Source organism: Vanessa cardui, chromosome 29, assembly GCF_905220365.1.
Source record: "Vanessa cardui chromosome 29, ilVanCard2.1, whole genome shotgun sequence".
NCBI classification, from domain to species: domain Eukaryota; kingdom Metazoa; phylum Arthropoda; class Insecta; order Lepidoptera; family Nymphalidae; genus Vanessa; species Vanessa cardui.
In genome coordinates, this window is record NC_061151.1 from 2,111,987 (window position 1) to 2,184,075 (window position 72,089).

Genomic DNA, 72,089 nt, shown 5'->3' on the forward strand with positions numbered 1-72,089 from the left:
TCAGATATTTAGACTTACTGCCAAACAGCAGTACTCAGTATTGTTGTGTGTGTGATATCGCCAGTGTAACTATACCAGCGACGTAACATCTAAGATCCCAAGGTTGGTGGCGTATTGGTGAAATAAGGAATGGTTACAGAGTAATGTCAGCCAGTCTATGGGCTTCGGTGACCACTTAAAATCAGATACTTGCCTACCTATACCATAAAAATGGGAGAGGAAGCCTTAGCCCAGCAGTGGGAAATTTACAGGCTGTTACTTTACTTCATACCAAAAAAAGTATTTACTAACTTTTTTGGTAATAAGTGTAGCCAAAATCTAAACAAATATGCCTAATAATATTCATTTTATTTATATGATTTTTTTTTCGACGACCTCCGTGGTCTGATAGTGTTTATACCGGTTTTCAAGGGTACGCCACTCTGAGGTTCCGGGTTCGATTCCCGGCCGAGTCAATGTAGAAAAGTTCATTAGTTTGTCAGGCTGTCTTTGTTTTTGTTTTTGTCGTTAATTCTGATCTTCCATGAAACAAGTGCTTTAGCTACTAACATTGGTATCAGATGATTTTTTTATTAATAATGCTCACCCCGCTTGGTCCAAACGCATTATTAACGTCCACCCAGCCGACTTTTGGTTCCCTGTACGCAGATATCACTGGAAGAAAAAGCATATATGTTTTTGGACTATGCCCAATTCATTTATTGACTGATTTATTAAGTGAAAGTGCACGTGCATTTGATTCCTGACGATCAATGAATTATATGTCCTGTCATCCAGGTACATGAGCTGAGATGGCCAGTGGTTAGAACGCGTGCATCTTAACAGATGATTTCGCGTTCAAACCCAGGCAAGCACCACTGTATATATGTGGTTAATTTGTGTTAATAATTCATCTCGTGTTCGGCGATGAAGGAAAACATCGTGAGGAAACCTGCATGTATCTAATTTCATCGAAATTTTGCCACATGTGCATTCCACTAATCCGCATTGGAACAGCGTGGTGGAATATGTTCAGAACTCTCTCCTTAATGGGAGAGATGGCCTTAGTCTAGCAGTGGGAAATTTACAGGCTGTTACTTTACTTTACTTTACATCATGTACAACTGCTACAGATTACTAAATCTAAAGTTTTCTGAAAACGTTTTCCAAAAAATATGGAGTTTTCTTTTAAGTGACTTCTTTAGTGATGACCAAGTAGCTATGGGATTTGTTGATTTATGTCGTTTATTTTACCGATCGCTGGTCGAACGATGCAAATAGGCAAGCCTTCTCCCATCACCCTGACAAGTTCCTCGGCGACTGCCTTTGTGACCGAATAAGAGTTTGACCTTTCTTCTATAAACCTGAAAAATAAAGGATAACAATATATAATATATCAAATTTCAAGCAAATCACTAATTGGTTAGTTTTAATAAATTTTACATAGGCACCGGTTTTTTCTCCGAATCAATGAGTGTGAGTGAGTCAAGGGGAGAGCCCTTAACAGTTAATGATATGAGTATATCATTGGGCAACATCACATACATTACTCTGATCCCAATGTAAGTAACTAAAGCACTTGTGCTGTGGAAAATCAGAAGTAACGACGGTACCACAAACGCCTAGACCCAGTAAAACATAGAAAACTAAAACATAGACCCGGGAGGGTTCGATTCTTAAGAGTGGCGTACCCATGAAAACCGGTGTACACACTACTCGACCGCGTAGGTCGTTAAAAATGACCAGTGACGTGCCTAAAAAACGGAACGTCAAACGAATGCCGGGAGCATTTGCTTTGTCAAACTAATGATTATTTTTGAGAAATAGACTGTTTAACTGATTTAGTTAACGTTAAATTATTTGTAGCTAACATTTAATTAATTTCTTTTTATAGAAAATCACTTTTGATTCCTAAAAATATCCAACATTTATATATAACATATAGAAAAATTTGTATTACTTATGAAACTTTAAACAAATCCGTAGATGGTTAGTCTTTACTAAACTTATTATAACAATAATTTTATAAATTTAAACAAAATTAATTTTTAAGCTTCAAGGGATGAGATTCATAGACATGACGATACAAATCCGCAATTCGCATTTGATCAATATTTAACAAATCTTTATAGTAACTGGACATAAGACTATCAGAAGTTCTAACAAAAAATGGAATGCATATACTCTTATATTTGACATTAAAGAGCTGAGATGATTCAGTGGATAGGACACGCGCATCTTAACCGATGATTACGGGTACAAACCTAGGCAAGCACCACTGAATATTCATATGCTTAATTTGTGTTTATAATTCATCTCGTGCTCGGCGGTGAAGGAAAACATCATGAGGAAACATGCATGTGTCTAATTTCATAAGAAATCCCGCCACATGTGTATTCCATTGGAACAAAGCTTCTCCTCAAAAGGGAAGGAGGCCTTAGGTCAGCAGGAAATTTACAGACTCTTGTAGTTGTTTGTTGTTGAGTCGTAATATTATATGATCTGTAACTCACGGTTGGAACATGGCATCCAGTTTCTCATCATCTATATATTCAGCGAGTTGTATCATTGTTTCAGGAGGCACAGGACTGTCGTAGAAATCTTCTCTTACATCCCCTCTGACACGACCTCTCGTGGCGTGTGAGTACGCTGTGGACACGTGGACGAACGATCTGGGAACATATGAGTTATATATTTATATATATAGTTATATTGAGTATACGATCACACATAAAAAATGTTGACACATTTCGTACATTTAAAAAACAAAAATCAGATTGTGGCGTATATGCACATAGGTATTAAAGTAAACAGTTAGTAAAGTTACATATTCTATGACTAAAATATTTCACATCTGTATATCTCATATTCTTTGGCATATATCATGTATAAAAGTCGAAGCATTGCATATGTAAAAAAGAGTGTCTAATCAAGTGCGTCACAGTCCGTATAATTATAACATCTCGTTAATAAATCGTGAACCAGTTAGTGAATTTCATTATCCTCTACACAAACCCAGCAACAAGATTGTTTACTAAATAATATTGTATTTATTTCTGTTGTAATTTTATTTTTATTGACTTTCTTTTTTTATGTTTGTTTTATCTTAATAGTTATACATAGAATGATAACTACGACAAATTGTATGCTACCTAATACTTTAATTTATTTTATCACAAAAGTGACCGTATGTCTTTGTTGAGAAGAAAGATTCTTAAACATAAACCTAAAGTTTTTTCATTAAAGACTTAATCATATCTGAATTAAAATGAAGAATTAAATTACCACTACAGATTGTTTTAATATATTAATACAATGGTAATAATGATTGTATTTTTATTTGATCATACATACAAATGAAAGTCATTTACATGAATGAGAAATATTGGAGGTCCAAAAATTTATCCCTATTGACCCGCTGAAAGTTAAATGTCTCTCGGCTTCTTGGCTACTGTAATTTACTACATATTTCTGTAATGTAATCATTTTAAAATAGCAGAAACTCATAAGCAGAGCGCTGAGGTAGAAACTATCACTAAAGAAAGGTGTCATTAACAGAATTGTATGAATTGATTACTTTAATTCTCACAGCAACTCAATAAGTGATTTAAAGTTGATTACATTATACAATGATAAGTGGGTATAAGATTATTGGAATCAGCTTTCCGAACCGGTGGTAGCGTCACTTAATTTAGTTCTTAAATGACGATTCAAAAGTGCTTGTAAAAGCCTACTTGAATAAAGTATATTTCGATTAAGTGATGATGCATAAACAAGTTTAAAATAATACTTGTGGACTTCCAGGCAGTATAAATAACATACATATATAATTGTAATTAACTAACATTTTTATAATACACTAGCTATACCCGCCCGCTTCGCTGGGCATTAGTCGCAATTTTTAATTTTGTAATTAATTACTGATCATCAACAATGTACAAATAATAAAGAAAAAAATAAAGAAAAAGAACATGCGAGATCTAATTAAATTCTTAAAAAAAAAACAAATTATTTAATATTCGTCACCTATTTCATCTTCTCCAATGATGTTCTCTATGTGCTGCAGATTGGTCATAACACCCATAAACTTATACGATGTTACATAGGTTCGATGAAATTGATTCGAGTATATTCGTGCATATGTCTTGGACTTCCACTGTACGAAGATCTTTGTCTAATATCAGCAGCTACATTAACATTCGATATTGTATCTCGTAAATAAATGTTCTCTTTGGCTCAGAGTTTTGATTGGTTGTATCGAATGTAGTTTAATCGTTCTTTCTCGACCATAGCGTACATGACAACAATGAATTGTTAAAACAGTTGACGACACTCCAGAATATGGTTAGATTGATTACCTCTAATCATTATACGATACGCAAAAAATCGATATCACAGAGCCTGTAGTGAGAATATTTTGATACAGTCCGAGATAATATCCATCTTCTGCTCGCATAAACATAATTGGATAATCGTAATAATTGTCATACGATTGATGTGTTTCATGAGTCGAGATGGCCCAGTGGTTAGAACGCGTGCATCTTAAAAGATGGTAGCGGGTTCAAACCCATGCAAGCACCGCTGATTCATGTGCTTAATTTGTCTTTATAATTCATCTCGTGCTCAGCGGTGAAGGAAAACATCGTGAGGAAACCTGCATGTGACAAATTTCACAGAAATTCTGCCACATGTGTATTCCACCAACCCGCATTGGAACAGCGTGGTGGAATATGTTCCAAACCTTCTCCTCAAAGGGAGAGGAGGCCTTTAGCCCAGCAGTGGGAATTTACAGGCTATTGTTGTTGTTGTTTGTTGTTGATGTGTTTCAGCGACACCTTGATTGTTTTTGTGATAGCAATACCTCGTTTTGTAATTTCTGTACCGACAACTACAGCTGTGACTTCAGGAGCTACGGCAGTATTAAAACGCCTTTCATGCTCTGCTTGCAATGGCGTTCTATCTGAATTGATAATGACTTTGAATCATTTGTTGTTTCACCTTCTAGAGCAGTTTTAAAATCTTTAACTATACATGTATTTTTATAAAGCATAATCGTAAATTTAGCGATGATTTCTTGATTAGTTGTGGTAATTAACATACATCGAAGGTCAATCTTTTTCTACGTTGTCCATAGATAAATGTCCAGAAACTGGAGATTTTATTTAGATACTGGAAGAAGTGAACCAATCATAGGATACACTTCAAACGTAGACGCGAAATTAATGTATTGTACAATAATTATTGCTCCAAATGATGTCATTTCAAAGCAGGAATTGTAATTTTAATATGCTGAAGGAAATATTCAGTCTCCTCAGTAGTTCCCGTAACGTAGATAAGAAGAGGTTCTGGTGGTTCAACCAGTTGTGGTAAATACATTTTGCAACTGGAGTAGCACTATACCAGCAGTTTATTTTAAACATCATAGCGTGATAATATGGGCGTACTATATTCATTGAACCAATGATCACATCGGGATTTATTGAGATTGGTTCTAGTTCTTGACTTAGTCTATTTTAATTGGTGATCATCAAGTCATTGGGCTCGCTCATCAGGTTTTTCAGTATCTCTTGACGAAGATGCTTGTTCGAAGGTCTGAAACTTGATCATTACGTTGACTAACTGTTTTGGCAACTCTCATAGTAGAAATTCGGATTATATTTGTTTCTAAACGTATGCGTTGTTGGTGTGTTGTTTCCGTAGCTCTTTTGGATGACGCTGCACATATATTGTTGATGTTCCGATCTATTGTTTCTTCAATGGCATGGTGGTTTTTGTTTATATAAATGATTTGATTCAATGATGATCAATGATTTGCATTTTTTATTTCATATTTTATACTTATCGGTTGATCAGCATAGAAATGCATCGTGATACTCGTAAGGGTCATCTGTTGGTCATTTGTAATGATACGGATGAAATAATCACTACCTCCGTGAAAAAATACTTGTACGTACCCATTTTCATGACAATCGGTTTAACGGTGTAGATATATTTATATCGCAGCGCTACCTGGTGGCGGGTTACATCAATGGGGATAGCATAATCTCTTTATTCATTTAATCTTAATGATCGATCAAATAGTTTCTGAGTTTATCGATGACATACATACAAACACATCCACACATCATTTGCGCAAGCACATGTTTTTCCTGTATACCAATTTTTATAAAGATGCACGGTGCATCTGGTCTCGAGTTATAGCAGAACATACAGACAGACAAAAATGTCAAAAATGGTAAAAAATATGTCAGTCAATCATAAAATGAATACTTATGACGAATTACGACAAAAAATAAGTGTACAGACAGAGTCTAGAGATTTATATAGTAGTATAGATTTAGTATTCACGTGGGATAGCTTTATTATTAGCGTATTTCATGTATAACTTTGGTGTTTCTATACGGATTTCTATGCTTTTTTTTATGGAATAGTTAATACTGTTAACTTTTTTAATTTAGGATGATTGAGAGTGTTATAAACGCAGGAATACACAAATATAATCAGAAAGCTTCGAACTACTAAGCTATTGGGAGCGACATGTGTTATTGTGAGTCAACCATAAAAGATAGACAAAGGCTGTCATGGGATATTTTTTATATAATTTTAAGGAGAACATTTATGTAATACACAATTTCTATATAGCTTTAACCAATAAGGTTGTACACGCGACTTCTCGCGTTTTCCCGACATTTCCCTTCACTGCTCTGCTCCTATTGACTGTAGCGTGATGAAAAGTATACTATAACCAGCTCAGGAGTATGAAAAATAATTGTACCAAGTTTCGTTAAAATCCGTCGAGTAGTTTTTGTTTCTATAACGGTTATACGGACAGACAGACAGACAGACAAAAATTTTACTGATTGCATTTTTGCCATCAGCATCGACCCCTTTTCAACCTCTGATAGTTATTTTGGAAAAATATTCCATGTACAGAATTGACCTCCCTACAGATTTATTATAAATAATAGATATAGATATACAATTGTAAGAATCTGCTTTCCGAACCGGTGGTAGCGTCACTTAATTTAGTTGTTAAATAACGATTCAAAAGTGCTTGTAAAAGCCTACTTGAATAATGTTTATTTTGATTGATTGATTGGTTAGTTGATTGATTAATTGTTAGATTGGTTGATTAACGCTTATGTGGTACCTGGTCATAAAAATCACTCATTGAAAGCTTTGAAGCTAGTGCATAAAATGATTAATAATACATTTTGATCTATCAACAAAGCTCATACATAAAATAATAATGAATTATCCACTAACTTCAAGTGTTTGCAAGCTTTTGCTAATTTTATCATCTCTCTGGTTCCTTTGATGTTTGTAAAAGTCGCCATTTTGAGAGTTTCGCGGAAATTCACAGACGCCGCAGCGTGGAATATTATGTTGACCTAAAACAATAACATAGAATTGAACAAATACACCAATAGAGATAGCGCAGTGGTTAGAACGCGTGCATCTTAACCGATTATTGCAGGTTCAAACCTAAGCAAGCACCACTGATTCATGTGCATAATCAGTGTTTATAAATCATCTCGTGCTCGGCGGAGAAGGAAAACGTAAGGAAACCTGTATGTGTCTAATTTCATAGAAATTTTGCCACATGTGTATTCCACCAACCCGCATTCACCTTCAGGCTGAAGAAAGGGTTGAAAGTTTGAATGGATGTTTGTCATTGTTGAAGTAAGAAACATGAAACTTGATTTTTTGGCCGTTAATTAACAATGAGTATGAGTATTTGAGCGTTTCTGGATATTCTACCTTGAGGGGTGATATATACGTCAATATGTTATACAAATAAGTATTAACGTAATATTTTAAGTTAGCCTCTAAATGTATAAAACTTGGCGAACTTGAGCGAGTCGATGTAGAAGGTTTATTAGTTTCCTATGTCGTCTTGGGTCTGGGTGTTTGTGGTACCTTCGTTACTTCTGATTTTCCATAGCACAAGTGCTTTAGCTACTTACATTGGGATCAGAGTAATGTATGTGATGTTGTCCAATATTTATTTATTTATTTATTTATTTATTTATAAAACTCCTACGCGAGCCCAGCCTTGGGCTACAGCTAGTACATCATGAAATTGTCTCGTTACCTCATCAGTCAGCCTCGCCCAATTCTTCTCATCAATGCCGAGGTTATCTTCACTGGAGTCACCTTCTACGACCACGAGTTTGTCCACAAAGTTCGGTTGTTCTTTGAAAAGTTCTTCGTAAAGCTAAAATGTAATTTTTCTTTAACATTAACGGAATACATACTGTAACTTTTCGCGTCATTAGACAAGTATAATACGACACAACTTAGTAGCTTCGGCAAAATTCGTAAAATCGATTACTTCCGATTTACACAACCTAAATAGAAATAGCTCCCTATCGCGCCTATATAAATTATTTTTCATTAACATTAACGTAATATATACTGCAACTTTTTACGCCATTAGATATTGTGATACCTGTCTTATAAGAAACTACACCTATTCGTAATCGTATAAATGGCAATTAATTAAAGATATGTAGTTATTTCCTTAGACAATTAACTCAATAAATCTAAATATACTTTATTCATGTAGGCTTTTTCAAGCACTTTTGAATCGTCATTTAACAACTATATTAAGTGAAGCTACCTTCTTCTTGGTAGAATCTACCAAAGAACTGGTAAGAAACTCGGTAGTTCTTTTTGAACATTTAAAAATACAGTAATATTAGTTATAATATTAGTCGTAATATTAGTCATAAAATACAGTAATATTACACTTATATATGTATGTAATACATCCTGCCTGGAAGTCAACAAGTATTAATTCCAAGCTTTTTAATCTTCATAATCTTGTACTGAATAATATAAGGCATATTTTCACTTTGCCAATGTTTTTTTTTAAATCATTTAAATATTTAAACAGGCAAAGTAAAAATCTCTGTGGAATTTTATTGTAAAAACGAATACCTTGGCACTTTCGTTATAAGCTGCAATTCATAACTAAGTATATAAAATAACTAGGATTAGAACGTACCGGATCTTCCAAAACGACCTTAAGTCTCTCTTGGACAGTTTTCCCCTTCTTTGGACGCAGCAACATGTAGATTTTTCTAACATTCGTCGAACTAAAAATTAGAACGTACATTCAAATATATGTAATCGAGTAATATATTATATGTTACATTTATTATGTATTTATATGAATTTTTTTAGAGCCGATAAGGCCCAGTAGAACACGTGCATCTTAAACGATGATTGCGGGTTCAAACCCAGGCAAGCACCACTATATATATGTGCTTATTTTCTGTTTATAATTCGTCTCGTGCTCCTGCATGTGTCTGATTTCATTGAAATTCTGCCACAATTGCTTTCCACCAACCTGCATTCGAACAGCGGTGGAATATGTTCCAAACCCTCTCCTTAATGGGAGAGGATATCATTAGCCCAGCAGTGGGAAATTTACAGGCTGTTACTTTTTTATGTATTTTTATAACATTTTAGTATGTTAAGGATATTAGTTGTATAAATATTTGTATGTTAGTTTATGGCTGCACCGCCTACCCAAATGATTTGTAAGATATCTCTCTCTGATTGGGTTGAAAGAGATGGCTAATTAGCCATAAGTCCGGCTAATAAACAACAGTTTTAATGAATATTTATTTTTTTATATTTTATTTTACGTCTTGTCTGTCTATTGTTGTTTCAAAGTCAAATCAAAATAAACTTTTTCAAGTAGGCTTTTACAAGCAAATTTTAAATCGTAATCAAACAACTATATTTAGCTTCATCAAAAGTATAACACCTCGCCTCATTGCCTCCACTGGTGACAGGAGGGCTGGTTCGTTTTTTGCCCAGAGGATCGGAATTGCGATTCAACGGGGAAATGCTGATAGCATTCTTGCCACCATTCCACGCGTTCAAGATTTATACAGTAACTAGTTTTAGTTCATATTTGTATACAGGGTTACAGGTTAAGTCGACCGAAATCCTTTAAGAGAGGATAGATTCCATCATTCCTAACCGATTTGACTATGGAACCCCATATCCTAAACCTAACCCTTCTCAAGTTATTGGTCTTTGAATTTTTTTTATAAAAATTACAGATTTTTCGTCGATTGCCCCTTTATTTTTGTTTTGTGTCCCAATTTTGTATTCTTTTTGCTAGTTTTGAGTAGAGGGTTAGTTGCTTTATTATTTTAAGCTACAAAACTGCCAGTAACTATACCAAATGAGCCGTAGTAGACAGTCAATTGTTAAAAAAAATAATTACATTAAAATTTTTTTTTTTTTATTTGTAAGATATCTTTAAAAAAGTCTATGACAGATGTACTGCAGATGTGCTAAAAAATATCTACGGCTCTTCAGCTTTCCGATAAGGTATAATAACATAGGGTATTATTAGAATTCTTGCAAAAAATCTTTAAACAAAGACGCCCGAGTAACAAACGTTAAGCCGCTCGCAGCGTCTATCGTCCTGCAATGATTGCGAGCGGGACATTTTTTAATGTAAATAGGTACGAGAGGGATAGGTAAAAACTATTTTGTTGTTATTGTGTGTGCTTTTTGGTAATTCCTTAATTCCTTATTCAGTCGGCTTACGCGATTCGTCCGTGGTAGATGCGATACATAGTGCTCTTGGTTTTTTACTCGATTTGGCTTGTTTTCTGGACCGTTTCTTCCTATTCGTGACTATGCTTGTTAACTGGACCTTGATTGGTGCTTCTGCGCAAAATTGCCCCCCCCCCAGAATTCGGAGGGCAGCCTGGGCATCCCTGCTCAGGCGGTGTACGTCCTGAGCATGGATGCCCAGAGAGGGATTCTCCACCGCAGTCGCTGATGGTACCCTCCTGGGGTAATGTCACCAAATTCTGCACAACCATGTTTTGGGGGGAGAGGGATCGGGCCTCCGGAACTCTCACTTACCGGACGAAACGCGGTAGCATAGCTACCACTTCACGCCGATTTTAAGTGAGAGAGTGGTACTTCCCCGGGCGTGCCGGCCCATTCGACTGCAACCGAGAGGTATGCAGTGTGCCACTACCACTTGAAAAACAATTGACTGTCTACTACGACTCATTTGGTATAGTTACTGGCAGTTTTGTAGCTTAAAATAATAAAGCAACTAACCCTCTACTCAAAACTAGCAAAAAGAATACAAAATTGGGACACAAAACAAAAATAAAGGGGCAATCGACAAAAAATCTGTAATTTTTATAAAAAAAATTCAAAGGCCAATAACTTGAGAAGGGTTAGGTTTAGGATATGGGGTTCCATATTCAAATCGGTTAGGAATGATGGAATCTATCCTCTCTTTAAGGATTTCGGTCGACTTAACCTGTAACCCTGTATATATAAGCATTAAATGTTATTAATTCTTATGGTAATAAGTAAACATTTACAACAAAATATTATTATAAAGTCAACGTCAAAAATCTTTATTCAAAATACGCAATATATTTACAACAATATTATGTATATTCACAGTGACATTGATCACTTTGATAAAATCCGTGATAATCATTGTGCATTAGGAGTAAGGATAAGCTTATAACGCCAAGTTTCCGACTCCGCAAAGTCAATAAATCCTTCTTCGGGCAAGGTATCCGTTTCTATAATAAAATTCCGCAGACATTTTTAACTTTGCCGTTCCGTAAATTCAAATAGTTTGTAAAAAATACATTGGTAGAAAAAACATATTATTCGATACAAGATTAAAATCTTATAAATAGATGATAAAAAAGCGTGGAGTTAATACCTGTTGACTTCCAAGTAGGAAATATAAATTTAAATAATTGTATTAAACTAACATGACTTTGTATTTTTTAATTGTTAAAGAAAGAGTAACTACTGAGTTTCTTGCCGGTTCTTCTCGGTAGAATCTACTTTCCGAACTTACTTTACGGTGGTAGCTTCACTTAATTGTAAAATGACGATTCAAAAGTGCTTGTAAAAGCCTACTTGAAAAATGTTTATTTTGATTTGATTTAATTTGAGATAATTTGTATGTTTCTTGAGATTTTGTTGAGAAAACGGATACACGGCCCCAAAGGTTAAGAGGAAAAACCTCAGAAAACAAAAATTAAATCTACACTCTACGTACCTGAAGATTTTCTCAATCATGTGCTTCCCAACAAACCCAGACCCACCAGTCATGAACACGACGGCATCGTCGTAAAACTTCGCCACCAAAGAGTTTCCACTTGAAATTGCTTTCTTAATCGCTTCATTATTTGCTTGCGCTTCTTCTTGTATCTCTTCGATAACCCTCATCGTGTCTAAAACAATGAATTGACAAATATTTATAATTTATTCATTTAAAGTTTTTGAATCACCATCGGCATATTCACAAAATATTTAGAAAAAGTTAGAAATATACAGAATGCGTTTACATTTTACATTGTAAATAACAATAAAATTCATAAAAATATGAAAGAATATGAAGGAAAAAAATAAGCAATAATAAAATACTCCAAATTAAAAAGAAATAAAAAATCTTGACACTAATTGAGCGAATAGTCTATTTTTTTCTTAAAACTATTGCCGTTATGGCTAAATATATGGCATTAATCGCATGAGAAGTGATATTATCACTGGCTGACGATGACGTCATTACCTCGCTGTTCTAGTAGTTAAATATAAGACCTTTGGGTCCTGGGTTTAACCCTGTCTATTAGGGTTTTGTATTGATAAATTGTCATTCACAGCTCGGAGTCTGGAATTCGAAATTGCCTTTAATCCACAAACGTAAAGCCGTAGTATGCGCCTAAATTTTTCACGGGTCTGTGTTTGGCCGCACTATGAGTGACGGAATAAAAATGTACATGTATTTGCACACACAGTTGTGCGTTATTTAACACATTGACTGCGGCATTATTTTCCAATCCTGCGGTAAGGGGCGTTTAAGACCTTTTATGAAAACTATCATAATACAGGTATAGGGCTTATAAGACAGCATAACGTTTAATATACTAAAACTTGACGAAATGGGTAGATCTTTGTGCAAGCGCGTCTGGGTAGGTACCACCCACTCATCAGTTATTCTACCACCAAATAACGGTACTCAGTATTATTGTGTTCCGGTTTGAAGGTTGAGTGAGCCAGTGTAACTACAGGCACAAGGAACATAACGTCTTAGTTCCCAAGGTTGGTGGCACATTGACGATGTAAGGAATAGTTAATATTTCTTACAGCGTTATTGTCTATGGATGATGGTGACCACTTACCATGAGGTGGCCTATATGCTCGTCCGCCAACCTATACTAAAATGTGATCGAATTGTGTTACTCCAGTGCGGTACATAGTCAAAGATGATCCCGTATAGGTACACTATAGCATTATATTTTCAATAGGCATCATATATATTTATATATATATTTGTTACTTGCCTACAATATATCGAATAGGCGTTACGGCCTCAACACGATAAATAAATCTATGTTCTTCTCACCACCGTAAGGGACACATACGAGGTGTATTGTACCTCGTTGCGCATTAAAGCTATCAAGATATAATAATAATCGTACCTTCACAACGATATGAAACACGTTTCTTGAAACAAGATGAAGAGTACAAGTAGTCAGTAAACTAAATGGAAAAAAAATATTTCGACCGATTTTATATGTTAAAGACGGCAGCAAGCATAAGTTTGACAGTCAAAATAATGTTCCGTACGATTTCAAATCGATAAAATTATTTGTATACGCGAAAACTTATTTTAAATATCGGAATGATTTCAAGAGTTGCTAATTTTAATAATAATAAATATATATATATATTGGACAACATCACATACATTACTCTAATCCCAATGTAAGTAGCTGAAGCACTTGTGTTGTGGAAAATCAGAAGTAACGACGGTACAAACACACAGACCCAAGACAACATAGAATACTAATGAATTTTCTACATCGAATTTGCCCGGAATCAAACCTCGACCTCGGAGTACCCGTGAAAACCGATGTACGCGGTACTCGACCACAGAGGTCATCAAAATGTTGTGTAATGTGTATATTTCATGTTAGTATAGCAATCGGTCGGCATATAGATTGCAAAGTAGAATACTATTAAAAATAATCCGAACATACTGTTTTAATTAGGGACCAAATCTTTACTATATACATCACGCCCCCTTTCTCCTAATTCCTTTATTCAATATAGAAGATTGTCATGACACTTACTTATTGATGGTCGAATTAAACTACCACCGTTTCGGAAAAAGAAACACTTTAACCTGAGAAGAACCGGCGAAAGGAACTTAGTGTGTCTTTTTTTTTCAAATTAATTACATAAAACGTTAAACATAGCTACCATATCTGAAGTACTTTATTTATTTATTATCTTACTTTTTTTGGAACTTTTGTCCAACACAGGTAAGTCAGTCCCATTGTACTTTACCTTTGGTTTTGACATTATTTATTAACAGCTATTAAGTAGAACTCTAGGAGCATTCCAGCTGATACTGACGAAGGATCAGCTAGTAGTAGTAGTAGTAGCAGCTAGAATTCTTTACTGATGCTTTATGGTTTGATTTCTTATGATAATGCAAGGGTTCAACTATGGCCTTTTTTGGTCTCGCTGTGAAAAAGCTTTACGCGTTTCTCATGCTAGGTTTTACCTATTGCGATCTATCTATTTTAAAACTTGTTACCGAACCCCAAATATAGCCAACCTGTTAACTAAGACATCTATTTATACTGTTTAGTTAAGTCATTCAATTTAAACGATTAGTTATTCATTTATATTTACTTGTAACTATGAATCTTATTTATAGTTTAAATTGAAAAAATAATAATATGTGTTGTAAAGTGCAAATTTCGAGCCCTTCGATTTTTTTTTCACATATTTTTTCATTCATGCAATCCATTCAAGTTAAATTCAATATAAATAAATATAAATATTGAACAACATCACATACATTACTCTGATCCAATGTGAGTAGCTTAAGCACTTGTGTTATGGAAAATCAGAAGTAACGACGATAAAATACCTAGACCCAAGACAACATAGAAAACTAATGAACATTATGACATTACCCATGAAAACCGGTGCACACACTACTCCACCACTTAGATCGTTAAGTTGAGAAAAACAATCCCAAACAAAACAGTTGTCATTTTTTTAACTTTCCTTTCAGAAACTTCTTCGTGGGGATAACAGTAAGGATAGAATCCTGCGTTATTCATTGTAGAACGTGCTGTGTGTGCTCTACTCTGTTATAGAGAGTTTCTCGGATTCGCTTATCAACACTTTATTTAGGCTATATTACAAAATTTCATATTTATAACTTAGCAATTGAACTGTTTCTGTTACTAAATTTTATTTTAAATTTGTATTAAGTATGTCAGTTTAGTACTTACTTACTTGTAAGTTTTTTTTATTGGTTTTTATTTTTAGTTAATTTTGTGAGAATTTTAAAGAGCAACCTTTTAGTACGAATTCGTTCATGTTCGAATACGAATGTCCACCAGCGTCCTTTCTGGTGATTTTAGTTCGATTGATTTGAAATAATTTCCTTCTTTTTATACACTTTTGGAAAGCTAAGAAAACGGTTCTGTTTTTAAAATAATCTGCAGGCCAAGTTTCATATAGATTTTTTTAGTTTTTGAGGCATTTTTGAGGAAAAAAAATCAAAAAGATATTGAAATTAATTCGTTTTCTGTCTCGCATTTTTAAATTTAGACCGTTAATTGTTATTTAAATATTGACAAATATCCAGTGTTTAATCGTTTTTATAAACAAAAGAAAAAAATAGATGTTAATTGAAACTTTTTTTAAATAAATTTTAAAGTTGTAATTTCGAAAAAAACTAAAAAACGTGATAACTCAGAAATGGTTCGCTTTTGGATCATGCATATGGGGGTTGAAATTATTGCAAATAGTCACCCCTATCACCTCGTAACGGATATATGTCGAGTTATTAATAACCCTGTATATATGCATACTATTCTAAAATGTGGATGATGATAAACTGGACGCCATGTTCGAACCGTGAATGACAGACCATATAAAATTACAACTAAGTTTAAATATAACAGAATATGATTCCCATTTTTTAACATTATTTTTTATTTCTTTCATTTACTTGGTGGTAGGGCTTTTGTAAGCCCGTCTGGGTAGTACCACCCACTCATCAGTTATTCTACCGCCAAATAACAGGACTCAGTATTGTTGTGTTCCGGTTTGAGGGGTGAGTGAGCCAGTGTAACAACACAACCTATACCATGAACAAAAAAATATTCTATTGGAACTTCTGAGATTATTTTGACCACTTACAATGAACGTTCGTTAAATTTGTCTATGATTTTGTCATGTCTTTGAATCTTATCCAACAACAACTACAGCCTGTAAATTTCCCAATGCCGGACCAAGGCCCCTTTCTCTCTTCGAGGAGAAGGTTTGGAACATATTTCATCACACTGTTCCAATGCCGGTTGGTGGAATACACATGAAATGAGTGGCAGAATTTCTATGAAATTAGACAAATGTAGGTTTTCTTACGAAGTTTTCCTTCGCCACCGAGCTCGAGATGAATTATAAAAAACAAGATATAACAAATTAAGCAAATGGATATTCAGTGGTGCTCGCCTGGGTTTGAATTACAAACATCGTACATGTTAATCATTCGTTAAGATGTACGCAAATACTAAATCATTACTCATTTCTTAAATAATGTACTTGACAGTTTGTAATTTGGATTATAGAATATGTCAAAATTTAATAACCATACTCTGTGATACAAAATAAATTAATTTTCTAACAGTACACAAATAGTCACATGTCGTGATCTTTGGCACCAACGTCAACATATTTAAGCAAAAGGCATAGATATTAATCATTCTATTTAAATTAAATTAGGAATATAAAACATTTAACATTGTTTGTATAAATTTGAATGTTTGAAAATAATCGAAAATAAAATTTGTAAATAATTAATGTTATAATCGATTAGGCTTTTAATGTTGTGAATTTTATTGGTAGTCTTTGTGGTAGGCCCGAGATTCCTATCAGCAAGCCCTGATCGCCCTGATGGGAGGAGTACTTGGGGACACCCAAGGCGGGCCTGGCGACAGTGGAGGCGATTCGTCCTCACTTGAGTCGCTGAGTCAAGAAGCACGGCACACTGTCGTACAGAATGACGCAGTTACCTACCGGACACGGATGCTTCGGTAAGTACCTGCACGGGATAGCGCGGGAGGAGGAGTCACCCTCTTGCCACGAGTGTAGTGCACTAGTGGACACGGCGTACCACACCCTGTACGAGTGTGTTGACGTCGACTATGGGCGGAGAACGCGTTTTTCCAGCGAGAAAAAAAAACAAAAAAAGGCCCGAGATTCCTTCACTTCCGCTGAGCAAGACTGGTCCTTTCCCGTCCTTGCTCCGCAGCCTCCTTTTAGACTCTTAATTCGACTGTATTTTTCTATCTTTGTTACGTCAGAACTTTCTACTGGGTAAACCGATTCTAATGATCCTTTTTTTATCGGAAGTGACTTTATGCTTCAAAGGTAGTTTAATGAAAGTTTTTCAGATTTCGTAGTCACTTTATTTCCTTTATCAAGCTATCGTCATGTGGTCTATTTAATATTTTTATTCCAAATCTTATAAATCTATGCCTTCCAAGCTTTTGACACAACCTAGTGCAATATATATATTAGCTCTTCTGCAATTTTTTTTACTAAGATCGATTACAGCTCTTTCGATCCTGTATTTATGGACTGTAACTGCCCAGCTTATTAATGAAGCCGAGGCGTTGACTATGTTTTTCGACAATTTGTCTGTATTTATTTTTCATTCAAAAATAATACATTACATAAGATTTTTTGTTTTACAAATTAATTTGTATGTGTACGACATTATACTACAATACCAATACGTATTTAAACAAATTTGCAAATTAAATGAATATGACAATTTATAATACTACAAATACGCAAATTTTCAAACGACATAAATAACAATACCTAATTAAACCAAACAGACGAATTATAATGAACTATACCGAGATATAATTTCGCAAATAGTGATACGGAAATAAAGCCAATATTAAATTGATTTTAAAATATAATTTATTGAAGACGGCTTTTGTTTGTTCAAATTTTTGTTTATTTTATACGAATAAGAAGGCTATGTTGAGAAAAATATAATATTCAAAAAAGACGACAAGTAATGTTTGTGTCTTAAAAGATATTTTTAATGCTGCTTTGAACGATCGTCTTGAGGCCGTTCCAAATGGAAATTGAAATATTGAAAATAAGTCACTACTGAGTTTCTTGCCGGTTCTTTTCGGTAGAATCTACTTTCCGAACCGGTGGCAGTTTAAATTAAAATAGTTGTTAAATGACTATTCAAAAGTGCTTGTAAAAACCGACTTCAATAAAGTATATTTTGATTTGGTTTTAATAAGTAAGGGTACTGCTTCTACGGTGCCTCTTCAATTATTATTGAAGGAGCACATAACTCGCGTAACCCCTATACTGTTTTCAAATCAAATCAAATCAGTTTTATTCAAGTAAACTTCACAATGAAGCGTTTTTGAATCGTCAATAATTAAATACTACCACCGTTTCGGAAAGCAGCTTCCAGCGAGAAGAAACGGCAAGAAACTCGCATAGTTACTCTTTTCATATAAACAAATTTACAATGCTGTTATTTACAGTAATTATTGTCCTATCTAGGTAACCCGAGCCTTTTATTTTAAGAATGTGTATTTAGTGGGTACCTTTTGTTGGAGCATCTGCATCTTAACTCTTTGATATGGAGTTTAGAGGAAACTTAGCGCCACCACGTAAGCCACGTCAAGGTGGAATCGACAACATCATCAGTTATTCCACCGTCAAACAACAATACTCAGTATTGTTGTGCTCCGGTTTGAAGGCTGAGTGAGCCAGTGTTACTACAGCACAAGGGACATAATATCTTAGTTCCCAAGGTTAGTGACGCATTGATGATTTAAGGAATCGTTAATATTTCTTACAGCGTCATTGTCTATAGGTGATTGTGACCACTTACCATCAGGTGGCCCATATGCTCATTCGCCAACCTATACCATAAAAAAAATCATTTTAAAAGTTGATATGTTTATATTTATGATATCTTGGCTCGACGTGATCATAATGATTTCAATTTAAAATTGCATTTATACTGTAATACAAATATAAGACAAAGACGAGGGTAAGAAGTTAACTGTGATCTTTGAATTTTGTAGTATTTTAGTTTATCCTTTACGATTAACAATTCTTCTTCTAACCCATAATCTCTAGGTTATAGATTTTATTCACTAAAATTCCACAAATATTTCACTCATTTAGTAAAGTAACACCCTGTAAATTACCCACTGCTGGGCTAAGGCCTCCTCTCCCATTGAGGAGATCTTGGAACATAATCCACCACTCTGTTCCAATTCGGTTTGGTGGAATGCACATGTTGCAGAATTTCAATGAAATTAGACACATGCAGGTTTCCTCACGATATTTTGCTTCACCGCCACCCACCGCTGAATTATAAACAGAAATTAAGCACATTTTTATAGTGATGCTTGCCTGGGTTTGAACCCGCAATCATCGGTTAAGATGCACGCGTTCTAACCACTGGGCCATCTCAGCTCTTGGCCTAAGTTTATTCATGGTATGGCAGAGGGACACTAAAAAGTTTTGGGTAAAAAAAATTGGACAGATTTTTATTTTTCACATTCATCGTATATCATAAAATTACAATTTAAAATAATGCCAGTATGTATTGACAGATCATTGCAACAGCAAAGTATGCAAGACTAATAAGAACATAACTTAGTTTATATAACCCAAACAGGTACAATGGGAAAACTATATAATGGACAATTCTCATCACCGCCTGTTTCTTTATAGCATAACTCCTGTTTTCCATGTCGTCTTTTATGATATACTTCACAATACCATAGGCCCATATTATGATTAATTCTTTCATGTGAACAGATGCCATGTCACAATTGTAGATCACTTTGTCCGTTTCAGATAACCTGTTGTGGAGACTCAGAGTGTTCTCGTCGTGGAAGTTCCATTGGTTGTTTAAATAAAATGACAAAACTGACGTAAGGGACTGCACCAATTTGTATACCTTCAATAACCTGAAAATGCAATGAATTAAATAAATCTTTCTCCTTATTTCAAAATCCATGTTGGATTACGTACATTGTGGACAATTGGTAATGTTTTGAAGCTCCTGTATGTACAGTTAGGGTAAGAAGGTTCGTCACCTTAAGTTCTTTTTTCGTGTGCTCAGTATGAGCGATAATCTGCTTTACCGATTGAGAATGACATATTGCGTCGCAATGATTTGATGTTTAGATTCAAAAGGTACTAAGAATTTACGACTCCATAAAGGAATTAATTTGAAAACTGAATAAATTTGAAGACTGTACTACTATAATTATAATATTAGTAGTCTATGACTTAAATTGCAAATAAAACTTCTCGTTCTTTCGAATAGTAACAAGTTATAAGCAGTCCAAAATACAGCTAAAGCGATTATATCTGATATCTTTGGACTAATTCTGGATTGGATTGTTCAATCCTCAGGTTTGACTCAGAAATATCAGTCAGGTCAGATTAGCTGTTCTATTTCTCTTTTTTCAAAAATTCATGTAGCCGAACTATTCCAGGGGGCATTACAACAACAACAATAGGCTGTAAATATCCCACTGGTGGGCTAAGGCCTCCTCTCCCTTTGAGGAGAAGTTTTGGAACATATTCCACCACGCTATTTCAATGCAGGTTAGTGGAATACACACGTGGCTGAATTTCTATGAAATTTGACACATGCAGGTTTCCTCACGATGTTTTCCTTCATCGCCGAGCACGAGATGAATTTATAAACACAAACTAAGCACACGAATATTCAGTGGTGCTTGCCTGGGTTTAAACCGGCAGTCATCGATTAAGATGCACACGTTCTAACCTTTGTTTTACATCGGCTCAAGGCATTAACATCAAATGATTTATTTTAACAAATATATTTTTAATATGAGCATGAGATAATTTGTACAAATGTGTTACCAATACCTTGCTTTCTGTCCAACCATCAAACAACACCCATCAACTACAATCGCGGGAATGTAATGGAATACCACTGTCATCAGTAAATGCAAAAAGGTGTAGGGGGTGATAATTGCGCTGCAATACCACAATGCCTTCGATGGTACAAGATACCTCGCTTCATAATTTATAATGTCACAGAGTTCGACTGCAATGAAGAAAATAAATTCTTTAAATTATTGGAACATAAAATAAATTGGCGAATCTTAGTATTTTTTAATGTTTTTACTTAGTTTTTCTTTTATTTTTATTGGGTATGCCAATTGGCAAATACAACGTTACAGTAAGTTGTTACCACCGCCCAATCCTCAAATTGCTAGAGTTCCTCTAAACTTTGGTGACAATGACTTTATGTACGTGCTTATGTGGTGCAGGTTACATCAACAAGAAAGAAATTATCAATATTGAGTAAAATATTAAAAATGATATTCAATATAAACATATGGTCAACTGCCTAAATTACTTGATGCTACTTATACTGATCTGTATTGGAACACACTAAGTTATGAACATGTGCAGTTTTTATTAAATCTTGGACATAAAACTCAAATTACAGAAATCCTTATGTAAAATTATAAGTAAAGTTATTCATATCAGTTCTACATTGCTTTCAAAATTGATTACAAAAATATATTGAAGATTAAATTTGTAATCAATAAATCCCAAAATGACGAAGTATTATAACAATTTCTTTATATATGGATTAAGAGTATTACACTAAAAAATAAATAAAAACACACTAGCCATATTTTCTATCTTAGTGTGCGTAACAGCTACGTTGACACTCATAAAATGTCATACGGCTTTATTAGTTAGTTAGTGGCCAAGTGTCTGCTAGTCTATCTAGACGTACATGTACATGTAATTTCCCACTGTTAAATCCTCCTCCCTTTTGAGGAGAAGATTAGAAGCATATTCCACTACGCTACTCCAAAACGGATTGATGAATTCACATGTGGCACAATTTTGTTGAAATTAGGCTCAAGCAAATTTCCTTACGATGTTTTCCTTCACTGCCGAGCACGACATGAATTGTGAATAAAAACACAAATTAAGAACATTAAAACTCAGTGGTGGCTTGTCTACGTTTGAACCCGCACAAATCGGTTACGATGTAAGTGTTCTAACCACTAAGCTATCTTGGCTCTTAAAATAGTCAAAGAGACATAATTCTCTTCATACAATACTCACAGAATGTCAGTGGATTTCTGTTGCCACTAACTGTATAAATAACTTGCTGTTGGTTTCCTTTATTATATCTGTCGTGCGTTTCCATCGCTGCTGTTAGTATAACATTCGTCACGATATCCGTTGGAACAAAGTCGATTTTTATATTGTCAGCTTTAAAAGTATGCATAACGCCGAGTGAAAGTCCAAGAATCATCTAAAAATAAAAAAAACTAGTATAATGTACCTATGTTATCATGTGTCTTTCTATCTTTAGATTTTAGGGGGAGGGGACGTGGGGAGAAGAAAGAAATTCATCACGCCCTTATCCCAATTTACTTGGGGCGCAGCATGTCTTATTCTTTCTGCCCTATCTGACGTCATCTCACAAGTACCATTCTTTCCAGCTATATTATCATTCATACAATCCATTCATCATTCCTTTGGTCGTTCCTTTCCTCTATATCCTCTGTATCTATCCAAATTCATACTCAAGACCTCAAGAGAAGGAATAAAGTAACTAGGAAAAATTCTATGCCAATTTTTCATACCAAAAAATAAAAAGGGCTTGCATAGAAAACACCCACATTAACTGACTGTTTTGAACTAGAAAATCGTTTTGAACAGAAGCTTTTAGTAATTACATAATGTAATTTTTATATATTCCATTTTATATTGCTCTAGCACAACTCGGCAATTAAATTGATTATTAAAACCTTTGCTACTTATCAGCTCTTATCTAATATAAGTATAAATTTATATTGATGACGACTGCTCACCCCGCTTGGTCCAAACGCATTATTAACGTCAATCCATCCCAGTGTTGGTTCTCTGTACGCAGACACAACTGGAACAAAAGCCACAATATTGTAAGGAATATGCCCAATTCATATTGACTTGCAGTCAATATGAATTGGGCTATTATTTTTAGAACATGTCCACTTAGTTACAAACGGTATTCATAAAATTGCTTTAGGGTTCTCACAGCGGCTACGAAGAGTTGGTATCCATACAATTTGGAAGTACACCAATTATAAATGAGTAGAGTCTTTGCCCTTACATTAATAAACATGTATATATATATAGAATATTAATACATAACCGACAGAGAAGCATGTATAGCATTAATAGTATACAGTGGTTTGAAATATACAAGGTGATATGAAAAAAGATAAATTTCTCGCAAAAGAACACACTTTGGCAATGTCCAAACCCAAACCTACTATGTATACATCATTTTAGTTATCTCCAAATATCCAGAGATAAATTAAAATTTATGGCTATTTTCTTATTTCCTTCGAGCCATTATTATAGGCTACTCGTATAAATAGTGTTTTGAGGGTAAGATTGCTTTAAATATTACGTCAAATATGTTACCGATCGCTGGTCGAACGATGCAAATAGGCAAGCCCTCTCCCATCACTCTGACGAGTTCCTCAGCGACTGCTTTTGTGATCGCGTAAGAGTTTGGCCATTGTGACATAAATCTTAAAATGAAAAGATAAAAATTTAAATATAGTATCATTTATGAAACTTCAAATGAACCTTTAATTGGTTTTTACCTTAAATTATTATAAGCGTGATTTAAGTTAGCGAGTTGAAGTTACTAAACAAATGCTTCAGTAAAATTAGTTTTTAAGTTTCAATGGATATGATTCTGGGTCGAGATTGATGGCTCAAACCCAGACAAGCACCGCTGAATATTCATGTGCTTAACTTGTGTTTATAATTCATCCCATGCTCGGTGGTGAAGGAAAATATCGTAAGGAAACCTGCATGTGTCTAATTTCAATGAATTTTGCCACATGTGTATTCCGTGAACCTGCATTGAAACAGCGTGTTGGAATATGTTCCAAACCTTCCCCTCAAGGGAAGAAAATGCCTTAGACCAACAGTGGGTAATTTACAGGCTAATGTTGTTGGATAAGATTCGAAGACGTGACAATATCAGAGACAAATCCTGTATTTACAACAAGGTATTTAACTAATGTTTAAAGTAACTGGACAAAAGACTCTCAGAAGTTCCAACAAAAGATGTCACGCATATTCTGTTACATATAAACTTAGTTTTTTTTATGGTATTGGTTGGCGCACGGGCATATGGGCCACCTGAAGGTAAGTGGTCACCATCACCCATAAACAATGACGCTGTAATAAATATTAACTATTCTTTACATCGTCAATGTGCCACCAACCTTGGGAACTAAGATGTTATGTCCCTTGTGCCTGTAGTTACACTGGCTCACTCACCCTTCAAATCGGAACACAACAATACTGAGTACTGATAGTTGGCGGTAGAATAACTGATGAGTGGGTGGTACCTACCCAGACGGGCTTGGACAAAGTCCTACGACCAAGTTGTAATTTAGTATAATCTGTCACTCACGGTTCGAACATGGCATCCAGTTTATCATCACCAACATTTTCAGCAAGTTGTATCATTGTTTCAGGAGGAATTGGACTCTTGTAGAAATCTTCTTCAACTTCCCCTCTGATACGATCTTTTGTGGCGTGTGAGTACGCTGTCGACACGTGGACGAACGATCTGGGAACATAAGTGAAATCTAAATAAATATCATTATTGCAAACCTATAATATATACATAAGACATTTTCAAACTAGAGACTTCAAGAAGCGTACACAAAGTCTAGAGTAGATGTGCTTAATGGTGGCAAGATTGCCCATATCATGCTTTTAGCTTCTTGTACGCTACATATTTTTTTCATTTGATTGTTTATTGAATATAATATATTATATAGCAAGCCATGATCAATAAATAATAAAAATATTCACTAACTTTAAGTGTTTGCAAGCTTTAGCTAATTTTATCACCTCTCTGGTTCCTTTAAGATTTGTAAATGTCGCCATTTTTAGTGATTCGCGAAAATTTAATGACGCCGCAGCGTGGAATATTATGTTGACCTAAAATTATAATAATGGTTATAAGTTTTGACTTGATACGGAAATACAAATAGGAGTTATTGCAGTTTGAAGATAAATACTTGTATTTTACAGAAGTGTTATCCATACTAATATAATATAAAGCAATTCTCTCTGTCTATCTCGCTTTCACGCCAATAACTACTGGATCAATGTCAATAAAATTTGGTACACAAATAATCTAGAGCTTGAGTAAGGACATAGGCTACTTTTTAATTGGAAAAAAGTGTTTTAAACAAAGAGATTATACATCAATGTAGTATTTTAAAGCTAGTATCAAATAATATATTAGTTGAGTTAAAACATTTCAGCACAAGTGAAGTGAAGTGAATCTCATACTCTACGATTGAGGCAAACATTGTGAGGAAACCTACATGTGACAAAGTCAACAGTGGAATTTATACGGGCTGTTTTACCGTGGAATTTACGCCACTTGCGGATTAAATATATACTAACTGTTCTTCATAAAATTTTGTCCTTACCTCATCAGTCAGCCTCGCCCAATTCTTCTCATCAATGCCGAGGTTATCTTTGCTGGAGTCACCTTCTACGACCACGAGTTTGTCCACAAAGTTCGGTTGTTCTTTGAGAAGTTCTTCGAAAAGCTAAAATATAAAATATTTTTCTAGCACATTAAGGATATAAATATCAATCTTTTTGGGCCGTTTCTTCAAATTGATATGACTACTGTTTTATTAAGTGAAGTTAAGTTAAAATCAGATTAGAGGGCTGAAGATTGTGAGTTATGAAATTAGTAAATTTTTATGGTTATAAAGAATTAAGAGAACTCAAATTACTTTTTATGGACATTACTTAGGATGAACCTAATAAGCTAACAGACAGATCAAGGAGGCTGTCAATACATTAATCAACAAATAAATTGCCATGTAAAGGTACGCTAGTATTATATTCCATTAAACTGATGAGGGGAACTGTCCTTTCCACCCAAGTTTTTACACGTGCATATTTGACAAGTCTAAGGTAAACTTTGTTTAAAGTTTAAAGCTATATCAGGTGTTCCACAGGGGTTCGTTCACGGTTCAACATTGTACGTCAGGTTCAACAGAGAAGAACCAGCAAGAAATCCAGTTGATTTGTTTTAAACTATGTAAATAATTAGAATTGCAACGTACCGGATCGTCCAAAACTATTTTCAGTCTGTCTTGAACAGCTTTTCCCTTCTTAGCTCGCAGCAACATATAGATTTTTCTAACATTAGTCGACCTGAAAATTATAATATTTTATATGAATTTGGTAGGGCTTTGTGCAAGATCGTCGGTAATTATTTTGAATGAGAGCTCGAATTTTAGAGTCATATTATTTTCTAATAAAAAAAATAGCTATGTTTTGTAATTGTGTAAAATTTTCACTACTACAAAAGAATAATGGTTACGGCGCTCATTTTATTTCCAAAGTGCGTTATCATCCATTAACTCACTAACTGTATAACAGCTTATTTAAATTGAGCACCTGAGACAATGTGTTCGTTTTCTTAGATTATATTGAAAAAACGGATACATTGCCTCAAAAGTAAATAAGAAAAACCTAAAAAACAAAAATTAAGTCTACTCTACCTGAACATTTTCTCGATCATGTGCTTCCCAACAAACCCAGACCCACCAGTAATAAACACGACGGCATCGTCGTAAAACTTCGCCACCAAAGAGTTTCCACTTGAAATTGCTTTCTTAATCGCATCATTATTTACTTGCGCTTCTTCTTGTATCTCTTTGAGGTGTCTCATGTTGACTTAAACAATAAAATATTTTTAAATATGATAACATCGGAAGACTTTTAAATCTAAAGAGATGATTAGAACATCATTGTGAACATTTCAAACATAAGATCAGGCTTCAATATTCAAAAGTAAACTTAGAAAGAGAACAGAGAAATTACCAGTTCGAATATTTTTTGGGTATAATGGATCAAGTACCTAACACACTGTTTCGAGGCAGGGTTTAGTGGGAAGCTGTATGGGTACCATTCGTCATATTTTCTGCCACCAAGCCATACTTACTATTTTATCCAGTTTGAAGAACGCAATCCAGTATCACTACTTAGAAATAACACCACAGTTGCCAATGTTGTCAACGTCTATGGTTAGTTGGGATCACTTAACATCAGATAACCAATCGTCAATGTCTGCCTACCAAGATTATAAAAAATGAAGATGAATATTTCGGACGAAAATTTAAATGTAAATTTTTCATTCTTGAAATTTACAATTATGATGTTCCAATGCAGGTTGGTGGAATGTACAAGTGGCAAAATTTCAATGAAATTAGACACATGCAGGTTTCCTCACGATGTTTACCTTCACTGCTGAGCACGAGATGTATTATGACAGATAAATATAATATAACAAATAGTATTAATATTAAATAAATAATCACAGTTTTAAAATCGCTTTTTAATTTTCAAAATCCTGGTAACACGGCTGTTAATAGAAAAACTTTACCTTCTTTGATGATACGAACTCAATGCGATAGTATGCAGGTTTCGTAAGCAACACAATAATTTTTTTTGCCTCCTTATATATAAATTAATTCGGGGCAAGTTTAAGTGTAACTGACTAAATAATGTTCCGTGGGTTTAATTAAACGAACCCATATAACAATGACATTAAATATTATTAACATATACTAGAATATATATTTATATTTGCTTAATTTAAAAAAAGAAGTCTTACCCATTGTTCGTTAACAATTTGCCTTATGGAAAACAATATAATTATAACATATTTCTGGAAAATACATGAGCAGTAATTGGCTATATCGTATATTATATTTTTAGAGGCTGTATGCCTGCCAAAACTATATCATAGATAGTTTTAGCCGATATTATTTAAATATTACAATATTTAAAGTATTAAAGCAAGCCAGTCTATTTATAGGCACAAGCAGTGGCGTAATAAAATCAAAACTTAATGTGGGCCTGGCACAATTTGCAACATCTTCTGATGGTGCGAGAATAAGGGAATATAATAAAAAATCTATAAAGCGCAAGGCCCTTTGACCGCGAGACCGTGGCCGGTGGCCCACATCGGCCACGCCTTAGGCCACCTCTGGTCACACTTTCACTTCTGTTTTGTGGTTGGAATAGTGTGTAGATTTAATTTAATTTAATAGATACATACATATATTCACAGACAAGACATGACGGCACAAAATGTATTATGTCGTTTGGTGTCACGACATGGGAGCCTGAAAGGTGCGACAATAATCCACAAGAGCTGAAGCAAAAAAAGATCTAAATATCCGTGTCTTATGTCAAAATTTTGTCCCATTTGCTGTCACACACTGTGTCCTTGGAGTAGTGTTGCAAAAAGCTTCATCAAAAGTATAACACCTATTATTGCCTCCACTGGTGACTGGAGGGCTGGTTCGTTTTTAGCCAAAAAAATCAAAATAAACATCTTCGTCATTTTGTATTTTTTAAATATTGGAAAAGAGTAACTTCTGAGCTTCTTGCCGGTTCTTCTCGGTAGAATCTACTTTCCCAACCAGTGGTAACTTCACTTAATTGTTAAATGACGATTCAAAAGTGCTTGTAAAAGCCTACTTGAATAAAATTTGTTTTGATTGATTGATTGATTTAAAGAATATTTCTTTTCCTGTCCTAATGTTCAGCTTGTCATTATTACCATCATTTCATAGCATAAAACAATGCTGTCTATCCCTATCTGTTTTAGATCTTCAAAATTATGCAACGGATTTTGATGTGGTTTATTTAATAGATAGAGTTATTCGAGAAGGTTTTTGTATATAATACATGGACAATATACTATATGTCGAGATTGAGTCGAGATGGCCGAATGGTTAGAACGCGTGCATCTTAACCGATGATTGCTTCAAACCCAGGCAAGCACCGCTGTTTCATGTGCTTAATTTGTCTTTATAATTCATCTCGTGCTCAGCGGTGAAGGAAAACATCGTGAGAAAACCTGCATGTGACAAATTTTATAGAAATTCTGCCACATGTGCATTCCACCAACCCACATTGGAACAGCGTGGTGGAATATGTTCCAAACCTTCTTCTCAAAGGGAGAGGAGGCCTTTAGCTCAGCAGTGGGAATTTACAGACTGTTGTTGTTGTTGTTATTGTATACTATATGTAGAAGCAATACACTTTCTTATTGATGGTCAAATAAACGCTACCACCGGGTCGGAAAAAGAAACACACTGACCTGAGAAGAAACAGCAAAAGAAACGCTGATTGTTTAGGTATTCTCTACTATAGTTATTCACTCGCGTAAAGCCGGATCGGATCACTAGTATAAAATAAAATGGTTCTTAATCTATTATTTAACTCATAACTTAACCCTAAATTTGATAAACACGTTTAATTACGTTAACGAAAATATGTAATGAGACTCTAGATTTCATTATTGTAGGCAATTAAATGTCAAAAGGTCATACATAATTATATATAACATATGTATAGTTAATGCTTTTATTTACTTTGACGTAGTCACAAGGAAATATAGGCATTTGATAAATATAAATAAATATGAGACAACATACAGTAATGTATGTGACATTACTCATATCCCAATGTAAGTAGCTAAAGCACTTGTGTTATGGAAAATCAGAAGTAACGACGGTACCGCAAACACCCAGACCCAAGACAACATAGAAAACAAATGATTATCTACATCGACTCAGCCGGGAATCGAACCCAGGACCTCGAAATGGCGTACCCATGAAAACCGTTGTACACATCACTCGACCACGGAAGTCGTCACTATTTAATTTATAAGGTATAAACTCAATATGTCCCAAATGTAATCTATTTCTAGTCTATTTATAATCTTGGAGCTAGAGACTCTCTTCGGGATGTTTTTAACAAAACAGGAATACTCACTGTTGCGTCGCAATATATTTACAACAATACTATCTATTTACAGTAACATTGATCACTTTGATAAAATCAGCGATAATCTTTGTATATGCACTAGAAGTAAGGATAAGCTTATAACGCCAAGTTTCCGACTCCGCAAAGTCAATAAATCCTTTTTGGGGCAAGGTATCCGTTTCTATAATAAAATTCCGCAGACATTTTTAAGTTTGCCGTTTCATAAATTCAAATAGCTTATAAAAAATACTTTGGTAAAAAAGGCATATTATTCGATAAAAGATTTCGTAGATAATAAAAAAGCTTGGAATTAATACCTGTTGACTTCCAGGCAGGATACATTACATACATATATTGTATTTAACTAATATGATTGTATTTTTTAAATGTTGAAAAAGAGTAACTTCTGAGTTTCTTGCCGGTAGCGGTTGCTCGGTAAAAGTGTTTGTAAAAGCCCACTTGAATAAAGTTTATTTTGATTTGATTTGATTGAATATGTGTCCGTTTATACTCTTCTAAGGCGCCACAAGATCCAAGATTTTACTACAGGCACTTCCAAAACCATGGCGTCTCATTTTCTCGCACCTACACCCTGTATTATTTTATAGTATGGGTAGTATTTAATTATTGACGATTCAAATACTCTTCATTGTGAAGTTTGTTTGAATAAAACCAGTTCAATGGCGATGCGTAACATACAGACTGTTACGTTCGCATTCATAATATTAGTATGCTCAGGCCTAGTCATGTGCTATTTATAAAAAGCCTAGTTACTCTCTTGGGGTTTAAGCCTGCTTTATACCAAATTTCAATTTATGAGCTGAGATGGCCCAGTGGTTAGAACGCATGCATCTTAACCGATGATTGCGGGTTCAAACCCAGGCAAGCACCACTATATATATGTGCTTAATTTGTGTTTATAATTAATCTCGAGTTCATCGGTGAAAAAAACATCGTGAGGAAACCTGCATGTGTCTAATTTCATTGAAATTCTGCCACATGTGTATTCCACCAACTTGCAACGGAACTGCGTGGTGGAATATGTTCCAAACCCTCTCGTTAATGGAAGAGGAGACCTTATTCCAGCTGTGGGAAATTTACAGGCTGTCACTTTACTACTATTTTACTTATACCAAATATCAAGGTATGATTTTGATTAATCAAATTTTGGAAGTCCAAGTAAAATCTTTCGGAATTGAAATTTTATACTTCTGGTCATTTTTTATGACAATACATTTTTATGGTAACCAAGATCTGATACTACATCCAGAATTGATTCCAGACCTTGAAACTTTAGAATCAAACTCAAAAATATACTTATTCAAGTATGCTGATAGAATCACTTATGAATCGTCGTGTATAAAATCAAATATTAAGCTACCGCCAGCCGATTCTACCAATTAGAACCAGCAAGAATCTCAGTTACAGGATTTTATTTACGGAATATGTCAATTCAATAACATATACATATAATAATTCATTCATTCGCCTTAATACAGTACAATTGTGTGTGGTAGGCAGGAGATTACGCAATGTTGCCCTGTGCTTCTTTTGACTCATAGTATATTTTCAATAGTAAGTATTTTAAAACATTTATTAACATAAGGATTAATAACATAAAGGTTTAAATATATACAAATATGAACTAAAACTAGTTGCTGTACAAATCTTGACCGCGTGGAATGGTGGCAAGAATGCTAGCAGCATTTCCCCGTTGAATCGCAATTCCGATCCTCTGGGCAAAAAACGAAGCAGCCCTCCTGTCACCATTGGAGGCAATGAGGCGAGGTGTTATACTTTTGATGAAGCTTTTGCACCACTACTCCAAGGGCCAAGCGTTTCGACAGCAAATGGGACAACAAAGTAATTAGATATAATACACGAATAAGCATTTTGACGTGCCATACATTGAAGTGACCAATGGCGTTTATCAGAGACCATACGCAAAGTCTTCAAACGCTGGGACATATAGGATTACAGGAGGTCATATAATATATATAATACTCACAATGAATCAAATCAAATCAAAATCAATTTTATTCAAGTAAACTTCACAATGAAGCGTTTTTGAAGCGTCAACAATTAAATACTACCACATTTTCGGAAAGCAGCTTCTAGCGAGTAGAAACGGCAAGGCAAATGCATCCTCCGTTAAATCAATAGTGGTGATGTTGTTCATACTAAGCGAGTCACAATTAGAAAGCTCATTGAAAATACTCTGTGTGGCATCGGAGTCTATAAAACTTTTGACATTTTCAAAGTGTGATATTGGAACGGAGCTTTTGTGCCTCACAAAAGCTCTGTTCCAACTCAGTGATGCGACACAGGGCCCTTTCGTGAGTATCACTACATTCCCTGAATGAGTCAATTTCATCCTGGAGATGATGAATGTCATAAACTTTGTCTTGAAGTTTCCTGTCTAATTCTGCTAATTGTGTTTTCAATTGAGAGTTTTTGTTTATTACTAATTGTATTTCATCTTCACTATCTTCTCTTTCCTTCATAAGCTGCTCACATTGCTGTTTCGATGCCTTTAATTCTAAAAGGGTGTGTTTTAATTTTGTTTCTAAATCTATAGTTGTTGCTTTTCGAGTAAGGATTGTCGATGGCGTCATTATGGTTAACTGTAATTGACAGTAATATTCTCAATTAATAATAAGTCTGGTTATGATAATCGAGGAAATTAGTTACAGACAATAGCAAGACGGAAAATAAAAAATTAAAAAAAAAGAATCAATTTATTCCAAAGATAAAAAAAGAAAGTTAAAAAAGTTAAGAATAGGGGCCAGGAATGTTAAATAAAAATTTAAGATTGAATAAGATTATATAAGCAAAGACTTATGGTTAATTATGGAAGTTATGTGTTATAGAGATTGAAAAATTAGAAATTTTGGTGAAATGATACATAAAATGTCAAACACAACAACGATTTACAAAGTAGTACTGTTGCTATTGTTGTTATTAATTTTGTTTTAATGTATGTGTCCTATAGAATACAATTATGATTATTGTATTTATACTATTAGTTTTGCAAGTATCAATATTTATATTTGTATTAGTGTTTTGACAGGTATGACTCTGGCTTATATTAATTTGTCTTCAGCTTTGTTTCCACTTTATGTCAAGCAAAGAGAAATAAAATCAAGCCAAGTGTGGAAGGAGAGACGTATCTCGGCTGTATAACCGAGTAAATTTGATGAGTATGGTATATTACTTAGTGTTAAAACATTATGAGTAGTGAAACAATAATTTAATTACAACAGCGTCCACAGTACTTTTTGCATTCATTGGTGCGTTTTGAAAGTACCAATGTTATAATGTTATTATTTATAATGTAAGAACGAGCGCGCACTGGTAACTTTTGTCACGGTGACTGTTTCGTCACTCTTGTCTAGTCCATTAATATGAATGGAGGTGCGCGCACGTTACGACGTGACATTTGTGTCTGCATCTGTACATATTCAGTGACGAAACAGTCACCGTGACAAAAGTTACCAGTGCACGCTAGTTCTTAGTAGTATGATATGAGCAGCAGTAAAATAAAATAGAAGCAATTTTTTTTGAATAGCAATGACATAACAATTGGTATCGACGCGGGTCTTGGATCAAATCTGACGTCAATCAGCGTCTCCTCGTGTGATTGTAATGTAACACTTACATAACTGAAACTGTATTCATTTAAATTGTAAATTGGAATTAATGTTGTGCGTATGTTTGGATACTTTTGGGTATTATTGTGTAATTTTGGAGAAGGATATCGGAACTCCGACTTTAAATGTAAAAAAATAAATAAAGCAACCGCTTGAAAATTACCCACTGCTGGGCTAAGGACTCCTCTCCCATTAAGGAGAGGCTTTGGAACATATTCCATCACGCTGTTCCAATGCGGGTTGGTGGAATGCACGTGTGGCAGAATTTCGATGAAATCAGACACTTGCAGGTTTCCTCACGATGTTTTCCTTCGCCGCCGAGTACGAGATGAATTACAAACACAAGTTAAGCACACATATATATAGTGGTGCTTGCCTGGGTTTGAACCTGAAACTGGGTCATCTCAGCTCTTCAAAGATTAAATCAAATCATATAGTGATATTTGTCTAGAGCGGAGATGGCCCGGTGGTTAGAGCGCACATCTTAACTGATGATTGCGGGTTCAAAGCCAAACCATCACCACTGAACTTTCATGTGCTTATTACATATTTATAAATCAATTCGAGCTCGAGGTGGAGGAAAACGTGAGGAAACCTACACGTGTCTAATTTCAACGAATTTCTACCACATGTGAATCTACCAACAAGCATTGGAGCAGCACGGTGGAATGTGTTCCTATCCTTAAAGAGAGAGGAGGCCTTAGCCCAGCAGTGGGAAATTTACAGGCTGTTACTGTTATACTATTACAATAATCGTCTCTAAATAAGCGTCCTACCACAATATTTGGAATAGGCTATTTGACTGGTTTTTAAAATCTATTTAATATTATTTAGTAGAGGTTAAGGAACCCAGTAAATTTTTTTTTATTTTTTTATATCTAGAACATATTTGCCGATAAATATCACATTAAAAATTCCATATTTAATAGCGCTCGAAAACGGACCATATGGCGCTGTAATGGGGTCAGTGACGTCACTTGCCTGTATTTTAATCTGTGGTGCATATAGTAGGCCAACAAGTTTAACAAGCAAGTGACTACATCATCAGCCCGGCCAATCAGAAGCGTTTTGTGTCACGTGACAAACGTTTGAAGAAATGCATTTTTATTTATGGATTTATAGAGATTAAGTATTATTTTCAACTTTCGTTAATAAAAAACACATAAAATATACCGATTACAATAATTGTAACTTTATTTTTCGCATTGTCAAATAGCCTATTATATTCCTAAATTAAAAATAACTAAATTAATGAGTAGTTTTACGTCTGAACTATTACGTAAACAAAGTAAGTATTGTTGTAGCATTAGAATTAATTAATCAATAACTGTTTACACAGACAAATGCTATTTATTATTCAGAATTATTTGTAAATGTTTCGATACAACGCATCGGCTAAATAATTTTGAAGTACTTTATGTAAATGACAATAAAAAACATAGAATAGGAATGCCTTAATATTAATACCGTGCGTTAATAAAAAAAAACATATTTAATACAAGATTATATAGATGATATGCATGTGTAATGTGTATGATAACATTTTTTGTCTACTTGTCTGTTCCGGATAATCTCTGGAACGACTGGACCGATTTAGGCGAGACTTTCACTGACAGATAGCCGATGTAATAAGGGCTAACTTAGGCTACAATAACTATTTCGTTAAATAAAAGGGCACGAAATCGTGAGCACAGCTAGTAAGAAATATTAACCATTCCCTAAATCGAAATGAGCTTCAACTTTAGAGCTATGATGACAGGCAAATGAGACGCCATCTTAATTATATTGGCATTAGATACACAAAAATGTTCAATTCAATTCAATTCTTGGTTTAATGACTTTTAGTTGTGCCGACAGGGCACTGATTATTTCGCCAATATCACGTAGGATGGAGAAGACACGAAAGAGATTGATTGGAACAGTTGAGGAAACAAACTCAGTTAAATTTTGAAGATTAGCTTAGTCGTAGTAATTTCCTTGTTAATCCTTAACCTAGAACAACACAAACATTAAGGGTTAATAATAAGGTACAGTAAAAATAATTGTTAGTACTCTAAACTATATAATATACTAAAATATAACACTTAATTGGACTATTCACAACTTAATTTTATTGCATCTAATATATTTACATAGAAAAGAACAAAATGGACTAAACACAAACGTCAACAAACATTCAACATTTATAGGGTGAGGGACTTTAGGAGGGAGAACGTCATAAATGTGATGGAGAAGTTTAGGGCAAAGGAACAGGATATGGGACAAGAAATGTTAACCATTACATACATTTACAGACATGTTATGTCTCTAGTGCCTGTAGTTACATTGGCTCACTCACCCTTCAAACTGGAACATTATAATACTGAGTTAAGCTGTTTGCAGGTAGAATATCGGAAGAGTGCCCTACCACCAAGTAATTCAAAAAGCAGATTTTTCGAAACATAGTTATCACACAGACATTATTTGGATTATGAATTATCCCTGTAAACTTCTTTACCATATGCACCTAATAATTGAAGAATCTGGATACTCATGCAGTTTCTACACCGTGCTCGAACCGATTAAAACCATGCCATGTATAACATTAATTACGGCGATAAGTCATTTTAGAAGAAAAAAATGATTTCTCTTAGAGACTTGAACGTCAAACAATAATAAAAATTTATATACATAAAATATTATATTATCCAATGATATTCTAATAAACAGATATGTTATACCCATACTAAACAACAGAAAAAAGTGTGCCGCGCCGGGGACCGTTTATTTTACATTTCGTTACAAGTAAAAAGGATAGCTTGATAAAAACAATAAGTAAAAGGGATAACTAGATATTTTAATTACGCAAAACGTATTATTACGTAATCATGATGTATTATAACGTATTACTGGCATAATATTATGATGAAAACGATTAAAGGTAAACGTCCCAACTAGAACGTTTTCTAGTCTTCACTTTTTGTGCGTTAATGACATATCTGTTTACTAGAACATGATTGATATTATCTAATTAAATTCATTATTCATGAGCAAAATATTATTAACATTTCTCCACCTTGAATCATTGGCGCGATCATACCATATATTCTTATTATTCAGTTTGTATTGAGTGGATGAATCTCAGTGTATTTTTTATTAAAAATAATAAGGTCTAAGCTATAAGTTTCAATCGATGTCATATTTTATATATTAATAGCGTAAGCCGATTTTCGTCCCAGTGATTATAGGGTGATAGCTGCACGTAGAAGATCAGTCTCATTGTAGAGCTCTTTTACATTTGTGCGATAAACAAATGGAAAACCTGCGAAAAGACGTCAGTTTCCAATTAAATTAAAACAACACTTATCATAGGTTAAGTTTGTAAAAATCTCTTGAATAAAAGAAAAGTTTCGCGTTCTACCCACTACTGGTTTATTTTAAATGATCAATGTTTATTTGGAGACACGTGTAAGTTTGTTAATTAGAATTTAGATTATGACAGAGGCCACGCCTGTTTGAGTCGTCAATTACCAGCAAATTTTTACAAATTAATGTTGTATTATAATTATGCTTTTTCATGTTCAGTATGGTACAAGGTACACACTTTTTTTAGCACGAAATTATATTGTTACGATTCAAACGTGTTTCAACGGTAAGTTAAATTAAGTTATTATGAATACAAATCGCTAACATTATAACACATTTTGGATCTAAATATGGATACAAATGTATAAATAATTTATGGGTTACAGTTAATGAATTGAAATAAAAAAAAAAACCTGTCGTTTCTCACCAATTCACTAATCATTTTAACAAAATTTAACACACCTAACAATGAAATGTAACAAATTAACTTTATATTATTAAATAAAATACATTTAATTGATTATATACATGCACTATTTTAAAATTGGATAGTTTATTATAGTCCTCGATCTCGGCGATGGAAGAAAACATCGTAAGGAAACCTGCATGTGTCTAATTTTCACAGAAATTCTGCCACAAACTCAAACTCAAACTCAAATATCTTTATTCAATATAGAAGCATTACACTTTCTTATTGACGGTCAATTGCAACACTACCACCGGTTCGGAAAGAAAATACCCTGACCTGAGAAGAACCGGCGAAAGAAACTCAGCGGGTTTTTTTTTTTTTTGTTTGTCTTATGTATTATATAAATAAACAATTTAATATGAGATTAAATAGCCAGGAGGCGATCGTTTCATTCCCAAGGTGTGCTGTCGATCATAAACTCATTAATTGTATAATAACCTTTTGCACACAAGCGTTCCTTAATAATTTTCTTAAATTTGGCAACAGAGACATTTTGAACGCTTTCTGGGATCCTGTTGTAAAACCGTATACATTGCCCCACAAAGGAGTTACTGACTCTACGCAGTCGAGTAACAGGAGTAACAAGTTTGTGTTTGTTCCTTGTACCAATGTTATGAGTATCACATTTTCTCATGAAATCATTAATATTTTTTCGTACATACATAACATTAGAGAATATATATTGAGAAGCAACAGTCAATATCTTGATTTCTTTAAATTTATTCCTTAACGATTCTTTAGTTCCTAGGTTGTAGATTGCGCGAATAGCCCTCTTCTGTAGCACAAATATGGTATGGATAGCGGCTGCATTGCCCCACAGCACAATACCGTATGACATTACACTATGAAAGTAGCTGAAATATACTAAGCGAGCCGTATCAACATCGGTACATAATCTAATTTTTTTGACCGCGAATGCCGCAGAACTCAGTCTACTCACCAATCCGTCAATATGGGGGCCCCATTGCAACTTGGCATCAACAGTAAGGCCAAGAAACTCAGCAGAATCAATTGGATCCATCGATTCCCCATTGATGAGTACATCGGCTTTTACATTTTGTACATTTGGTGTACTAAATTTCACAATTTTAGTTTTATTATTATTTAGTTTAAAATTATTTACGCTAAACCAATGTACTATATCAGCTATAGCATTGTTTACGTCGTCGTACTGTACCTGTTTTCTATTAATTTTAAAAACTAAGGAGGTGTCATCAGCAAACAATACTATATCATGTTTGTTCCCAACAAGAAAGGGCAACATATTTATATATGTGAGAAACAGAAAAAGTCCAAGAATTGATCCCTGAGGGACCCCCATACCAACTGAGACCCCAGGAGACCTTTTTCCTTTAACGTCAACCCTCTGAATTCTATTGTTAAGGTAGGAAGTCAGAAGGTCGAGCGCACATTCTCTAATTCCATAGTGATAAAGTTTCCTGACCAGAGTCTTATGTTGAACACAATCAAAGGCTTTGGATAAGTCACAGAAAATCCCTAAGGCATCCCGTGACTCTTCCCAGGCTTCATAGATATTCTTAATAAGCTCGATACCAGCGTCTGTAGTCGAGCGACCCCTCGTGAAGCCAAATTGTTTACTATGAAGCAGATTATGTTTGTTAAAGTGTTCTAATAATTGATTTAGAATTATTTTCTCAAATATTTTGCTCAGGGTAGGTAGAATTTAAATTGGCCTGTAGTTGTTGGGGTCTGAAGAACTACCAGATTTAAGTATTGGAATAACTTTACTATGTTTCATCAGGTCAGGAAATATACCACGTTGGACACAACTATTAAATATTAAAGCAAGATAAGGTGCAATCACATCAATAATCGAATTTATCACCTTTAGAGAAATACCCCATAAATCAGCCGTTTTCTTGATGTCTAATGACTTAAAGGCGCGTATTATGTCGTTGGGGTTTACAAGGGTAAAATTAAAGTTAGATAGAAGCTCTTACATTTTCTTTCATCAATGACTCGGCAACATCAGGAGAAGAAATAAGTAACTTAACTAAGTCGTAAAAACTGGTATGTCACCAAAAAATTTTTCAAAAACTGTAGCAACTTCCTTTTGACTATTTACTACTTTGCTATTATAATTCAGGCTCAATTCGGAGTTGTAACTGCCAACTCTACCAGATTCACAATTAATAATTTTCCAGGTCATTTTTATCGTGTCATGTGCATTCTTAATTTTATTTTTTATAGTTAAAGATTTTGCCAAAAAGCACACTTTTTTAAATAATTTTGAATAGTTACTTACATAATTGGCAAAAGTGGCACTATGATTGTATGTCCTTTCATTGTAAAGCTCATACATTCATGTGCATTCCACCAACCCGCATTGGAACAGCGTGGTGGAATGTGTTAAGAACCTTCTCCTCAAGGGGAGAGGAGGCCTTACCCCAACAGTGGGAAGTTTACAGGCTTTTGTTGTTGTTGTATAAAAGCAATAAAACTTTTCTGGTGCTTGCTTGGACTTGACGGATCAAATGTACTGGTTCTCATAGACTAGACCAAATAAAATCGAACGTATTCTATTCAAGTATACTTAACAAACAAGCGTTATTGAATTAATCATGAGAAGAAACGGCAAGAAACTCCCAAATGCTCTTTCCAAACAAGCAGATTTATAAGGATATTCAAATGTTAGGAGCTGAGATGGCCCAGTGGAACGCGTGCATCTTAACCGATGATTGCGGGTTTAAACCGAGGCAATATATTCTTAATTTGTGTTTATTCATCTCGTGCTCGGCGCTAAAGGAAAACATCGTGAGAAAATCTCCATGTGTCTCATTTCATAGAAATTTTGCCACATGTGCATTCCACCAACCCGCATTGGAACACCGTGGTTGAATATGTTCCAAACCCTCTCCTTAATGGAAGAGGAGGCCTTATCCCAGCAGTGGGTTTACAGGCTGTTACTTTACTTTATAATGATGTTATTCACAACTATTCAATCAATCCAGTAAGACTCGATGATAAATACAAGTCCAAAATGAATTTGCCTCATTGTAAATTTATTATTTTCCGGTATCTTTTTATTTAAGATTGTATGCTTATAGCATTGCCCAAAAACGTTATCCTATGTACCTTATGTTAGCGGAAATCAAGGGTTACAAGTATATTTTTATAACTTGTATTAATAGTATGTATATTATATGTCTTATGTGTATGTATATGTCTTTATGGAATATATTAGTATTGTATTAAATTCTATTTAAACACTATATTATCATATTTGTATTGAATTCCTTTAAATTTGACGCATATTGATGTCATAGAACTAATGCTATATATAGTTCATATAGCTTTTTTCTGTAGAATAAATGTAATAACCGAATCTTTAATTACTTGGGGTCAGGCTTTATGCAAACCTGTCTGGGTAGGGACCACCCAGTCATGAGATGTTCTATAGCCAAACAACAGCACTTGGTCTATTATTATATAGGCACTATTGTCGTGTTTCAGATTGAAGGATTAATGAGCCAGTGTAACTACAGGCACAAGTGACATAACGTCTTAGTTACCAAGGTTGGTGGCGCATTGACGATGTAAGGAATAGTTAATATTTCTTACAGCATCATTGTCTATGGGTGATGGTGACTACTTACCATCAGGTGGCCCATACGACTATGCTTGTATGTCAACCAATAGCATAAAAATCTTTAGTATTACCCCATAGCAACATTCTATAAGATAAGACTACGAAAATTATTAAAATATAGCCCAGCTGTACATATGTCTGAGAGTTTTCGTATTATTTGCATTAATGTTAGTTGCACCAGTTAGTTTCCCTGCCAGAGCATACAAATGGGTGTTCCACTGAAGTTTGGAGTCAAAGGAAATCCCCAGAAACAAAGTCTACAATCTCTCAAGTCTTTCATTATTCAAAATAACCAAAAACGATTTTTACTTGATATTTGGTAAAGAAAATAAAATACATTAGTCTAGTTTTGAGAGATTATTTATGTTAAACCAAACAAAATCCTGTGTCAGAGCTCTGTTTAGAATATCATAGTTGTTTATCGTTATGTCAAGTTTAAAAATAAGGGATGTATCATGTGCAAACAGTATTATGTCGAGAGTCTTATTAACAAAATTATTTACAAATATAAAAAACAGCAGAGGTCCTAAAATTGAACTCTGTAGTACACCTATTTGTGTCAAATTGCGATTTTATTTTGCACTGTTAAACAATCTTCAAAACCCCTTTATTAATATTAACTACCCTAACTCAATCGAAAGCTTCTCTCGCCCCAACATCTTCATCTTAGCTTTCGTTGTTTTATCTTTGACCACATCCACGAGCTAACAGTTGCCTGTGCCTATTTTACATCCAACTTTAATACATTAGGCAATTTATATTTTACGTTTTAACTGAACATCAGCAGATCTTCGTTTGATTTCAAGCTGTCTTCAAGACGAAGCATACGCTACCTTAATTTTTATTTATGATATATGTATAATAAATAGAGAAAGTGTTATATATACCTACTAGTACCTTAGCTACTTACATTGGGATCAGAGTAATGTATGTGATGTCTAATATTTATTTATTTATGTCTATTACTAAGACACTGGAGTCCAATACTGAACTCAATTAAACAAAAATTGCTTTAAAAACCAGTTTAATCTTGATATTCATGCAATATTATATAATTATGCATTGTTTCGTTGTCATTAATGATCACAAAACATTCGATTTTACACATTACTTTTTCTTTTTAATATTGTAAAAGAAGGTTTAATATACGGCAAAATAATGTTAATTAAATAAAATATAGACATAATTAAAATAAAAATCGTAGGCGCGAACAATTTGTAATACATTCTTGACTTATGTTGTGAATTACAGTACAGAATATCTTTGTAAGTTAAACGCCTTTTAAAAATATAATAACAATGTCATATTTAAACAATTAATTGTTAAAATAATAATGGCTACTGAAAAATAAGATTTAGTGCAAACTCTTTTTGGTTTTCATAGTCTGTCTGGATAAACACCACATATAACTTGTTGTAGTTGGGTGAGCCAGTGTAATTTTATACCTGCGTACATGAGATCTAGCTATTTATATCGTAAGATAGGTCATTGGCGATGTAAGGAATAGTTAATAATTCTCACTATGCCAATGCTTACGCGTGATGATGATATTATAGTAAAATTGAAAGTGATTTCTCTTATTTAGCTCCTTCATCTTTACCTTTTCTAAAACCCAAAGCGAGGAAGGCAATAAAATAATAAACTTCCGCAGACATTTTTAACTTTGCCGTTTCGTAAATTCAAATCGTTTATAAAAAATACATTGGTAAAAAAGTGTATTACTCGATACAAGATTTTGTAGATGATAAAAAAGCGTGGAATTAATACCTGTTGACTTCCAAGCTGGATATATTAATTAAAATAATTTGTATTAACTAACATGACTATGTATTTCTTAAATGTTGAAAAGAGTAACTAGTGAGTTTCTTGTCGGTTCTTCTCGGTAGAATCTACTTGCCGAACCGGTGGTAGCTTAATTGTTAATTGACGATTCAAAAGTGCTTGTAAAAGCCTTCTTGAATAAAGTTTATTTTGATTTTGCACTAAACTGCAATCATCTCATTTTAGATGATTTTTGTATTTCCACTAGGTGTTATGTGTACTGTTCAAAATGATTGTATAAAAATCGATTTTTCCAATAATAGTCAGCAATGCTTTTAACCCGCAGCTGTGGAGACATATGCAATATATATTACAGGAAACCAACAGCCATTTATTTACACAGTTAGTGGCAACAGAACTCAAATGACGCCATGATGTACTTTAGGGATTATTGACAAAACAACAACAACAACAACAGCCTGTAAATTCCCACTGCTGGGCTAAAGGCCTCCTCTCCCTTTAAGGAGAAGGTTTTAGAACATATTCAACCACGCTGTTCCAATGCGGGTTGGTGGAATACACATGTGGCAGAATTTCTATGAAATTTGTTACATGCAGGTTTCCTCACGATGTTTTCCTTCACAGCTGAGCACGAGATGAAATATAAAGACAAATTAAGCACACGAATCAGCGGTACTTGCCTGGGTTTGAAACCGCAATCATCGGTTAAGATGCACGCGTTCTAACCATTGGGCCATCTCAGCTCGATTATTGACAAGTAACAAAATATTGTAAGTTACATTTTCGTGTCGAACGCGATTTACGTAATAATTTTACATGCAGCGACGTACAACGTTCAAAAATATAATATTATTTGCGTCAGAGAATTCGTTTCCGATGTACAAAATTCAATTTAAATAACTTGTGTCACACAGTAAATATGTTACATATTACTGTCATGTGGACTTGTTTTTGATTACTTCATAATCAAAACATACTTTATTCTAGTAAGCTTTTACAAAAACTCTGAATCGTTACTTTGTGTAACGATTCTACTGAGAAGAACTATCAATAAAGTATATATGTAGTCACTAAGAAGAGTTTGCGATTTTTGTACCTATTGAATAATATGCATCTTTTTAGTAATGTATTATTTTTTTTATTTTAAGTTATTGAAAAAATATTTTTCGATATTAATTAAAGAAACACATACCTTGCCACCCCTACAAAAGTTTAACAGTATTTTTAATTTGTATATAGTATAGGTCTAAATATTTATTAATAAGTTAGTTTAAAAATATTCAATAAAGATATTAATTTAAAGGCATTTTTATGTCAAAATTTAACACAAACTGAACTAGAACCGTTCGACATCTACAATATATTATGGTTATTAATTGAAGTGCTTTTTTTACCTTATTAAATAAAAGAGTTGTTTCTTATTAAGCGACTTCAAAAAAGGAGTGTTCTCAATTTGACCGTATATAATACGTTGGGGAAAAAGTTTCTTCGTATATTATATGAAAATTCAAAAAGTTTTTTTTATAGTTTATTTACATTTGACTAAAGTATGTAGGTGCCATTTTGTTCCATAACTTTTTGCCATCTTGTTGGTAGTGACATGATCCCATTGCTGTAAAAATTTTGGGGCTTCTGATCGAAAAACTGCGACATGTGGTTTTGGCAGTCCTCTCGTGATGTTAACCTGACACTGCCTAAGGAATTCTGCAGAGACCGAAACAGATGAAAATCTGAAGGTGCAAGGTCAGGACTATACGGCGGATGCATTAATACCTCCCAGCCAAACTCTCGTAATTTTTGTTGAGTGGCTAAAGATGTGTGAGGTCTAGCGTTGTCATGGTGAAAAACCACACCCCTTCTGTTGATCAATTCTGGCCGCTTTCTCTAAATTTCTTGCTTCAATCTCATCAATTGTTCGCAATACAGTTCTAAATCGATGGTCCTGCCGGGCGGTAACAGCTCATAATGAATCTTCCAATCCCACCATACACACAGCATTACCTTGTTGCGAGTTAATCCGGGTTTTGCCACAGTCTGTGAAGCTTGACCGGCCTTTGACCACGATCTATTTCGCACGTTCTTGTCGTATGTGATCCACTTTTCATCACCAGTTATCAGCTTCTTCAAAAATGGTTCGGTTTCATTACGTCGTAATAAAGAATCACAAATGAGTACACGGTTCATTAGGTTTCTTTCAGTGAGTTCATGAGGCACCCATATATCGAGCTTTTTTGTGTATCCAGCTTTATTCAAATGAGTCAAAACCGTTTTGTGGTCAATTGCCAGTTCTTCAGCTACATCGTAACTACTAATATGCCGATCTTGCTCCACTTTTTCAAAAATGGTATCAATTTTGTCCGTAACAGGGCGACCAGAGCGAGATGCATCTTTGATATCAAAATTTCCGGCTTGAAAACGCTTAAACCAAACTTGCGCTACTCTCACAGATACTGCATTAGGTCCATAAACATCACAAATTTTTTTCGCGGCTTGAGTTGCATTTTTACCTTTTTTATAGTAAAATTTTAAAATTTATCGAATTTCTTCTTTAGATTCACTCATTTTAACAACAACAAAAACAAATGAAAATCACACAAATTCCTAATTTGAATTTGGAAGTACCTTCTTTAAAATTAAAACTTTTTAATGATACCAAAACCAGCCAGATACAAATGGTATAGCCAAAGAGATTTTATTACAAGTTTATACATACTATATGCGAAAAGACTTTTTCCCCAACCTAATATTTTTTTTTATGTTTGTTCGCCAATTACTTCGCCATTTATGGACGGACTTTGATGATTTTTTCTAGTAAAAAAGAAGATACTCCTGCAATGGTACCATGATGAGGATATCAAGATCTGATAATGGGATCCTGGAGAAATCGATGGGAACCCTCAAATTTTCTGGGCACATGTACCGCGTTTTACATATTTTCTGAAGTTATATTGTCATTTGCTTCTGGCAATCATAATGTTATGCTGCTGATGATGAAAGGTGTAAGTCCTCAATTACTAGGAGTTAGGAAATAGTTCTTTCAACATTAATATATGGATTTTTACTCCTCTTCGTAGCTTTTATGTAGAGAAGTACAGGTTCACTAAACATTGCTTTTGTTTACTATTTAGTGATGGAACTCCTAAACGGCTCACAGTTAGGGTGCGATATGTGGTAATTAATCAAATTTTGAGAATGTGATGTGATATCATATGTAGTACATACTAATAGTAGCTCTTTTGTAAAGTTTTTTTACTGAGGTCGATTACAGCTCTTTCGAGGGAGATTAAAGCCGCATTTACGAAAGTCTATTTTTGCTTTATTCGCAAGTTTCGTTTGAAATATTAAGAAAAAATAGTTAGTCTACATCGGCTTCACTTATAAATAAAAATTTTAACAAAAAGAAAAACGGACTTCAAACAAAACACTATTTTAAAACAAATGAGTATGCACTAAAAAGTAATAAAATAATTGCATATTCAACATATTTTTTAGAGTCCTCCTAAGTAAAATGAAATGAAAAATATTAGACTACTTAAAAGTCGATTTACGATTATATAATGTAGTTATAATTATTGCTATATTTGGAGTCGGTGTCAGCCACTCAACAATCAAAAAAGAGAAGCCATACGAGCCCTTTGATTGACTTAGTATGATGATGATGTGATGAGTGTGATGTGATGTGATGTGATGATTCAAAACAAACAATACAAATATTATTTATTCAAGTAAGCTCATAAAATAAAACTCAGTAGGTACTCTTTTCCACCATTTTAATTACTGAATATGTCAGTAAAGTATAATTAAATATTTATATGTCCTACCTATAAATCAAAGTCCACGCTCTTTTATCTTGAATACAATTTTTTATCGAGTGATATACTTTTTTGACGTGAGCATTATGTATTTTTTAATATTTTGTACATAACCTGTATTTAATTAATATATGAAGCTAAAAACATAATAAGAAAATAGTTAACAATACAATTGTAAATCTGGTGCACCAAAATATTCAAGGAATGTTAGGGAAAGACTTAGAAATTGAATTATTTTTGACCTGTAATGGCATTGATATTTTGTGTTTAACTGAACATTGGCTTCTAAATTATCAGGTTATGTTTAGTTTTAGGGGGCACCAGATTTCTAGTCTGTTCAGTAGAAATAAAGCTATACGTGGTGGCTCTTTAAAACTTATGAGTAAAAATATTAAATTTAAAGAACGTAAAGATATTGTGAGCCTTTCTATTGAGCGAACTATAGAAATACCCGGTGCAGAGCTTGAGCGTGTCGTTGTTGTATGCGTATGCAGGCCCCCTAGTGGATTATATGAATTGTTTGAAAATATATTGGCGGGTTTTATCGAAATTATCTGGATTTAATCAAGAAATTAAAGTTTGTGGAGATTTTAATATAAATTTATTGCATAATCCAACCACGCGTAATTAGATTTAGATCTTTGTTAATGTTTATATAATCTGGTAAATCTGTTCTTAGAACCAACTAAAACAACAGATTCCACAGCAACTTGCATAGATAATATATTTGCTACTTATATTCCACAACACAATATTATTATTAATAACTTAAATTCAGATCATTGTGGACAACAAGCGTTATTTAATTTTCATGTTAAAAAAATAAGTACTTCTGAAAAGATAATGTTTGTTCCTTTGACCACAAGTCGTATTGAGAAGCTTAGAAGTATTATTATGGCTAATCTCCCTCACCTATTTATTAGTGACAATCCTAATTTCTTGTATAACAATTTATTCAAATTAATTAGAAACAATTTTAAATCCATATTCACTTCTAAAACAGTTAATACAAAAAACTTATTAAAATTCAATTATTGGGCGACTATTGGAATTCATAAAAGTAGGCAACGAATGTATGAGCTTTACAATGAAAGGACGTACAATCATAGTGACACTTTTGCTAATTATGTAAGTTACTATTCAAAATTATTTAAAAAAGTGTGCTTTTTGGCAAAATCTTTACCTATAAAAAATAAAATTAAGAATTCACATAACAAGATAAAAATGACCCGCAACTCCAAATTGAGACTGAATTATAATAGTAAATAGTCAAAAGGAAGTTGCTACAGTTTTTGAAAAAATTTTTGCTGACATACCAGTTTTGACAAGAAAGTTACTTATTTCTTCTCCAGATGTTGTCGAGTCATTGTTGAAAGAAAATGTAAGAGCTTGCAAATCTAACTTTAATTTTACCCTTGTAAACCCCAATGACATAATACGCGCCTTTAAGTCACTAGAAAACAAGAAAACGGCTGATTTATGGGATATTTCTCTAAAGGTGATAAATTCGATTTTATTGATGTGATTGCACCTTATCTTGCTTTAATATTTAATAGTTTTGTCCAACGTGGTATATTTCCTGACCTAATGAAACATAGTAAAGTTATTACAATATTTAAATCTGGTAGTTCTTCAGACCCCAACAACTATAGGCCAATTTCAATTCTACCTACCCTGAGCAAAATATTTGAGAAAATAATTCTAAATCAATTATTAGAACAGTTTAACAAACATAATCTGCTTCATAGTAAACAATTTGGATTCACGAGGGGTCGCTCGACTACAGACGCTGGTTATTAAGCAGCTTATTAAGAATATCTATGAAGCCTGGGAAGAGTCACGGGATGCCTTAGGGGTTTTCTGTGACATATCCAAAGCCTTTGATTGTGTTCAACATGAGACTCTGTTCAGGAAACTTTATCACTATGGAATTAGAGAATGTGCGCTCGACCTTCTGACTTCTTATCTGAACAATAGAATTCAGAGGGTTGACGTTAAAGGAAAAAGGTCTCCTGGGGTCTCAGGTGGTATGGGGGTCCCTCAGGGATCAATTCTTGGACCTTTTCTGTTTCTCACATATATAAATGACTTGCCCTTTCTTGTTGGGAACAAACATGATATAGTATTGTTTGCTGATGCCACCTCCTTATTTTTTAAAATTAACAGAAAACAGGTACAGACAGTTGCCGCTAGTAGGCTATTCAATTTTTGCCGCCCCTACTTATTACTAGATTATTCTTCCAACCCGCTATGTAGTGACGCGTATACGGATTACAGACGTAATGTTTATACTATAAGCTTTTTTTTTAATTTCTGTAAGATAATAACAAATTTGGGCTAAATTTTGCCGCCCCTCTAAATCTGCCGCCTTAGGCTCCAGGCTACTTAGCCTATTGGTAAATCCGTCACTGAGGATATCTGTGTCTTGGTTAAAAAGAAACTTACTCTTTGCTGTCTCAAAGTGAGCCTAAAAGTTAAAGTTCATCCACCATATGTTGCAGAAGTCCACAGCGAGAGTAGTGCCTTATAGTCTCCCAGAATTCTGAGAGCGGCCTGATTAAAACGGCCTGAAAATTTCCTTTTTAAGTATTCATCTTAAACCTCCTACACTTAGTTCTTGAGTGTAAAATCATCGAACAATATGGGTTGGATTTCGTAAATGAAACTCGTTGATCTAAGAGAGCTTCTTTCCTGTCTCCATCAAAGCTTAAGTTCAGGTTTCATCATAGACTCATTTAATCTTAGATCTGACTATTATAAAAATTCTCATTAGGGCTTTGTGCAAGCCCGTCTGGGTAGGTAAAACCCACTCATCAATTATTCTACCGCCAAATAACAGTACTCAGTATTGTTGTCTTCCAGTTTGAAGGGTGAGTGAGCCAGTGTAACTACAGACACAAGGGACATAACATCTTAGTTAGTATTTGTTGGCACTGTGACATACTTAATATTTCTTACAGCGTCATTGTCTATGGGTGATGGTGACCACTTACCATCAGGTGGCCATATGCTCGTCCGCCAACCTATACCATAAAAAAGTAGTTATCCCAGTTAACGTAACACCTAGAGCATAAGAAGTATTGTTATTATTATTTTTATTTATTTAAAATGCTTTATTGCACAACACATGGAAAAAAAGAGGAAATACAAAACATAAAATAAGCACATAATAAGTGAAGAAAAAGATACAGAAAAAAGATAAAAATTACAGTATAATAATATTTACACTAAGGTATAGTAATAAACTACACATAACTACATCCCAATAATATATACATAGAAATATAATATATATCAAAATATGTATACATAAATATAAAGTACATATTATTACATACTTGCATACATTATTCAGATATGGATAGGTAATAATTTCTCAAACGATGCTTAAACATAGCCAAGGATTTAGACTGCCGTATATCAGTGGGTAGTGCATTCAAGAGTTTGACGGTTTTCACTGTGACAGAGTTGCTGTAGGTTTGTGTCCGGCTGCAGGTTGTGACAAGTTTGCTGTCCTCACTAGAACGCAGGATGCGTGCTATCAAACCAAGAAATTTTAAGCGTTCTTTAAGGTAAGGTGGTGTATGCTCAACATATAATATAGCATAGAGAAGAGATAAGGCGTGCAAGTTTCTTCGAAGCCTGATTGGCAGCCACTTTAACTGAGACCGATATAATTTATAACTTAGCTATTGAACTGTATCTGTTTATAAATTTTATTTTAAATTTGAAGTCAGTTTAGTAAGTAAGTAAATTTTTTTTCAATGGTTTTTATTTTTAGTTAATTTTATGAGAATTTTAAAGAGCGACCTTTAGTACGAATTCGTTCATGGTGATTTTATTTCGATTGATTTGAAATAATTTCCATCTTATTATACATTTTTGGAAAGCTAAGAAAACGGTTATGTTTCTAAAATAATCTGCAGGCCAAGTTTCATAATGATTTTTTTAGTTTTTAAGGCATTTTTGAGGAAAAGAAATCAAAAAAATATTGAAATAAATTCGTTTTCCGTCTCGCATTTTTAAATTTGGACCGATAATTATTGTTTAAATATCGACAAATATCCAGTGTTTAATCGTTTTTATAAAACAAAAGAAAAAATAGATTTGAATTGATACTTTTTTTAAATAAATTTTTGAAGTTGCATTTTTGACAAATTTTGAAAAAAACGTGATAACTCAGAAATGGTTCACTTTTGGATTATGCATATGGGGGTTAAAATTATTGCAAATAGTCAACCCTATCACCTCCTAACGGATATACGTCGAGTTACCAATAACCCTGTATATATAAATTTGTTACATTGGCGTCAGCATAATCTTATTAGTTATGTCTGTCTTATTAGTAAACTTCTAGTTGTTGTTTTATAATAATTATACATATAAGATTATTTTTGTTATTCTTTTTTATTGTGATGACACAGTTAATGAAACACAATTGAGTTTCTTTATAAGAAGAGATTTATTGATTAATTATACACATATTACAATAATAAAAATAAAATAAATTAAAAGTTACGTTAATTTAATAATAATTAAGTTAATAATATTTACGCACCTGTAAGAAGAGAAACGACATTTAATATTATTATTTAAAATATATTTTCCTAAATTACAATATTCTATAATTTTCACAAATCAAATCAAAATAAACTTTATTCAAGTAGGGTTTAACAAGCACTTTTGTATCGTCGTTTTACAATTAAGTGAAGCTACCACCGGTTTGGAAAGTAGGTAGATTCTACCGATAAGAACCGGCAGGAAACTCAGTAGTTACTCTTTTTTAACATTTAAAAATACAAAATCATGTTAGTTAATAAAATTATTTAAATTAATATATCCTGCTTGGAAGTCCACAGGTATTAACTCCACGTTTTTTTATCATCTATAAAATCTTGTATCGAATATGCTTTTTTTACCAAGAAACGGGATTGCTTCTAGATTCATATTTTTCAGAGCAAAAAAAAAATAGATTTCATGTCAACGCGCTTTCGGTGACCGTTGAAGCGCGGAATTCAAATTAAAGAAAAATACCTTTTTTTCTTTATATTAAATACCTTTCTTTCTTTATATTAAATGTTAATAAAAATAATAGTTGACAAATATGTGTTCTTAATTTAAATATAATTTGAACAGACATGTAAGCTTGTATAAATTTTATTCTTATAAAATACGTCGTTGCATTTTCTATGTAATCGTTTTTTATTTATTTCCACTGAAAAATCAACATGGTATATTGGCTCTTGGAGTAGTGGTGCAAAAAGCTTCATCAAAAGTTTAACACCTCGCCTCATTGCCTCCACTGGTGACAGGAGGGCTGGTTCATTTGCCCGGAGGATCGGAATTGCGATTCAACGGGGAAATGCTGCTAGCATTCTTGCCACCATTCCACGCGGCCAAGATTTATACAGTAAATAGTTTTAGTTCATATTTGTATATATTTTAGCATTTAATGTTGACTTAAACATTCTTATTAATATATATATGTATACCATAAATATAATAATAGTTTAGTTTCCTGGATCAAAAGATCGTCTGATTCGTGGTAATAAATCGTTTTGAATTACTATTTAAATAGTCTAGACCGAATTATATTAATAAGATATTATTTTATTATTCGTTTCTATTCACAATGTGTTGCCATAAAAAAAAAAACAGCTCACATAGAATTCACCAGTAGTAATTCAAAAAATCCACACAAATTCATCATTATCTATTTTAAAGCGAAAATTCAAATCAAACGTTTTTTTTTATGTGATAGGGTAGGTAAACGAGCAGGAGGTTTACCTGATGGAAAGTGACTATGACCTCCAATGGATATGTGCAACACCAGGGGGCTTGTAGATACGTTGCTGGCCTTTAAGGAAGATGTACGCTCTTTTCTTGAAGTTTCCCAAATCGTATCGGTTTAAAAAAAACCGTCAGCGAAAAATGGTTCCACAGAGAGCACATAACTTAAGATTTTACTTTATGAAAAATTCACATCTGTTAGACAAATAACATAAATAACAATAAATACATATAAACAATTAACAATTATACGACAAACATTTAAAAATATTGCACAACTACTTTAAATCAATATAATACAAGTTCCCCATATATCCTATTGTATTCCTAGATTCAAACACGCATAATTACAAAATATTCCATAATTTGAGGAATTAGTTTTGTGACGCGGTAACACTGATCAACAAATTGTTTCATTATTATTCATTATTTTTTTTTACTGTCATTATAGTTTAATTTTATTGTAATTGATACAAACATTATATTATTGTACCAAAATATCACGTAAATTTTGTTAAAATAAACTTGTTATGACGTTCGCGACTGAATTCGAAAAACATTAATAGTAATTTATTAATTAACGTTAAATATAATTCGAACAGACATTTATAATTTTAATTGTTATTTTTCATGAAAGTTCTTTAATTACAGGTACAAGGGATGTTATTTTTTTATTTTGACGACCTCCGTGGTCGAGTGGTGTGTACACCGGTTTTCATGGGTAAGCCACTCCGAGGTCCCGGGTTCGATTCCCGGCCGAGTCGATGTAGATTACCATTAGTTTTCTATGTTGTCTTGGGTCTGGGTGTTTGTGGTACCGTCGTTACTTCTGATTTCCATAACACAAGTGCTTCAGCTACTTACATTGGGATCAGAGTAATGTATGTGATGTTGTCTCATATTTATTTATTATTTAAGGGATGTTACATCTTAGTTCCCAAGATTGGTGGAGCATTGGCTATGAAAGGAATGTTTAACGTTTATTAGATGTTTCATATTTTTCTCTGTTTTATCGATGATAAAAAAGCGTGGAGTTAATACCTGTTGACTTCCAGGAGTTAATACCTGATACATGACATATATAATTGTATTTAACTAATATGACTACTTGTTATAACTTCTTGCCGGTCCTTCTCGGTAGAATTTACTTTTCGCACCCGTGGTAGCTTCACTTAATTGTTAAATGACGATTCAAAAGTGCATGTGAAAGCCTACTTGAATAAAGTTTAATTTGATTTGATTTGACTTGCAACGCCATTGTCTATGGACGATGGTGACCACTTATCAGGACTATATGCTCGTCCGCCATTAGCATAAAAAGTCAGGATATTCATTGTTACTAATGTGATTGATAATGGGTAATGGCGATGTGATGATTGTAGGTTCCCATTATGGGTAAACTTATAGTACGACACAATTTAGACGTCTCATCGGCAAAATTCGTAAAACCGATCACATCCGAATTAAGCACGCTATGCCAAATTATCAATATCCCATCAAAAACAATACTTGTCAAAAAAACCAAGTCTCGCAACTCAGTTGTTCTGCGGTAAAAAGTTGTGAGATCCATGTAATACCAAGTCTTATCCATGTAATACTTAAGCGACTTCCTGTCTTAATACGTCCACTCCCTAAGACCACGATCGTGGTCCATATATTGACTCGGCCATCGCATGAAAACACGTGTTAATTAAGTTATTCAGTGTATTTATTTATAATATATACAATTATTAATAATATTAATTTTATTATTAAAAATAATAATATATAATATCCAAATATTTAATAATATTATAAAATAAATTAAAAAATAATAAATAAATACAGGAAAAGCGGTCTTTGGAAATGTAAAGAAACATGGTCATAGTTTAGTCTGGTCTTGTAATGATATGTGTGCACTAGTTGAGAACGTAATTACACAATTAACAAACATTTTCGAAAGCTTATTAATATAATAAATTTATTATATTGTTATTATAATAATATAATAAATAATCTTCCTTTGTATTTGTATTTTTTTTTAATTTTATCATTTTGTTAATTATTTTTGTTTTTCCTTGGTTCATACACCAAACACTACTTATATTCCAAATTTGAAGCTTCTAGGTCTGCTAGAAGTGCCTTAGAATTTTGATGATCGGTGAGTCAGTCAGTGAGTGAGTGACAAAATTAAGAAACTTTGACCCGTTATAATTCTTAAACTACTGGTTCAAATTGAATGAAATTTGAAATATACCGTGTCTTTACAATGCTTGCTTGGTTACTGAAAATTCAGTCTTCTAGTTTTATCCACAATGAAGTTACAGGGGGTCGAAAATGGCCTGAATTGCTTCGAGAAAAGGATGGTACGGCCGTGCTGCTTTTTTGCTCGACTTGGTGGGAGCACTGCCGTGCCCCCAGATTTATTTCTTATGTGAATATGATCTTTACACAAACGTGATAACTTGTCATATCATACGACCTAATATATTCGTCAATTTGACGCGTCGATTTACATGTACTTTTTTTTAAATATTCAATGGCTTTCACATCTCTTGTTTATGAGACGTATTTGGCCAATTACGACGTTTTATGAAGGTAACACGCAGGGAAATTGTTCGGTGTTTAGCTTTGAAAAATGTCAGGGATTTATTCCAGGAGACCTAAAACTGGTAACATAAAATGACGACAATGACATCACTAGGCAATAACAATATCATACAAAAAAAGTAGAAATAAGTTTATTAGTAGGAAATGGAAAATATTGTAGGAAAGAAAAAATATATAAGTATACAGGGTTATTGGTTACTCGACGTATATCCGTTAGGAGGTGATAGGGGTGACTGTTTGCAATAATTTTAACCCCCATATGCATTATCCAAAAGTGACCCATTTTTGAGTTATCATGTTTTTTAGCTTTAGCCTGTATGATGTCGAATTTCTTTAGGGCTGTTTTATTACAAGGCTCCAAAATGAACGATCCATAATCAATACGACTGCGAATAAGAGCATTATATATAATTTTTTGATTATACCAACACACCCATTTATATTGACACCCCCAATTACAAAACTACCGGAAATTTCTCACCAAATACACCGGTACTCTGTACTCGATTGCTTAGGTTATCGGGCAGCAAAATTTGAATATTACTTTCAAAAACAGATTGTTTCATTAAAATGAGTAAGATTGAACTCTCCGCAAACATCTTTAACTTTGCCGTTTCGTAAATTCAAATCATTTAAAAAAAAAAATTCAGTTCAGTTGCCTGTTATTCTTGGTAGAATCTACTTTCCGAACCGGTGGTAGCTTCATTTAATTGTTAAATTACGATAAAAAAATTCTCGTCTTTTACAAGTTAATACTTAAATAAAGTTTATTTTTATTTTGATTTTAAAATGTCTTAAAGGAAATATATCAGCTGATATTGTTACTTGAAAAAAAACAAGTACATTTGTATAACATGAAAAACGTATATCGAATTCTGTATTTTCAACTTACTTAAAAAAGGAGGGGTTATTTGTTTTGCTGTATAAATTATTCATACATGTATTAACCATCAAAGCGAAACTAGGTCTGATAGCCTCATATTTGTCTTTCTCTGTCTTGTTAAGGCAGTAAATTCTATTTGATACATTGTAGGAAAGAGATAAATATATTTATATGACGCCTATTTAAAACAGAATGCTATGGCATACCCACTTAATACGGGGTCTTTTTGACCACGTACCGCCCTGAAGAAATAAAATTCTCTCACATTACAGTATCACATCACGTAATAAGTATCGACATTATGGTAGTTTCCATACGAGGTCTGAAACGCCCCGTATGGATGGCAAAAATAAAAAAAAAGAAGATGACGCTGCCAACGTGTTAACCCCGAATGGCAACAACGTAAATAGAAATCATCACATGTCACAAAATTAAATGGCGGAAATAAATTAATAATTTAATTACCTCATTTTGTACGTGTATGTTAATCGATGTTTTTGTAATTATTTGGGTTCAAGTTAAATATTTTTCCATTTTAAATTGTAAGAGACGGGTCTGTCATTACATATCACTCATAATCAGCAGTCCATCTTTGTCCACTGCTGGACATAGGCCTCTCCAAATGCAGGCCACTGTGGTCTTTAATCGGCTACTCGTATCTTTGCCATTTACATCTCGCCTTTATTAATATTATAACACCTCGCCTTATTGCTTCGTTTGCGCATGCGTCTGTAATACCCTCTATGGACCCTATAAGATACAGGGGTTCACGACGTACAGAGATCCCCCAGTGAAGCTTAGCGGAGTTTGACCCTGGTCTTCAGCAACGAAGCGGGTATTTTCCTCACGACTCATGGCAGATAATTATTATTTATTTATTTATTTATTCTAATGAAACATACAACATAGTATATACATACAATTAATAACGAACTCTAACATATGCCAACAAAGTTTCCACTGTTGCATTAAGAATATTGAGTGAACTAAAATACAAGTAATAGATGTTACATATTATTAAAATAAATGAAATAAGGCTATTAAACATACTTACATACGCAAAAATTGAAAATATGGAAAGTCAATGATGCTTGCTTGACTTTTTTTTCTCGTTGGAAAAACGCATTACCCGCTTCCCCCACCTGATGGAAAGTGGGGGGGACTCCCCGGAGCCCTGAACGCCGAGTGCGCCCAAGCACACCGGGTTTACCCACTATAAAACCAGCGGTACCATCTCCGTTTTTCAGCGGACGTCACGGGATCGCTTACGCATGCTACCGTAACGCCCTGACGCAATGATGCTTGCCTGGATTTGAACATACTATTATCTCTAAAGATGCACGAGTTTTACCCATTCGCCTATTTCAATATACGTACATATAGCCTTTTCCAGTAGAAGTAGGAAAAAAGTTAAAGGAACCTTAGATTTCCGTATTTCATAAAATCTGCTAACAACTCAGCTGTATTTTGCACTACTAAAAGTTTATGATTGATATATCTTCATTTATAATACAACACTGTCACACTTAACTACTTATATCAACTCTAATTTACTTCCAAAATGTATATAACAGTTTCGTCGACGTTCGAAACGCCATTTTTCAGAAATCCATAGTGAATATCATAGACTAATCAAGCCCTCGACCAATGAGATCGCGTGAATTTTGCTGTTAAATGTTGTTTATTTGCCTTTTATCCTGTCATGGTTGGAATAACTACCTATATTCACATTCATTTTACTTACAAAATGTATATAACAGTTTCGTTCACAAATCCATAGAGAATATCATAGATTAAACAAGCTGTCGACCAATGGCATCGCGTCAAATTGTCTTCAAATGTTATATATATAGTTTAGAGTATAAATGGCTATAGTTATTGTTATATGTATGTAATCATCTTTGACTTTTAGGATGAAATGCCTTCGAGTTAACAATGAAACGAACAATAGACAGTTCATTGTAAGAGTCGTTAAAATCGCTTTTCGTAAATCTACAAAATGTATTTCATTGTATATACTTGCCTATCACAGCATAACACAGGCATTGAAAATATATATAGAAGGATGTCTTTAAGAAAAACCTTAAGAACCTTTTTATTAGTAAATTAAGTCAACAAATTAAGTAATTATTTAAAGTATTAAAACAGAAGATTACTTCTTGGTAGACTTATGTGAAAACCATAATATTATGAATGTGAAAGTAACTCTGTCTGACGCTGTTTCACGACCAAACCGCTGAACCGAATCTGATGAAATTTGGTATGAAGCAAACTTGAGCTCCAAGAAAGGACATAGACTACGTTTTTGCTTGACATATGACAATCAACACCTAAAAGGCAAGCGAAACCGCGGGTAGTAATAATTATAATTGTTGTGTTCCGGTTTGAAAGGTGAAGAGGCTATTGTAACTAAAGGCACAGAGAAGGTTGGTGGTAAGGAAAGGTTATTATTTCTTACAGCACTAATATATATGTGCATTGACTACACATATCATGAAATAGTCTATGTACCCGATCGTCTATCTATATCATAAAATCAAAATCAAAATAAACTTTATTCAAGTAGGCTTTTACAAGCACTTTTGAATCGTCATTTCACAATTAGTTGAAGCTACCACCGGTTCAGAAATTAGATTCTACCGAGAAGAATCGATAAGAAACTTATTAGTTATTCTTTTTCAACATTTAAAAAATACAAAGTCATGTTAATATATCCTGCTTGGAAGTCAACAGGTATTATAATAAACACAATTAATTTTGAACCTACGGAACTTTATGTTATGAAATCAACTCAACCTTGTTTTTTTCTTTTATTCGTAATATATAACGGAAAATTAATATGTTTGAATCATTGCTTATTTTACTATTATTCCGAAACGTGACTTGTGTTTCATTTGAAGAAAAAAAGGATAAGAAAACATTTAATTTGGGACACACAGGTATTTTATTTATAAAATTACGATGTAAAAATAAATCCGCCATTATTAAAAAAAAAAACAAATGCTCATTGCTTAACATTTTACTGCCATTATTAAAAAAAAAAAACAATTTTTTATCTATCGTAACGTGACTCAAATACCATTCTCACTTGAGCGCAAAAGTTCATTTCTGAATTTAAATTATAACATAATTACCGAAAACTTGTCTTAAAATAAATAATATATTTTTAAAAGGAATAAAGCATGTATATAAATCGTGTGCAATAAATCAACGGTGCTGTGTGAAGGCAGGTAAGATGGACGTATAATCGCGTGGGCACTTCTCATGTGTTACATTGCAGTTTAATTTTAAACCTGTAAAGTCTTGTGCACTTGTAGAAAACATTAACAGACAATTAGTAACGGTAAGTATTACAGTGAAACCTCTTTTAGTCAACGCCAAAAATGTGTTTTTTCACTACATAGTATAAAATAAAGTCGCTTACTCTGTCCCCATATATATGTATGCTTAAATCTTTAAAACTACGCAACGGATTTTGTTGCGGTTTTTTTAATAGATAGAGTGATTAAAGAGGAAGGTTTTTATATATAATACATGGACAATATAGTAAAAAAATACTGATCATTTTAGAAGTTTGTAATGTGATATCATAAATAACCAAATTAGTAGTACATTTAGTTTCATTTTGTACCCAAGCGGAGCCGACGCGGGTTGCAAGTGGCATATAAACGATTTGACTTTGACTTTTTTAAATTTGCAAGGAAATATTTTACTTGTGGAAATTGGGATTTGTTTAGATTTGTTCGTGAAAGAAGTATTAATTCTGATTTCAAAGACAATATAAATTCTATTGGTAATAGAAATAATGGTTTCCTAAAAAATAATGTATAATGTGGAAAATACTTAAAATCAGTTACTTTATGTTTCTTCGCAATAGAGAAGTTTATTTCTAGTTGCAGTTCCGAAGTTTGTAAAATCAAAGTAATAATGTTTGATTTTTTTATTAATATAAGAATCAATAACATTAAATGCTTAAACTTATACAAATATGAACTAAAACTAGTTACTGTGTAAATCTTGACCGCGTGCAATGGTGACAAGAATGCTAACAGCATTTCCCCGTTTAATCGCAATTCCGATTCGGGCTAAAATTTAAATGTTTGGTTTTAAGGATATATTTTACAATAATACGTATACGTACGTACGTACATGTTATACGGATAAAATAAGTACAGAAATGGTTTATACTTAGATTATTTCGATTAAATTTAGAGTAAAAGTTTTTGGGGCTTTTTTATGCGACCGGAAAAACGCATTCATAAAACCAGCGGCATCCACTACTCGCTTGATTATTTATTTACAGTAAAGTGTAAATCCATTAAACCAAACTGATTACTTAGACGCCCACTTACAGTATTCAAATGTAGAGTCATACGTCGGTATAAATTCAAGTGGTTTTTTTTGTAAAAATAAGTAAGTATAGATTTGTCTCTAAAATTAATGAGTCCTAATTATATTATTTATATTTATCAGAAACAATGCCGGCTTGTGTTTTACTAGGTTATGCGAAGTTAGGCATGAAAAAGAAGGAAGGCTCCTTCCTTGAAGTTTGAATTTCCTTAATACCAAAATTCATTTAATTCAGTTCAATGATTTGGATTAACGCAACGGACAGACATAAAGAGTTAACTCCGCATTTATATTTATCGTAAAGATGTAATCATACCCCGTATACATACTTTAATTGCATTGTCAATGAAAATACTATAAAAGATTATATCAAAGTATCTGTGTCTGTGTCGCGAATTTATGACCGTTTAAATTTAACAAAATTATTATCAGTTATTCTACCGCCAAATAACAGTACTCAGTAGTATTGTGTTCCGGTCTGAAGGGTGAGTGAGCCAGTGTAACTACAGGCACAAGGGACATAACATCATAGTTCCCAAGGTTGGTGGCGCATTGACGATGTAAGGAATAGTTAATATTTCTTCCAGCGTCATTTTCTATGGGCGATGGTGACCACTTACCATCAGGTGGCCCATATGCTCGTCCGCCAACATATACCATAAAAAAAATCAACGGCTAAGATACATGCGTACTAACCGATGGGCCACCTCGACTTCACATATGTAACAAAATAACTCTGAGTCAGTAATGCGATGTATCTCACTTGTAAACAACGAATTTACGGCCATTTTGAGACGCGCTTGATTTTAAAAATATTAAACTCACTGTCTCATATTACATTTTGAGATTTCACCATATTGTGACGTGAGTTTCGAATTTCTTGTCACAGAATAGTCCTCCAAGTGCTGGATTTGTTTTTTTCTTAATTTATTTATTTTTATTACTACTGGGTTAATTATACTATGTTACTCAGGCGAAGTTAATAACATAGTAATGTTAAGCCATCGTTTTTCGACTGACGTCATATATGCTAGGTCAGCGCCACATATAGCTGACTATGCTCTTAACCAATTACTTAACCAATTACTTTGAGTCACTGTATGTTACTGGTGTTCTAGATCGGCTGTGACAAAAATGTAATATAAATAATATATTTGCTAAACAGTGAAAATCAATTCAAGATATATTAAGAGCTGTTTGAAGAATTGGTACGTTACAATATATAAATTACGATAGTATATATAGTATAGCGAGCCGCCCCGGCTTTAAACGTGTACAATACTGATACTAATTATACTATAGAATTTGTTTATTTACGACATCACATTAGAAACTTCTAAAATTGACAGCGTTCCATTACTATATTGTCAATGATTTATATATAAAAATAATTGTTTTATATTATGTAGTGAGTCGAGATGGCCCAGTGGTTAGAACGCGTGCATCTTAACCGATGATAGCGGGTTCAAACCCAGGCAAGCACCGCTGATTCATGTGCTTAATTTGTCTTTATAATTCATCTCGTGCTCAGCGGTGAAGGAAAACATCGTGAGGAAACCTGCATGTGACAAATTTCATAGAAATTCTTCCACATGTGTATTCCACCAACCCGGATTGGAACAGCGTTGCACAATATATTCCAAACCTTCTCCTCAAAGGGAGAGGAGGCCTTTAGCCCAGCAGTGGGAATTTACAGGCTGTTGTTGTTATGTAGTGATTAACAACTGAAAACACAATTACCAAATATAAATTTAATAACTCAGGACCTTCAATACGAATTAAACATTATAACACATTGTAAATGGTTTTATTAAATTAATATAATTACACATAAGATAAAATACCGTAAAAATAACGACAATTATTAAGATCGTGCATCAAGATAGCATAATTACAATGAATAACGTAAATAAAATTAATATATATTACTCGTGGACGTCATTTAATAATTAATTCAATCATATTTAAATTACAAAATATTATGTATTACTAGTGTAATTTCAGTAGTTCGAACGACCTCCGTGGTCGAGAGGTATGTAAACCGGTTTCCATATGTACGCTACTCCGAGGTCCCGGGTCCGATTCCCGGCCGAGTCGATGTAGATTACCATTAGTTTTCTATGTCGTCTTGGGTCTGGGTGTTTGTGGTACCATCATTACTTCTGATTTTCCATAACACAAGTGCTTTAGCTACTTACATTGGGATCAGAGTAATGTATAATAATATTTAGTAGGGTACTTTCGGTAGTTCGGAATGGCCAAATATTATTATCGTTTTACAATGATGCTCCAATCTCTCTATCTTTTGTTACAATGCCACACTCTCGTCCAATTGTTTTCTAATGACAGCTCAATCATATTTAAAATAATTAATTGTGTTACATACCAGCATTAAATGCTATGTCATATAAAATAATATTAATTACAGTTGCACAAATTATTGATCAATTAATTACATTAATAATTGTATACAATAAAGTAAATTTAATAGCCTTATTAATTTAATATGCTTTATTCATAATATGCAACAATAATGTGATACAACAACAGTACACAGTATTGTTGTGTTAAGGTTTGAAGGGTGAGTGAACCAGTGTAACTACAGGCACAAGGGACATAACGTCTTAGTTCCCAATGTTGGTGGCGCATTGACGATGTAAGGAATAGTTAATATTTCTTACGTTAGCGTCATTGTCTATGGGTGATGGTGACCACTTACCATCAAGTGGCCCATATGTTCGTCCGCCAATCTACACCATAAAAAAATACAATCAATAATGCAGAACCAAATAACAATACCGTATCGGAAGCTAGGGTAACTAACACTAGCTAATACCCAGGTTTCAATGGTGATACTAAATATACTACACAGTGTCGCTCAAAAAATGTCTTTATTAGCAACTCTTTAAAACCTCTACAATTATCAGTGTTTCTCTACTATATGCTACATGTATTATATACAGGGTCATTGGTAATTAGACGTATATCTGTCAGGAGCTGATAGGTTTGACTATTTGCAATAATTATATGCATAGTGCAAAAAAACCATTTTTGAGTTATCACGTTTTTTTAAAACAGTTCACAACTTTATTTTAAAAAAAGTATCAATTAAAATCAATTTTTTTCTTCTGTTTTATAAAAACGATTAAACACTGAATATTTTTCAATATTTAAACATTAACTTTCGGTCCGAATTTAAAAATGCGAGACGGAAAACGTAATATACGGAATACTCTGTGCTTATACGTTATTGTTGTTTATTATTGACTGACCCCTATTTTAAGAAAAATAAGAATATTATTACTGAAGAATCTAAAGGATTTTTTAATCTTTCATTAGAATTATGGAAACTACTTCCCACCCCCTCTTAAGAAAACATAAGACATGGTCGACCACATTTCCAGCCCTTAGGGGATTGTCTATCGTCTTACGTAATTAGTGAATAAACCCCCTCCCCCGTCATGTAATGATAAGATCAAACAATTTTATCAACAGACGACATAATCTCTAAGACATCACTGACAAAATTAGTCGTTTGTAAATTAAGAATATTTATTATGAGTGCAGCGTGACGCTTTTTATAATCTGTTAAAAAAAACTAAACACAATGAATGAATATTATAAAAATAATTCTATTAAATCGTTGCATACAAACTAAAAATTTAAACCCAGATTAACAATTCCCAAATTCAATAATACCTATTATTTTTCTACTTTTATTTATAGTCAAATGTCAAACCAAAAAGCATCCATTATATTTATATAATTCTGTAACTGAATATAACTCACTAGCTATTGAGTTATATATGATTATTTATACATATTATATTAAAAATAATTTATGGGATTACATTCAGTTTAATTTGCAATAATATACATTTTGTATAGTACGATACAACTTAGATGTAGCATCGGCAAATTCGTAAAACCGATCACATCCGAATTAAGATCGCTATCCCAAATAATAAGTTGTGTCGTACTATAAAAAACTAAAACGCATCACAAATAATAACGAATACGAATTGAAGGTGACTTTTTTTGACCTTGTAACACCGTCGCTTAATATAACAATTGACCGCTGAGAGAATAACTATTATTTTCGGTTTCATATCACAAAAAGATTTAATATATGTAGAAAAATGTATGCTACAACATTTACAATTGATCAGATAGTCCACTAAACATGGTCATATTTATTTATTTATTTAATAGTTTTTTTTGTTGTTTATTAACATAAGAATTAATATCATTAAATATATGCGCGTGCATCTTACCGATGTTTTCGGATTCAAACCCAGGCAAGCACCACTGAATATTCATGTGCTTAATTTGTGTTTATAATTCATCTCGTGCTCGGCGGTGAAAGAAAACATCGTGAGGCGTGCATTTGTTTGATTTAATAGAAATTCTGCCATATGTGTATTCTGCCAACCCAAATCAGAACAGCGTTGTGGAATATGTTTCGAATCTTCTCCTCAAAAGAGAGAGGAGGCCCAGCAGTGGGAAATTCCGATCCTCTGGTCCGTTTGACCAGAGGACCCAGCCAGAGGAACTAGCCCTGTCACCAGTGGAGACAATGAGGCGAGGTGTTATACTTTTGATGAAGCCTTTTACACCACTTCTCCAAGGGCCAAGTGTATCGACAGTTATGATTAACATATATGTATGTTAAATAATATAAATTTTCATGATTCAATGAATAGACCGGGAGATGATAATGACAAAATATTTGGTCATTTGTACCAGTATGGCGGTTCTTCAGGGGTCTAATTACATAAAGCCAAAAAGGAAAATAATGGTCATACCGCTCGCCCTTGATGATAAAATCTTACGATTTTGAAAAAATATTGTTGACATTCGCCGCCTCCCACAGGTATGGCATTATCAGACTTCTATTTATGATCGTACAGGGAACTATTAAAAAATCAATCAAAACAAATCGTTTGGCCAAAAAAAAAAATTACTCCTTTGCACTGGTATGGCGGCCATTGGGAACTCTCGTAAAAGTATGGCAAGGTGATTTTCGTGAATGGCTACTCGACGATAATTAGCTATCCAAAAATAAAACTGGTACAAATGGTTGAATTGTTTTATTAAAATTTATGTATTCGCGTCGGTATGGTGGGCTATTTTTTTTCGACTATCTGAAAACACGAGCATTTTTGTGGAACAAATCATTCGACACTCGTTATTTTTCCGACGCGTTCGATTGATGCCCACGCGATTGGGCCGCCTTTGCGAGCGGTATGACCATCATTTTCCTTTTTGGCTTTACATAATTAGACCCCTGAAGAACCGCCATACTGGTACAAATTACCAAATATTTTGTCATTATCATCTCCCGGTCTATGAATAAATATGTATATCAATTACTTTTACTAATATTAGTATTACACTTGAATATTCATCGTCAATTTTCCTTAATTTAGTATCGTTGAAAACACAGCGAGTTTTTTTTTGTACATTATTTATTTACAATGCCACACTGTATACATATCATTACAGGATTGAGTCCCAATTCGATATTACAGCACTTTAAAAATAACAAATTCAAAATATCTATCCATGTTATAATATACTAAATTGTATATGATATATTCCAAGCAGCATTTATTGTGAGTTCACTCAGGATGCAACAAAACAAATCCACTCTGCCTGCTATCATTGAGAGAATAGTACGACACAAATTAGACGTAGCATCGGAAAATGAAATGGAATGAATATAAAACCGATTACTGCCGATATACACAAAAAATAGCTTCCTATCGCACCATTCGACGAGATTCGCTATAGATTCTCGCGTCAGTTCAACCCGAGAGAAAGCAACTGAATGTCTGTCGACGTGTCAAATTGACGAATATATTAATTCATATTATATTACAAGTTGTTACGCTTGGGTAAAGATCATATTCACATGAGAAATAAATATTGATAACTTGGGATAGCGTACTGAATTCGGATGTGATCGGTTTTACGAATTTTGCCGATGAGACATCTAAGTTGTGTCGTTATACGTAACGTGTGCATCAGTGCTTCCTTGAGCAACTTGGTTCGCCCGGTATATTATTGTTTACATGTATATTATATGTATAACCAGGAGGCGATCGTCTCATTCCCAAGGTGTAATATCAACTATGAATTCACTAAATATTTAACTATGATAACCTTTTTGCACACAAGGGCTCTTTCCTAGTTTTTTCTACTAGCCGTGCCCGCGACTCCGTGCAAGTTTGTATTTAACAAAAAATATTGTTGTAATCTAAATGACTCTTTATTAAATTAGCAATCTGCCAGTGAAAGTCCCGTCAAAATCCAGCCGTTCTAGAGGTTGTCCGAAACAAACAAGCAGACAGACAATTTTTTTTTTAATTGTTACCCTGTATATGTCATCGTAAGATTACAAAATTCGTTAGATTACAATCTAACGAGACAGATTGTAATCTAACGAAAGATTGTGAACTGTGAAATATGATTGCCATTTAACGCATTATTTTTCGCCATATTACAATATTTAATTAACTTTATGATTATTTCATAATGGTTTTATAAGCAATCAAAAATTGGTGACTTAGTGCTAGGGCTTTGTGCAAGCCCGTCTGGCTAGATACCACCTACACATCAGATATTCTACCGCCAAACAACTATTCAGTATTGTTGTGTTTCGGTTAAAAGGGTGAGTGAGCCAGTGCATTACAGGCACAAGGGATATAACGTCTTAGTTCCCAAGGTTGACAGCATATTGACGATGTAAGGATTGGTTAAAGAATCTTACACTAATCATCAAGTGGCTCATATGCTCGTCCGCCAAACAACAGCATAAAAAAATTGTATACTTAAATATGCAAGCCATAATCTTGGGTTTGTTATACATATATTTTTATTTATATTCTTGCAGAAAAGATGGCGACCATCGAAGAAATCGAAGAGGAAGCTCAGAGAGCGAATAATGAAATTAAAAAAGAAATTTCAAGTGGAAACTCTTTGGTGCAGAAGTTTTACGAAGATGCCGTTGTTTTCATCACCGGCGGGTCGGGATTTGTTGGCAAACACATGATCGAGAAAATTTTAAGGTGCGTTTTCTCTATTTTTATTTGTAATTTCTTGCTGTCCTGCAATGAATCTTTGTGTGTGTGTGCTATGGAAGGGAGGGTACGATTTTGGAATTGACCAATGAACGCACGTTGATAGAGTTAGCCGTCAAATTACACTGTGTGACATTGTACGCGTTTGAATTTAACAAAAAAGATATAATTGTAGCCTAAGTTACTTCCTATTATATCATTTATCTGTGAAAGTTCTGTCAAAATCGGTCCAGTCGTCCCAGAGATTAGCCGGAACAGACAGAGAGACAACCGACAAAAATTGTAAAAAAAATTATTTTGGTATATGTACCATGTATACATACATATTCATTGAGTAAAAAACGAATGGAGAAAGGAATGAGTACATAACAGGAAGTCAGAGATTGGCACCAATAACCGTTATGCGCAGGAATGAGGTCCATGTCGTGAGGAAGGTCTTAAGCATGGATGTAGATGGATCAAGATATATCTATCTGCATATCTGAATGGATTGTGTGACAGACGATATGGCTGAAGTAATGTTACTTGTGAGATTAGACGGAGAGGTATGGAAGAAGAAGATACGCTGCGCCGACCCCAAATAAACTTGGGATTGAAGCAGAAGACTGTTGATAAATGGACCAGTAACACTAAACGTAGAGTCGAGATGGCCCAGCGGTTTAAACTCGTGCATCTTAATCGATGATTGCGGGTTCAAACCCAGGCAAGCACCGCTGACTCATGTGCTTAATTTGTCTTTATAATTCATCTCGTGCTCAGCGGTGAAGGAAAACATCGTGAGGAAACCTGCATATGACAAATTTCATAGAAATTCTGCCACATGTGCATTCCACCAGCCCGCATTGGAACAGCGTGGTGGAATATGTTCCAAACCTTCTCCTCAAAGGGAGAGGAGGCCTTTAGCCCAGCAGTGGGAATTTACAGGCTGTTGTTGTAACACTAAACGTATAACTAAGAGGCAATAACCTTGAAGTAACCAAACATTTAACTTAAATAATAAATTCTATGTTTCAATTTTCAGATCATGTAATGTAAAGAAAATCTATATTTTACTTCGAGTTAAGAAGGGAAAGCCTATTCAAGAAAGGCTTAAAATTGTCCTAGGTGACTTGGTATGTTATATATTTTATTTTTATAACCATCTAATTGTTCAAAGTTACAGTCAATAAATATGCGTCAACATCACATACATTACTCTGATCGCCATTTAAGTAGCTAAAGCTCTTGTGTTATGGAAAATCAGGAGTAATGACGGTACCAAAAACTTCCAGACCCAAGACAACATAGAAAACTAATGATAATCTATATCGACTCGGGCGGGAATCATACCCGGGACCTCGGAGTGGAGTACCCATAAAAACTGGTGTACACACCACTCGACCACCACAGAGGTCATCAAAATTTATGTGATTCTCACTGATGGGATATGGTAGGAAAAAGATTAAGTGCGGCGTCCACGTCTCTACGTGCTTTCCTAATCATATTTAGCACCATGTAATTTTTAACTTAGATGATCGATCTATTGTACCAATGCCAAACCTAGTCGGATATCTACGTATATCCAAATGAAACAAACTATTATTTAGTGCAATACTTTAATAAGACAGAAACTCTAAGAGGAAGATTATTCTGAATTAATTGAGATCCATACAAATCACATCATAATGTTAAAGGAATATATGTTTAAAGGTCTATGTAGATTAAGATTATATTTGAAATAGAAAACAATGGCACTTATGACGTTAAAGATCCATGAAAATATTTTAATTTTAGGTTTTTGAAGAACTGCTTAAGGAGCAACCGAATTTCGCTGATAAACTTCAGGCTATTGAAGGTGACTGCAGCGAAGATAACCTTGGCATTGATGAGAAGAATTGGGCGAAGCTCTCTGATGAGGTAACTTTGGTTTATCAGTAGGCGTTCTTATCTTATAACCTTCCTTCAAACGAGGCCTGAAGCTTCTTGCCGGCATAGAGAGTGGCACATTCTCTTCTGTTCCTTTCTGTGCTCTCTTCGCGAGCCGAGATATCCCAGTGGTTAGAATGCGTGCATCTTAACCGATGATTGCGGGTTCAAACCCAGGCAAACACCACTTTAAATATGTGCTTAATTTGTCTTTCTAAATCATCTCGTGCTCAGCGGTGAAGGAAAACATCGTGAGGAAACCTGCATGTTTCTAATTTCTTCGAAATTCTGCCATATGTGCATTCCACCAATTCGCATTGGAACAGCTTAGTGGAATATGTTACAAACCTTCTCCTTGATGGGAGCAGAGGTCTTAGCCCAGTAGTGGGATATTAACAGGCTGTTACTAATATTTTACTGTATATCAGTAGACACATTCACCTCTTATAAAATTAAATTAATAAACGTGGCATGAAGCATCTTGCCGGCATAGCGAGAGCAGTTCGTGCAGTCCATTCCCTTTCTGTGCCGTCTTCCCCTTTAAACTCCACTACCACTTACCATCTGTTGGACTGGTGTTATATGCTTACACAGATAACATATGAAAAAATCGATGGTAGCAATCATTCCATATCTTTTCCGTCACGATTGTAATTCATCTGTTGTTGTTTAATTTTAATTTGGATTAATTTATTATTATTCTTTGTTCTTTCATATTTTTGGTCATAATTTGTTGTTATTATCAAGATACAATAATGGAGGAATGTAGTTTTTTTTTTTGTAGTGGTATCACAATGTACATTAATTTATTTCCTACTTTTTCTTAATAGTTTGTGAATATGCCGATGCTGTATCGAAGTTCTATGAATAAAATTTATTGCCAATATTTTCAAGCATAATTCATCTGACGACTAGTACTTTATAAAATCTCTTTCTTCTGTAGTTTTATAACCTAAATTCAATGTTATAGGTCAACGTAATATTCCACTCAGCAGCAACGACAAATTTTCGGGAGAACATGAAATCGGCGACTTTCATCAACATCAAAGGGACTAGAGAAATACTAAGACTAGCCAAAGCTTGCAAACACTTAAAGTTAGTATATCATTCTTTTAATATTTTATTTTCATTAGGACAACCAACAGTAGACACAAAAAATAAATTACATGTAATTTCAGTAGTTCGGGATGGCCAAAATAATATTATCGTTTTACAATTATGCTCCAATCTCTCTATCTTTTGTTACAATACCACGCTATCGTCCAATTGTTTTCTATTGACAGCTCAATCATATATATAATAATAAATAGTGTTACATAAATGCTATGCCATCTAAGACAATATTAATTACAGTTTTACAAATTATTGATCAAATAATTACAATAATCATTGAATACAATAAAGTAAGTTCAATAGCCCCTGCTATATTCATAATATGCAATATTAATCTGTTATAAATTATGATATAGAATCAAATGTCATAACACCATATTGAAGGCTAGGGTAACTCTCGTAACATACATTTCTCAGTCTATTCTAGTAGTCTCATCGTTCATTAGAATATTATTGAAAATATAAATTAAACATTTTTTAAACTAATATTATATAATAATAACATACAAAAACAGTAAAAAATAAAAATATACTATTAAAATTGAGCACAAATAAAATTCTTTATTTTTTATTGATATACTATAATACTTACTTAATAATATATATAATTATGATGACCTCCGTGGTGGACTGGTACACCGGTTTTCATAGGTACGCCATTCCGAGTTCCCGGATTCGATTCTCGGCCGAGTCGATGTAGATCATTAGTTTTCTATGTTCTCTTGGGTCTGGGTGTTTGTGGCATCGTTACTTCTGATTTTCCATAACACAAGAGCTTCAGCTACTTACATTGGGATCAGAGTAATGTATGTGATGTTGTCTCATATTTATTTATTTATTTAATGTTCCCAGATCGATAGTCCACGTGTCTACAGCATACAGTCACGCTACGAGGAGTCGTATAAAAGGAGATGTAAAAGAAGGTTTCTACAAGAGTCCAATTCCTCCTGAGACGATGATAGATCTTGCTAATAACTTGGACGAAGATAGGCTAAACACTATGATGAAGCCGTGAGTATTTTGTTTATATTATAATCATCATCATCATGTCGGCGATAAGACGTCCACTGCAGAACATAGGGCTCTCCTAATGATTTCCATCTTGACCGGTGAGTAGCGGCCTGCATCCAGCGACGCGGGGACGCCCTACGCTGCGCTTGCCGGTACATGGTCTCCACTCGAGAACTTTTCTGCCCCATCGGCCATCAGTCCTTCGAGCAATGTATTATAATAACGAACTTTTATTCGTTAAGCATATACGTCGAATAATCAGGGTTACTAATTATTTTGGGGTCGAGTTAGCTTTTACAATGGATTCTAGGAAAGGTTCTATATGTATATCTAGGTATTCACATAAAATTTGGGTATCTGTTTGTAATATTACACGGTACACGGTACATATACCAAAATAACATGTTTTGCCTATCTGTCTGTTTGTTCCGGACAAAACAGTTGGGCCGATTTTGATGGGACTCAAGATTAAAACGATGTAATGCAGATATTAAATATAGCACAGAATTTGCTTATTTACGACATCACATTAGAAACTTCTAAAATTATCAGCGTTTCTTTGCTATATTGTCCATGTTTGATATACAAAAAACTTCAAAATAAATAAAAGAAAACTGCATCAAAATCCGTTGCGTAATTTTAAAGATCTAAGCATACTGTAGTGTAATAAGTAGTATGTAAGTCAGATGGCGTATAAATATTAAGATCGTTGCACT

At 33.8% G+C, this 72,089-nt stretch overlaps 3 protein-coding genes and 1 long non-coding RNA gene across 4 annotated transcripts in view; 1 reads left to right on the forward strand and 3 right to left on the reverse strand.

Moving 5' to 3' along the window:
* Positions 1-556: 556 nt before the first annotated feature.
* LOC124541850 (fatty acyl-CoA reductase wat-like) lies at positions 557-12,225 on the reverse strand. The gene is made up of 7 exons (XM_047119759.1): positions 12,056-12,225; positions 8,990-9,080; positions 8,075-8,197; positions 7,246-7,370; positions 2,493-2,651; positions 1,234-1,343; positions 557-654 (listed from the first exon to the last, which is right to left on the reverse strand). The coding sequence occupies exons 1-7, from the start codon at positions 12,223-12,225 to the stop codon at positions 557-559; spliced, it is 876 nt and encodes a 291-aa protein (XP_046975715.1).
* A 7,407-nt stretch (positions 12,226-19,632) lies between these two features.
* LOC124541964 lies at positions 19,633-22,265 on the reverse strand. Its single transcript, XR_006967297.1, has 3 exons — positions 22,213-22,265; positions 20,989-21,169; positions 19,633-20,054 (listed from the first exon to the last, which is right to left on the reverse strand). It is a non-coding gene; the product is annotated as an uncharacterized LOC124541964 (long non-coding RNA).
* A 17-nt stretch (positions 22,266-22,282) lies between these two features.
* On the reverse strand, positions 22,283-27,658 carry LOC124541851 (fatty acyl-CoA reductase wat-like; the record flags this gene model as incomplete). The annotated part of the gene is made up of 9 exons (XM_047119760.1): positions 27,587-27,658; positions 26,703-26,877; positions 26,262-26,352; positions 25,611-25,733; positions 24,986-25,110; positions 24,575-24,733; positions 23,566-23,675; positions 22,968-23,035; positions 22,283-22,405 (listed from the first exon to the last, which is right to left on the reverse strand). Coding segments are annotated over exons 2-9 (969 nt in total), but the record flags the coding sequence as incomplete, so codon positions are not given.
* Positions 27,659-67,160: 39,502 nt separating this feature from the next.
* LOC124542043 (fatty acyl-CoA reductase wat-like) overlaps positions 67,161-72,089 on the forward strand; it is an 11,066-nt gene continuing 6,137 nt past the window's right edge. The window contains exons 1-5 of the mRNA XM_047119999.1: positions 67,161-67,332; positions 68,366-68,456; positions 69,118-69,240; positions 70,220-70,344; positions 71,215-71,373. Coding sequence (XP_046975955.1) covers positions 67,163-67,332; positions 68,366-68,456; positions 69,118-69,240; positions 70,220-70,344; positions 71,215-71,373 — 668 coding nt within the window. The 5' untranslated portion in view covers positions 67,161-67,162. The remainder of the gene's footprint in view (positions 67,333-68,365; positions 68,457-69,117; positions 69,241-70,219; positions 70,345-71,214; positions 71,374-72,089) is intronic.

Excerpts from the sequence above, each read along its gene's own strand:
- LOC124541850 (XM_047119759.1), bottom strand. The coding sequence starts at position 12,225 with ATGAGGGTTATCGAAGAGATACAAGAAGAAGCGCAAGCAAATAATGAA. Across the intron at positions 8,198-8,989 it reads AGGTCGTTTTGGAAGATCCG|CTTTACGAAGAACTTTTCAA; the intron begins GTACGTTCTAAT and ends ATTACATTTTAG. Across the intron at positions 2,652-7,245 it reads AAAGCTTGCAAACACTTGAA|ATCGTTCGTCCACGTGTCCA; the intron begins GTTAGTGGATAA and ends ATATGTTCCCAG.